Source organism: Myzus persicae, unplaced genomic scaffold (genome assembly GCF_001856785.1).
Source record: "Myzus persicae strain clone G006 unplaced genomic scaffold, MPER_G0061.0, whole genome shotgun sequence".
Taxonomy (NCBI): Eukaryota; Metazoa; Arthropoda; class Insecta; order Hemiptera; family Aphididae; genus Myzus; species Myzus persicae.
The window spans coordinates 1,041,720-1,101,358 of NW_019100469.1; the positions used below are offsets into that span (position 1 = coordinate 1,041,720).

Genomic DNA, 59,639 nt, shown 5'->3' on the forward strand with positions numbered 1-59,639 from the left:
TACTCATTACCGCAGTCATTATACTTGGAACTTTGTTCAGTGGTACTTATTGAAATAATCTTTGAGCTACCGATCCAATTATAATTTCTGGACAGATGTCAAGGACCCATTTTTATTGTCTAGCGTCACTAGAGATATTATATGGGTGAAATAATACTAGTTTTCATTGTCTATTGCATCGTTTAAAATTTTCTCTAGGGTTATATTTAGTATCGACTCACGTAATGTATTATTCTATAAGATGCAATAATTTCGGTATGATAAATTCAAAACAAAAAACAACAAAATGAGAAAAAGACAATTTTCTTTCGATTGGAGTTATTCAACTTTAAAAATTTACTCGCAGACCTAAGTACCAAACATCTTATGGTTAATTTATTATTTTAGAATAAAATATATTATCTTCTTTAGTTTTAAGAGTAATTTTTATTATTAAAAATATGTGTTTGTTTTATGATAATTTTTAATGCGTAACAATTTTTTTTTCTTACCTTGTGGTTGGTTTAGGAGACGTTAAAGATAACCGCACTGGTTTTCTGTTCAAATACCTATTAAGTGGAGTTATATATGTCACAAATGATAGACATACTCCCCAGAAAGCCATCTTGGGAGTCATCTTGATTGATCCAGGCGATGGAACCTTAAAACAGAAACATTGAATTAGATGATTATATTTTTAAAAAATGTCTAATACAATTGCATTTGTGCTTTCGTTTTAGCTAACAATACGATTATATGACTAAATAATATGAAATTTAGTCAATACAAAATTAAAACATAGTTCACATTATTAAGCAGGTGACGATAATTTAATTTTCTATGAGTAGCTGGTTTCCGTACTATGACATTTATCTAGGTGAGTTGATTTATTGTAAAATATGGTCTTAGAAAAAAGTATAAAACATTTACTTACAATTTGAATACAAAATAAGTAAATAATACTTATTACAAGAATATGGTTGATAACTTTGACGATATTTTAAAGCTTCTTAAGTATACACTTTAACTGATCACAATTAATTGAAATTATTAAAGGCACTTAAACCGCATAAATATTGTGTCAAAGACGAAAATATGAATAAACATATAGTATTACGTTTCTTAGATGAACAAAATGTATTATTTTGTGGAACCGACAAAAAACCTTTAAGGCCAGAAAATATTGTTTTGAAACATAACGTAAAAAAAAATAATAAAACATTTTATAGATTTTTTTTTTAAGCGGGAAATTTGATCGGTTGTATAAGTCGGAAACAAATGTATGACAGTCGACATTTAGTCAAAATCAAAATGTGGTTTAAGGAGGACGTTGCGATCGCTGCTGCTGCTTGCGTAATTTTAAGTTTAAAATCAAAAAAACCAAAAAAAATATTTTGGGTTCGTCCAAGTCTTTTAACAAGGAAACAATAAAGTGGTAGTGATTTAATGATTGACCTTCAACGTGATGACATTAATCTATCTGGAGAGTTGAGGTATGCTATAGTACCGTAAGAATGTTTCTTTTATTACCAACCCAATAATCTGTGCATGTCTCCAAAAACCGTTTGAAGTGCTTGTTCCTGTAAACCCACACAAGTAGACAGACCATACACACTACAAAATAAGTTTTAACAGAGATAAATATATTTTGATTTTACAATGATAAATTCCTATGGAGGAAAGAATTTACTGTCCGATTTTGGAAGCAGAAAAAATTCTTCAGCTGAGTACGAATGGGCGCCGTTCTGTAGTAACAAAGATGGATATGGTTTTGAATCTGATGGCGTATGATTGGGCAAGACGTCACCAAATTTTTTAAACAAATTTCAGTTCTTCTAATATTTTCTATATTTAAATAAAAATACAATTAAATCCATTAGGAAAGTATTTAAAAAAAGAAAATGTTATTACACCGCTAATAGTTCATAGATTTACACTCAGTCTACGCCATAAAAGAAAATAATAATTATTATAAAAAAATGTCGTTAAATATACTTACGGAAATAATACAAAATAAAAATTTTAAGTATTCAAAAAGTAGACAAATTACATTTAATATTTTTTAATTTAATTTTAAAGCCCCAGTACCTATTTTCAACTATGATCAAATATCCTTAAGTACGTTTTTTGGCGTTTTACTTTTTACATAGTATTTGAGTTGCTTACAAATAATTCAAATTTGGATAATAAACAACCAGGTTACGTCTCCAAACAATAATCAGAAAATAGTTTATCATCCGTATGGATATTATTACCGTGCACCTATAATACATAATTGGCAACGTAAGCAACGTTAAAGCAAGAAGTAAAAGTAATATAGCGCACACAATTTTTAGCCTAAAAACGTTCTACCGATAGTGACAGTGCGCAATCGTATCGCGCTCAAATTCTTCAATATTTTATATGTATTGAGGGTGGGTTCAAGCAGTAAATTCTTATGTGTAATTTGGATGGTCCAGACTGCCAGATGTCTAGTACTATTCTTAATAAATTACGGAAAAACTAGAATACCTACTGGACACCACCGGTTTTGGACCTAATCGATTTTGTGTTTATTTTGGAAATACAATTTATGCAAGTACATTAATAGAATACAAAGTTCACGTGGCTTTAAGCTTTGATGGTTCAAACTCACAAATAAGTGACAATAAATTGGTGTTAGTTGATTAAGTTTGCCCATGGATTTTAATAAAAAGGTAAATCGTGATTCGTACCAAGCATGCTGAGCTCCTATTTTTCCTTCAATAATGCAGTTACCTACCTTCTCAAAATCTGATTTTTGGAATACCTAAATATACTTTAGGACCATATTTTTAAAATGTTTAGGTTTTTTTGTGCTACTTGAGAAGGTTTAGTAATCATCCTGTATAAATTACAAAACTTGTTTTACATTACTGTTCAAGTATTATCAAAAATATAGTACATCATATTTTTTTAAATTCATAAAACATTAGTAATTGATCCATAAGGAATTTAAAGGCATCCCAACTTTTTGTCACGTGGCCCGGTCAGTTTATTACCATCAATATTCAATAATGATTGATGTTTAAGAGGACTTCGTCCCACATATGTGTGGTCACCGTTATGACATACCCAATTTGCGTTCAGCGGTTCTAATTTATGTTATCTTAAATGCATTTAATTTATTTAATATTTAAAGTGATTTGACCTACTATTAAACATAAGCCGAAGAATATTATTCGAGTTGTCTTCTTAGATTGTACGATGTGTTAGTTTTTGTGCAAGTTATATATGAAACATGAGTACTTATGTAAAATACAAATACAGTGAAACTTCCACATAAGTATAATATACGTTTTATTATAAAGGACTTCTATTTAACGAAATTCCATTTAATGATATGATCTATTTAATTAAATATTTTTAAGAACCAAGTTTATTTAATTGTATTTGACGAATTTCTCTAAAATATGAATATTTTTGTCTATCACGAGACTTCGTAATATGAGAGTTTTAATCTATTTAAAAATATCCATAGTACTTTTCTCAAATTCTCTCTTATATTTTCAAAATTTTCAAAATCACTTATATACAAATTTTTGATTAGAAACAGTTTTAATAATATTTTTGCATTAAGCTCGTTTTAATTGGTATTAAAGATAAAAATAATTAATATACGTTGTATATATTTTAATATGTTGTAAGAGAAGTACAATGTATAGGTACATAAAATATATATGATTGAGTAAAAATAAATATAAGGCAATATAAAATGATTATGTGATTAAAGCCGAACTGAATTTAAATTTTTCAAAATTCCACGACCACCACAATTATTCATACACATTTATATTTTATAGAAAGCGCCGGAAATACGAATCCCACCGTCAAAATCCGGACCAAAGAGGGAAAATAACTGAACAATAAAAATACTTTATTTTAATGTTGTTTTTTTTTTTGCTTTTTTTCGTGGTTCTCAACCTGTTACAACCGGTACAATACGGTGGCGCAAGATCGACTTGATGTGAAGCGAGAAATTTCATACATGTATATGCGCGTGGTGATAATTATTAGATTATTAACTTATACAGTGTATAGACTTAAAATAACTGGTTATCAAAAATAAAGGTTTTCTGGACCCCAAACATTTTTTTCATAACATCCGGATGATCGCCTACTTTGACACTCATTGCTGACCTCTGCTTTATAGGATTTGTTGTCATTCCGTTTTTTGGTTTATTCAGTGAATATAATTGATTAAGTCCTATTCATTTCAGACTCAATTTAAACCACCCCATAACAGTGGAAAAAATAACTTTGATAACTCATATGTATGTTGTTATATGTTCATCACAGCGGGTGTCTGTAGTCCTCAAGTGCACGCAGTGTAATATTACGAAAAACTATAATCATAATTTTTATTTGAAAACCACAGTGGACTCATGTAGGTATCTACCTACGCATAATATAGTATTGATCGGTGTCAGTTATCTCGTGATAAGCGCCTGGCGCCTGGCGAAAAGATAAATTAACTAATGTCGATAGTAGGAGTATTATAGTTGTATTGTTATGTCAATAGAAACATGTAGCCCACATCATAGCTGTCGGCGAATTGGGTTTTTTGGTCGATAAACGTAGTGTCAGCGACCTGGGCATAATCCCCCCTCAATATTATAAAATTTAAAAAACGCCGCTGGTTATTATGAATCATGAATTGAATATGTGGCTTGTGGCTACGTAAGATTTTATAAGTATTAGAGCAGGTCGACTGTCTAATTTTTATCTCTGTGTATTATTCAAAAATCTTATTTATAATTACATATTATCTTATACACACATTATCACATATTATCTTTAAGTGATTAATAAAAATAACAGTTATTTGATGTTAGATTTCATTGTATATTTTGTTTATAACAGCTATAATATGTCTGTCAAATTTAAGACAATTGACCACGATATTTGATATTTGTGTTTATTATTTATATAGTAAAGAATATAGATAATAGATTTTAGATTGTATTATAATATAAAGTGTACATTTATACTTGTAAGTTATTAACCAGGATATCTCTTCCATTAGTCATGCGAAAACAGATTATTAATAGGCATTTATTTTCCAAGATTTTTTCACTTTTTTCCGGTATTCGGTCATACTCATATATAGACCTTTTTTGTTGGAGCAGTGTCATAATTTTGACACAGGCAAATGATTTTTACCAATACAATAAGAACAAGCTATAGTAATACATTACCTATAATATACTAATTATTATGCAATATTTTTCAATGTGCTAATAAAAATTAATTTTTCATTGCTGTAGTCCATTATTATAAAATTGATTCAATTGGCGTAAACATTTTATTTTATATATTTTATAACCTCGTGGTTATAAGTGTAATTTATGAAAAGTTATTAAAATTCAAAATCTACAGCGTAATGGTCAATTAATTGTATAATGTCATCCTAGCAAATGGGTTCTATACATGATTTTTTATTAAACAGCATTTTCAATTGTACACATATACTAGGTAACTTGTATTTTGGTTTCCGTAAAATAATGACACAAAACAAATAACACAATATTATGTTTTAACTCAAAAAAAACATGGAATTCTTATTCACTCATGTACCCTGTCGAAAACAAGCCACTCATGTTAGTATTACAAAATATAATATATAAAATAAAAAGAGAAATTTATTTATTTACACAATATTACATATTTAATATATATTTTATGATGGACCTAATATTATGTCTTCCCTTCCGAGAAACCATGACAATAGGCCAGTAACAATGGGTGGGTTTTGCAGGAATTGTATTGACTATACAGTTGATGGTATAGGTATCTACAGAAACCGATTTTATGTTCAAACATAATCTTATAATAAATAGTATTCGGGTAATGTAAAAGTATCCATTGTAGCATATTGTGCAGTGTGATTATTTAGAATTTAAAAATTACAAAAATGCTGACAGGGTAGTGTATGGTAAATAATAGATATAAATCTTTTAATATTTCCGTTTATTTCAAAAATAGGTCGATTTTCGACCCTACATCTAGAAAAACCACTTGCATGGCTGCACGTTCGGGTACTTGCATGCCACATTTATAAGAAGGTTAAGCCATATATGTCTATACAATACATATACACAATCGTAATGTTTTTAATGACCATGTAGAGTTTCACAATCGTGTATCACCGTCTAGATAATTATACTTCAAATAAATAAAAATATAAAATTATAGAAAGTTTTTAAAAATATTTTGATGTTCTTTGAAGGAGGTAATTCTCATAGTATTATTTTTGCTGTTGACAAAAAATACTGTTTAATTTGAAAAAAAAATTAATAATCAAGCTAAGTGGGATAAATAGGCATAATATGGCTTCTTACTCAACATGACATGTAAAGTCTGTATTATTACTCTTACCGCATAAACTTATTGCGCTAAACCGAATAGATGTTTATTTCTAATAAAAAAAATTAAAATAATATTGTATTCATGTATGAAAAGTATTGTCTGCATATTATATTTTATTTACTTTCATTGACTTTAAAAGTGAACTTTATAAACTATTCATTATTGTTAAATGTTGTAACTTGATACTGATTCCTTCAATTTAAAGCAACTGATCGCAATAAATAATAAATATACATCTAAATACACTTTTGAATAATTAATCGTTCCAGCCCCTATTTATTAAATACAATAACCATGTAAGTTCTGTAGACTATAATATTTATTGATTAAAAAAACGTTGTACGATTTCAATAAGTGTTAGAATGCTTAATTCGGCGTCGAGACAGCCATTAATTTAAATTGATAATCGGTCAATAATCGGCTATATTTATTGTACAGAATTAAGCTAGATGTGTCGTGAGGACAGATTCCTTCAGAATTGCATCCCAGGCCTTAGATTCTGAACGTTATGATCAATGTAATAGTGGTATAACAAGAATTGAGTTTTTTGGTCTGTCCTCATATTTCATAGCATATAAAATGCTACAATTTTTCATATTAATTTTAGTTGGCTGCTTATATGGACAAACGTAAATTGCACCTTCAGGTACAAATTTCAGTGTAGTAAATTGAGCCAAAAAAGCAATGTTTATTTTTTAATTAGGGAGCAATTTACAAGCGGCCACTTATACACTTGCGTCCGGCGACACAAATTTATAACTAATTGAGATATTTTGGGATACCTACATACTGATATTGTGATTCAGGTTTGTATATGAGTGAATACTAATTGAAAATCACATATTATAAAACCATCGGAATCGCGTACACAAATTACTTTTTTCTCGATTTTTTAAAAATATTTGATTCGTTTTGTCTTCTTGCCCATCTGTAGGAACCTATGCGTCGGTTAAATACTGATGATAAGTAGTTTGTACACGAAATTGAGAGGCACACTTCAATAACGCGTTAAGACATAACGCCGAAAACTAGCTAATATAAAATATAATACACACACATCTAATATAATATGTATTTAGTATAATTATATATCATATAAACATAATTGAGTGCAATGTTATATATTTACATATATTGCTTGTTTAGGATAATATTTAATGCATATCCTACGGTTTACTTTAAAAAAATTAATACACTCAATAAAATTTCCGCCCCTACAATTGTTAAAATATTGCCGCTGAGGGCATTCACTCCATTTGACACCCCTAAATGTGACACTGATAAAATTTAAATAATTATTGATAAAAAAAAAACCTATATACACATGCCATTTAATACAAATTATTACATATTTAAGGTCGCATTACACAAGAATATAGGATTCAATTATATCGGTTAAATGTAAAACAGTAAATAATTCAGAATAAAAATGGCTCAATTGCTGGTTGTAGATCCCCATTTAAAAGTTCTCAGGTAAAATCAAGAACGAATCCAGTCCCGGCGAATCTGAAGACCTAAGGTGCAAACTGCGGAGGCCTATATATTATAACTATGGCCGTCCGAAACATAAATTTTTTATTTAGTTAATCAAATTCGTAATTATTTTGTTTTATTATTACAAATATTACTATATAATATATATATATAATAATAATTAATAATAATAATAAAAATAATATTATTAGACAGTAAATGCATTTATATGTATATCTTTAATATAACTATATTAGTTTATATTTTTCTTAAAAGTTGAACTCTATTTGATATTTCTATATACCTAATATATGTATAAATAAATATAAACATCACGGTCGTGGTGGTATGCCCCCCTGACGTGTTGTGAAAATATAAAATTGCCTACCAAGGTTCTACGTTTGCACTTTACTCGATGGCCGATAGCTCTCAATCTGCCGCAAGCGGTTTGCCAGACAGGACGCCAAACGACCCTCCTTCATGCTACGACGGCACGACTCGGAGGTCATCTTTATTATATATATATACCTTTTTATTATTATTAATACAATAACCTCGGCGGCGTGGGCCATTGGGTTTCATATATTCTATAAGTAAAAGAACCCAAATATAACTATTTTTTTCGGACGTTCGATTGTATATTATATTTTAAAAGCAGGTAGGTACGACGAAGACGAAAGCAGATTTACAATCAGCGGGGTGTCGGCATCGGTCGGGTCCTATATATTATACAAATATAATTCTAATATAATAAAATGTATTAAAAATCGGCCATTTATCACCCTATTCCACGCTACAACCAGTGTGTCATCTATATTATATTCCTTGTAACTAAATGGATAATGGATCTTAAAGAAATGAAAGAAAATATTTGTTTGTTCGGTTTTATATTATATTTTAAAAGTAAGAGGGTGCGACGAGGACGAAAGAGGATGTACAATCAGCAGGGAGTTGGCGTCGGTCGGGTACTGCACATTATACAAAATATGGTTCTAATAGAATAAAACGCATTAAAAATTGGCCATTTACCACCCTCCTTCAACCCACGACCCGTGTCATCTATGTTATATTCTGGGTAAATAAACGACCCGAAGATAATATTGTCTGTTCAGTTGTATATTAAATTTTAAAAGTAGATAGGTAAATACGACAAAAAGTTAATATGAAATCGGATCAACGATCTGCAAGGCGTCGGCGGGTATCTACACATAATATTTATTATATGTACAATTTTAACCATATCCAAAGTATGACCAAAGACACCGCAGTCAAAGGTATTATGCGACAGTGATGACAGTGGCGTCGCAGTGACATGTTTATTGCTATGTGAACATTATGATATAACATACGAAATTACAAAACAGAAATATATAATGATGTGTCAATATTCGGGCACACACGTATCACTATACGTGTCAGTTATTCCTCGCCATCATGGGGTCACAAAGATATTTATTTTACGGTATAACATAAGACGCCAGGTATAGGTATAACTATTATTCGATGAGACAGGCAAAATACGTCGTTTACCGAGAATTGTACCTACAATTTTTGTGGTAGTTATAGGGGTTGGTTGCAGTGGGAGTGGTAAACTGAGTCCCAAATAATTGGGTAGATTAAATTTGGGATAGATAAATTGAGTCCGGTAAACATAAACGTGCTAGGTAAATTGAGTCCCAAGTAATAATATTTTTTGAAAAAATAATTTATAAACAACGACGATAACTTAAAAATAAAAAGTCTCTACATTCAGTGAGTACTGTATAGCACTATAGTGACCATAGTCACCAATTAGTAATTATCCATTATACCGATTTGCCGATAGTGTTTGGAAAGACCTTATGAGGACTAAATTATCCGTTTATCGATTATCAAAAAAACGTATCGTCAAATAATACGTCAATTATACAGATGACTATGACAACTAGTCACCGGTTGTAGTTCAAATATTCAACTTCAAAATTACAGTTCTTAAGTTTATTTATTACAAAAAACAGTGTAGTTTAAACAATGGATTTCATGGCAAGTGAACGAAACAAGACAATTTTTATAGTTGACGGACATAAATTTCTCTGTAAAAGTGGGAAGGAAAATGTACTTTTTGGAAACTAATTCGGGACTCAGTTTACCTATACCCTTTTCAGACCCGGGACTCAGTTGACCACAAAAATGGTATTTCGGACTCAATTTACCTAGCCCCAGTTGCAAGGTCGGTTGCCCTTGTTTCAGTTTTAGTACCTTCTACCTGTACATGTATGTATATACGTGCCGAAATTAAGTCTTAAAATATGGTTTATATGTATATAGACATATAGTATATTATGTATAATAGTCTATACATATCATACGTACTATACTCCTGCATCGACCATCATATTATTAAATATTATTATAAGCACTTTATATCTGTACAATATTTTCACCAAAACTTGTTGTTTCTAATTTATTACTGTGGGTGACGTAAAATATAGAAATATAACATATATCCAGGGCCTAAAACCGTTTACCGGGTTTTCACGAAAACCGTTAAAACCCGTACATTTTAAGAACCCTAAACCGTTTACCGGTTTAATTTGCAGTATGGAAAGCGGATATCGACAACCGATTAACAAAAGTTTATAAAGTCATATACCAAAAATCAATTATCAACATTTCTGAAAATCGTTCATTTAGCGATACCCGGTTACCATTATAATGCGGAAAAGATTTTTTTTGTTCCAATTACCAATCATTTATTGTTATTTCAGTTTATATTTTATTTGTAGAAAAATATTTACCTGTTACATTGAACTATAAAGTGTATGATATAATTATATATTATACACAATCACAATGTCAAAATATACGTACACCGGGTACACGCCATCCGCCAATACCTACGCCATACGGGTAATACTAATATGTTTATGAATTTATGATGTATATTAAAAACAATATATTTATAGCTGTGCTAAATAGTGATTATTTCATATTACTGGTATTCCCCTATTTGGCCGTTTCTCGTAATACACTAATTCGTAATTCGTAAATGCATTTTGTCTATGTTGCGCGCGTGGGCCAGGTAGACAAAACAAATGGTGCGCCGATATCCTCTTAAGAGTTTATACAGATATACTATATAAATAATTCGTAATTGATAAGTGATAACAAAAAACATTTTGTGAAAAACGGTATTTAAACCGGTAAAAACTTAAAATCGGTAAGCGGTTATTTACATATTTCATAAACCGTTAAAAATCGGTAACTGGTAGCCACTACATTATTCTGGTGTAAGGTAACCGGTAACTGGTTAACAACACTCCTTAGAACAAGAAAACTGGTAACCGGTTGTTAAAAAATTTTCTGAAACTTGATCCAGCTACTGTGAGTGTGCTTACTCACAAACCGCCCACTGCCGCTGCCGCCGCCGCCGCCTGGTCGCGACATTCGTTCCCCTCCTTATCACACATCATTGTTATAACATGTCATCATATATTATCACGTCATGTTATTAGTCATTTATTTGAATTAAATCTACAAAGCTATGGAGGTCTAACCCACAACTTATTATTAACACGTTATCACTCAAGTTCCTATCAAATTATTGTACACAGCATATTATTGAGTTGTATACGATCGCATACGTCTAGCATATGTTTTACTTATACATTATATTATAATGTTTGAATATTTTTCAATATTCCCACACTACCTTGCAAAAACCATTTATATTGAAAGACAATAAGAGGCATTTCCTGCCATTAGGCGATTTATAAATAAATGCCTGTTAACGATCTGCTTATAAATGCCCATACCATATCATATGAAAGACGCTTTAGCCGTATTGACCATTAAAGACATTTCCTGCCACAAGGAAGTCATGTTATCATTTTGGCGCTGTCTCGGTATTAGGAATACAACAATAAAGCCGGTTAGACATTAAGAGACAATATCAGACATATCCGTACTTAATGAAATGCCCATTGTAAGGATAATAATAAAATTACCATTGTACCTTTAGAATATTTACACTTAAATAGTTAAATATTGATAAAGGGACAATTCACACAGCTATTATACTAATGTCTTGTACGTACGCACACACAAAACTGTGCTGAAACAAATGGCAGTCTCAAACCGTTGTACAAGTATATTTTTTTTTGCTCTCTAAGTCTTTGTAATATTTTTTCCAAGTTTTTACTTCACTGTTGATATTTTTGTTCAAAACTGTGTGTTTTACATAATTTAAAAATGTTTAATTGTGATCAATGTCCATCCACGTTTACGCATAAAAGCAATTTGACTGCTCACCAAAAAAAGCATGATGTAGTTCGTTTTCCGTGTACTGTTTGTGCGTCAACATTCACTTTCAAAACTGGCTTGAACAAACACATGAAAAATACACATGGTATCGTACTAACTCTTCGCCAAGCCTATACGCAACTCGACCAACCGGCTGCACCGATCGATGCTCAACCAGCACGACAGAGTGTTATACAGTTCGCACCTCGTATTACCCAACCTACTCCTCAGGGGCATATTCAGATTGCCCCTCAAATATTTGTTCCTGATGTCCCGGCTGGTGGCTCGAACATGGTATCCGAGGACGAGATTTGCATGGCAGCTATGGACGAATTTGAAAATGAAGAAGTTGAAGACGATAATACAGGTTAGTTTAATTTTTTTTTATTGGGGCCCGAAATAAAAGAATGTTTTTCATAACAAATGTTTAATAGATAGGTCAACAGGTTTTTAAAAAGATTCACCATCACATTTATTTAATTAGGATCATTTATTTTATTTTAAAAACCGATAAGGGGGAAACGTGTCTCCGCTACGAACACCGCATAAGCAGTTAGGTCCAAAAAAGCACGTATGGATTTAGTGCAGTCTCCAGGGTTTGTGAAAATCTCGTCATGTACATTTTATAAAATATTTGCTATAAGAATATGGTTTGTAAATCTTCTTCTATATCTATATATATATGTATATATAAATTAGTGTACATTTTGAATAAATTTTATAACTCAAGATATACCAAACCGATTTCAACAAAAATTTCAGGACATATTAAGATTAGTATGTAGATGGTTTCTGCGAAGTGTGTACGCCGTGCAATAAGTGGTTCTGGAGTTATGGCCTCTTAATGTTTCGCGGTATGCGTTCACTTCGTCCACCGAATACATATAGTAAATTTTAATAGAAAACAATAGGTAATCAATGAACGATGACCAGTTATGCCATAGATGTACTCCAAAATTATAACTATTATATACATCCATGGTATCGTTAATTGGTTTGTTTCCTATTATAAATTTCTCTATGTAATTATTCAAAAATGTGCATGTCAATGCTATCAATTATCTCATCCAAGAAAAATTGCCTGGCGCAGTAATATCATACAAATCTATTGATAGCGCATTGAATGAAGATGATGCAGTCAATTATCCAGTTGAATTTTTGAATTCGTTGGAACCACCCGGTATACCGCCGCATTTCTTGAATTTAAAGGTCGGCTCATCAATTATTTTACTAAGGAATTTGAATGCACCAAAACTGCGCAACGGCACAAGATTAGCTGTAAAAAGATTGATGCCGAATTTAATCGAAGCCACAATATTGACTGGCAAAGCGAAGGGGGAATTTGTACTCATCCCACGTATTCCTCTGATACCAACAGATATGCCATTTGAATTCAAACGATTGCAATTCCCCGTGCGCCTATCATTCGCCATGTCCATCAATAATGCACAAGGACAAACATAAATTAATTTATGTAGCTTGTGATAATCGCTACTGTATTGTAAGTTTCTAACGTCAATCATATTGTACCAAAAAAAATAAATTCCAGTACCCATGAAACTGCAAAAGCCATACAAAAAAGATTTCTCTAATATAATAAAATTACCTAATACACATAATTTTTTGTATTAAAACTGATGTTTAAATAGATTTCCCAATCAAGTTCTTACAATTTTATCTTTTATTACTTAAGATATGTTTGTACAAAGAAAAATTACGTTCTGAGATGAAATATATAGAATGTACATAACTCAGACAGATATACTTTATACAACACAATATTTGATCAGATTTGATTTATTTTGTGTGCAAACAAAGGTGCAATTAAAGGCGGTTTTAAGTTATAAGTATGATAACTTATAATCAGTGCTGGAGACTTGCAGCATTTGCTATATCTAATTATTTTTGGCTCTAGTAGGAAACTCATGACAATATGTTAGAATGATCTCAAATATTAGGTAAATTTGAATTGTTGTTTTTTTATTGAACTTGTATTATTTTAAAAAATAGGGACAAACATCTAGATCTCAGGAAGCTGAGTTGTTATAACTTATAAATAATATTATTATGTAGATTATGTCAAGAAAATTATGTTACCTACTAATCAATAAATATGCATACAATGGTCACAAACTGCAAACTATTGAAAACAGTTTGCAATGTGAATTCGACGGTATTTCATGACCATTTTATGTATAACTTCTATTTTCTTCAAATGTAAAGATCAAAACACTAATGTTTAAATTTTAAATATCACACTTGTAAGTGCAGTGGTGCTTAGTGCTGCGAGTTAACTATGAGAGGGCCATTAATTTTTGAACACATCAAAATCGTTCCCTATGTTAACGAAAATTATATTAACAAATTATGGGCTTTAATTAAGTTACTTATTAATTATTATAATATGTTAATACTTGGAGATATAATATATCATGTTATACACCATTTAAACATCTTTTAATAGCCATTAATGAGCATTTAGAATGAAACAATGTTAATCATTTCGTCGGTAAAAATTAATCATCCAGATAATAGTATGCTACTAAAATACTAACACACGGTAACCGGAACATTAACGCAAAACCTGTTTTCTACAAAAATGATTTGGTTTTTGTATGTTGTAATTCAATAATGAATAATCGTAGATGATAGGAATTTTTACCAAATATATTTTATACCGCTAATTTATAGAAGTTAACAAAATTATATAATTTTTTATTATTCCTTATTACTAATAAATAATTAAATATATCCTGTATCAATCTATACTATTATTATAAAGAGGTAAAGTTTAAGAGGTTGTTGGGGGTAATCTCTGAATTTACAGAACCGATTTTGAAAATGTTTTCCCCAATTGAAAGCCACATTATTTGTGAGTGTCATAGGCTATATATTAACTCGAAAAATGAAATGATTTTTGCGTAGCAGTCGGATTTGCACAGTAAGTTTGAGAAAAAACGGTCGAACCAAAACGTTTCTTACGAACGCTGCCTTAACGTAAGAGATATATTAAATTCTATAAATTAGAGGTATAAAATAAATTTGGTGAAAATTTCAATTATCTACGATTATTCATTATTGAATTACAACATATAAAAACAAAATCGTTTTAGTAAAAAATAGGTTTTGCCTTAATATTCCGGTTTCTGTGTGTTAGTAGCATACTATTGTAGTCAATAACATGGAACTATAGGTATTGAAGTTATTATATTATACTCAATTTACATAATATTATTACCAACCATATTTTAAAACAAATGTCTGTGTTTAAAGTTTTCCACATCGTTTTTGTTAGTAACGGAACAAAAAAAATTCGTATTAGTGTTAATTGTTTTTTAATTACCTATACCATATTATACCATGGTTGACCAAAATTTGAAAAATAATTTATTTTTTATTTTTATATAGCATTTAATATTTTTTACATAAAAACCAGAAACTTATATTTATTTATTATAATTACTATAGTGAATAATAAATATATATTTATATTGACTAAGACTTGTCGCACAAATGAAAAACAAAAAAAAATTTATAGGTAACCATATAAATCGTTTGACAGAGATAAGATTATAAAGTAAATTTACCGGTAAAGCACGATTCCGTACGTTTTTCCATTTTGGGAACACGATTCCTTACGATTTTGCTGAAGCAATGATTTGTCAAAATGACCCCAAAAATAATACGATTACGTACGATGTTCTATGCAATGTTGCCATTTTTATTGTTGTAAATTTGTTTAATTTTCTTAAGTAATAAAGTTATAAAAAAAGTTTAAAAACTAAAAATTTGTCAGTTCAATTGTATAAATTGTATAAAATAATATGTACTTATAAAATTGTTAAAAAATTATTATAATTTGATTCCTTGGTTTTGGTAGTTCTTACAAATACCTGACAAATATTTTATTATATTTTTATAAATCAAATATTCGTTATTTTACTCCTTTGTAAGCGATATTTATTAGAATCTAATAACACTAGGTATTCACTTAGATCCGAAAATATAATTTTAATTTCGTTATTTTCGTTCTTTCGTCGTATTTTACTGTACTATTTGTATCAATAATGCTATAACTGTATAATAAGTAGTTTTAGCATGCAGTAAATAGTGCCAATTGTGATTGATCTTAAAGTAGGTACCTATGAATTAGCTCCCGGATTAATACAAAATATTATAGAAAACCAAATGATAAAAATACACATTAATATTATAATTTAATTGTACAGTTTTTATAGTTTGTAAATTAAATTACAAAAAAAATTTAAATAATTGTATAAACTAATATAATGTATATGATTATTACCTATAACTTATTATTATTAGATGATGTAGGTATTTACAATAATAATATTGTACTTGCTCAGAAATTATAAGTACCATTGAATTTTCGGTCCCAAATCATCCCTATACCTTTTTAACTAAATGTTTTCAATCAAATTAAAAACAATTAATTAATTGCTGTTAAAAACAATTTACCTGGCTGGCTGGCTATGATTGGGATTTGAAATAAATGTGGAGATCGTGAAACTCCTTGTTTAAAATACATATTTGCATACTGTAGCCGATACATTTGAAGCAACGATTTACATATTAATTTTATTCTAGAAAATATTTTTGCACCCTCCCTTTTCTACAGTATTAACTTCCGAGTTACTCGGCGTTCCATTGGCTTCATCATCCCACATATTGTACTTCAGCGTGCTACGAATTACAGCAGTAATCCATACTTATCCACTTGACCCTCTAATGCACCTAGACAATGAATCGTCAAACCAGCTCTCTGCTTATAATTCACGAAAACTGCTACTTAATTAATCTTACTGTGTATCTTCTAATTATATCTATTCTGTAATGTGGGCCTCTGTCTATTATTAATAAATATTTCTTGTGTGCTTGTTGACGTTTTCAGCTTCTTTGTTCTATATGACTCAAAATAATGTCAGTTTTTAAGTGAAGTATGCTTGTATAATAAATGTAAATTAAAAATGCTCATAACTCACTTAAAAACTGAATTATTGTAAAAAAACTCCCATCAAAACACAGATAATGTTTTTTATCATCAAGTTTTATTAGAGGGCGATGCACTCTGATGTTTAAGCTTACAGCATAAAAGGTGAACTGCTGAGCGTAAATTTGGTATGTTACACGTTTGCAAGACGGAGACAACACATGCGGGTGTGGCGTCCTCTTAGTGATTCAAATTCAGAAATAAATATTAAACGTGGGAAAGTCAATAACATTTATTCAAAAACTAAATGATTTATTATATAACAATATATATTATTATTATTATTATTAATAATATTATTATTTAAATATTAATAAGATAAATAATAGCGATGGCAGATAAAATTATAAACACAAGTAATCAACTAAACCAAAACAGCTTAGACCGAAATAGTGATAACAATTGTATATGATAGTATGATACACTAAAGAGTTGAAAAAATAAATCAAAGGTTGCATATATACGGGAATATACGGTACTATCGCACACTCTTAAGAGTTAAAACAGATAATAATTTAAGTTATACTTATCAACTTGACCTGACAACAGTCCGATTTAAAATATATCACATTCTTTGATAACACAAAATCTATAATAATAATCAAAGTCTATCAAAAATAGAAAACTCATCCAAAAAATTATTTAATTCATAAAAATTCAAAGAATAAAAATTCAAAAATGAATCAAAATAAATATGTGACAATAAAACCAGAAATAGTCTTACCAGACAAGGGGACATAAATACATTTAAGCAATGCGAAAAAGCTGTTAGAAGTAAACAATTGAGATAGTCATGAGTCATGACTCATGATAAAATACAATTGTTATCAATATTTTTTAAGATACACAACTGCTGTTAATACGTTTTTGGAAAACAAAGGAGAACAAATTTTGTTTAGGTAAAATTTAAAAAAGAAATTTTTAAATGAATTTCAACCAATTTGATACTTAAAAAAAAAAATAAACTTTAAGCTATAAAGCAGGTAACAAGATGATTTGGAATCAGTCCTACGGAAATCGAAAATTGATGTAGACTATTACCTACAAATGAAAATATAAAAGAAGAGGACAAATTAATCTACAAAAAAAATTTAAGTATACATACTAAAAAGATTAAGTCAACGGACAGATACCATTAAATAAAATAATTAAAAATAAAGTAAACATTGTATATACAGACAACTCGTGAGATAGACACGAAAGAGAATGAAGTGCAAAAAAATATTGATCATTATGATCAAAGACGTTGTTAAAGAAACTATAACCAGGTAGAATATAATATTACGGTAATTAAAATGAACCTAGTAGCGACAGAAATAATAATAAACAAAATTCCAAGGAGACAGAATGTCAAAGTAGAGACGGGTTGTACGAGTAGACACTAGGGTAACATTTATGACAGAAATTAAAATAAGACAAAATTCCAAATATGAGCAAAATATGGAAGCAGAGAGAAGGCCGATACTCAAAACGGCAATATTATAATATAGATTGTGAAAACCATTCTATAAAAACTGGCAGTATAAAAAAGTAATTCAAGATCCAGTACACCCACAAAATACAACGAAAAAGAAAGAGATAGATGTCATTTGTTATAGGTGTAAAGTGGCGTAACTCGAGAGGTTATTAATTATTATTTATCATAATGACGATTGTAAACATTTAAAAAACGAGAAGAGCCTAAGTTGTGTGGAAAATCGAAATATCTAGCTGAGGAATATAACAGTTATAATATAAATAATACTAATATAGATACCTAAACAAAATAATTCAAATTTAATGAACATAATATAATATGGAAATTGAAAACAAGAATTATATAACATTATTTCGTAGATGATTTGTATGGAACGCAACATATTTTAAATACAGAAATCATAAACGACAGTAATAATTATAATAATGAAATGGAAATTTAAAAAATATTTATGGGTAGTAATATTTAAGCCCCTTAAATATTTTTAACAAGTATTACTCAATTACTTAGCAATAATGACCGAACAAACTGAGCATGCGATTACTTGGGACACTCCGAAAATATTTTTTCATTACCTACAATAATAATCGGTCATTATGTCAGGCAATGATGAAGTATCGCATCACAATAAATTTAAAGATAAATTGAATAATGTAATGAAATTATTAATAGACCAGGATATAAATATTACCGAGGTCCGAAGTACTTAAAAAATAACGAACACTGGATTCTATAACTAAAACGAAGTATACGTTTTGCGATAAAGGATAAATCTCATTTTTTAGAACATTATGCAATATACATACTAAACTTAATGTCAAACAATTTTAAACAAATAACAAAATAACAAGATTAACATTACTCGAATTCGCACTGGATTAGATAACAAAAGATGGAATGTTATTAATGTTTACTATATAAATGAGTTAGTTTTTCAAAATTCCACAGCAAAAATTATAATATTACCTGGAAATAAAAACAACTTGTGGTCTTTAAAACAACGATTCGCCGATTGTTCAAATTGCGTTAGACATAATATGTGTATATATAACTTGATAAACGACGAATTAAAAAAATAAATCACGGCGCTTATCGTTGATTTATCATAAAAGTCGAAAACGTACCAATAGTGATAAAAATTGTGGCGCCCGCAATCTTCAAGTGTATGCCTCCAGCACCATGGACCACGGTATAATAATAATAATAATCTTTATTTTCAGAAAGCTTATTTAATACTTGATAATACGGTGAAACGGAATCTAGAACATTTTTCCCGTACCCCCCCCCCCCCCACACAGGGACGAATTTCCTAGGACAAAAAATAAAAATATTAAACGGTAATAATAATATAAAACGTAAATAAATTTACTCAATATATAACTCTATTATATTAATATATAAACATAATTCAATAATACTTTTATTATAATGATTAATGATTATATATAGCACTTTTGCTATTTGTCAAATGCCAATACAAATTCACTTATAAATATTAAAAATATTAGACACTATATAAAAAAAACGTATATTGTTTATTCTCGTATTAAAGCATAACAACACTTGAAAAACTTTCACATAACTTTTTTTACCTGTGGTCTTTACCTAAATTATAACAAAAAGCTCCTACTCTAAAAATTAAAATGTTGATTGATGCACTTGAGTCACTCGTCTGTAGGGCTGCGTACAAGTTGATTCCCGGGTACCTGTTTACCTGCACCGACACCGTTGAGTTGATTCCCGGGTCATTAGAGGGTACGTACGAGTTGATTCCCTATTGTTGTATATATCAATTATCAATAGATTGCAAGAGTAAAGAGTTTACGACAGTATAAAGAGTTTGACCGTCACACACAACTCGCTCTTATATCCACCGAGACCACGCGCGAATTTACAAAAAAAAAAAAATTAAGAGAAGAGATGTCACGGTATACTGGTAATCTCATTACCAGATACCAATTTATAAAAACAATGTGTTACAAATTTTTACCAAATTACTAAATTTTTTTATATTTTTGTACATAGTTACTACTAAATGTTTTTAATAATAAAATAATTCAATAAATAATTAATAAATAAAAATTGAATGATTTTCAAAATATGAAAACACTAAAAAAAACAACCATTACTATTATATCCGAAGAAATCAACTATATGATCTAGTCTATTAGAAACCCAGCAGAGCTAGTATATAGGAATATTTCATAAAAAGTTGTCCCCGGTATTGTTACAAAAACTAATAACCCACATACGTACATTGAACAACACAACTATTCACCCAGTTTTTCCACACTTGTATACTATATAATATATATTATGAAAAACACTTAGACCATTATTTGTATGACCACTTATAACTATACAACAAAATTCTGTCACAAAAATTATCACCAACCGAAAATTAAATAACAAACATACAATCTGGAAATAAAAATTTTGCCACGATTGCGAATATTTAACTAAATCCCAAAACGAATTTAACGGACATGAAAATAATAATATTACAATCAATAGTTTTGGAGTGAAGGTTTTGATTTAATTTTCTGCGAAATTTGAGTTAATTACTCTAGATACATCGCAATTGCATATATAATAGGCAAATTTACCGTTAGCCAAGAATTTACTAGAAATCACTATCTTAGTCAAAAATTAAAGCCCATCATGATAATAAATAATAATAATCAAAATTCAGATTAATAGCAGCAAATATTCCTGTCAATAAAAAGGGGGGAAGTAGGTAACCAGTAACCACACGACTACAAAGTGGGGATGGAGTGTATCTCGAGTACTGTACTACTCTTTAAGTAAGTCACTGTTATGTATGAGTTAAATTTAAATTCTATGATAAATCATTGCATACGAAAAATGATTCAGAGCGTAAACGTCGTCAGCCTATATATTTTATACTAATTTTATATTTTTATGATACATTTATATTGCTATTAAAACAATTTATTTTACACTCGTAAATGTTATTGTGTGTATAAAATGTAATAAATAATTATATACTTTGAAAGTTTCAAGTACCCATGAAAAATATTTTTAAATTACAACAAAATAACTAAAATGATATTCATTGTTTAAGTACCTAATTTTGTTCAAACTTAAAATGTCCATAAAATACCATGTACATAGAAATTTATGTAAAAATATTTTTGTCTATTATATGAATTATTTATGAGAAACCTTGTTTTAAATTTTGAATTCTTACCGATGAAAATGTAATTTTTTATATATTTAAAAAAAAAGTATAGTTGCAATCTATACTTACATTATTGTTGAGTACAGTAGGACATTTTTTTATAAGGTCTAAAAACAAGAAATTACAGGTAGGGGAGGTACTTAGTACTCGGTATTCTGTAGTACTACCCAACAATACTTTTTAACTATACAATTATTTGCAAATTATTATGATTTTGTTAAAAATTAACTTCAAAAGCTTATAAAAAAAAACCATGCCTTTGCATCTCTAATATTTATAAATTATTTACATTAATATAAATGTAAACTTCATATACAAATATTTATGGATTTACGCTCAACTTTTTTTTAAATATCAACAATAACAACTTATAAATAATTTAATACATTACAGTTTTAAACCTTCGGCTTATAAATATTTAAAAAAAAAAATTAGAATTTTTATCTACCTAGGTACAAAATGATTTACAAATTTTCGTGGTTTCGACAATTTTTGTCAAAATTCTAACTATTACCTACCGCTTATAAAATAATATCGAGACTATGTAATTTTAATATTTTTCAATGGTAAATAAACCATACATGATAAACTTTGTACTTAATTGTCATTACTAAAGCTTTTTAATCTAGCGAAAAAACTTTGAATTGGCATTTATGAAAAAGAACTGAGACAAAATATTTAAAAAAATGTAATCATGGATAGAAAATGTTAATATAAATATTTGGTGAATATTAGATTATTCATTTTTGAGTTACACCAAAAACAAAATAAATTTTTCAAACTGGTATTACATAAAAAACCCTGTTTTTCTTAATTTGTTTTATATGTGTCCCGGTTATTTTAAAAAATTATTGGATTAGAAAGCAGAACATGGATAACTAATATAATATATGGATAGAAATCTCTATGAAACGTGTTTATAAAAATTAATTTTGCCATTTGCATTTTAAGGGTTATCTTGCTTTATAGACGTAAGAAATATATTAAATAATACATGATAAATAACACAAACATGTGTTTTACTAGGTATCGGTTTATTAATTGGTCTTATTGCGGCGCAAAATGCGCAATCAGCTGTATTCTATTGCAAATATCTTATGGAATTTTGTCGTATCTCGAATAAGTATTGTTATAGGGTATAGTTTAGTTATGACCGGCCGCGGAGTGAAGGACATATGGTTAGATACTAGATATAGGTAGTAAACAGAGTCGAATTACAATAACACTGATATAATATAATGCGATACTGTTTTGCATATAATATTAATATAATCTACGATATAACTAAGAATACTATAGCATAATTATTCTTATGTTTTAAGGAAACGTGGATCGGGTGGATGAGATAGTTCATAACGTGAGGCCTCCCTGGATGTTTGCAACTAGAGCAGGGGTCGGGAACCTGCGGCTATTTGGAAAATTCCCACTAATATTAAGTAGATACGTTGTTTTGTGTGTTATTGTACTTAGTTAAATAATATTATATTTATGTAAACAATAATAATAATAATAATAATAATAATAATAATAATGAATTAATGAAATAAAGTTTTTCTATATTTTCTAAATTTAAGACGTATCATTATGTTTTTAATGCCTACCAATTTTTCAATGAAATAATAATACTATCTTTATTCTAATATTCTACAATATATTGTCTATACTAACAATTACAACTAAAAAAAAGGTTGTTCAAACCTGTGCGGCTCGGCTCCCTGGACATCATGATTTTGTATAAAAATATAGAATAAATTAAAAATGCCCATAATTCACTTAAAAACTGAACTATCTCTAAAAACCCTACACACAGATAATGTTCTTACCTTCGAGTTTCACAATAGGCGATTCACTCTAATTTTTAACCTAACGAAGCTAAACGTTAAGGTCATTCCGTCAAATATAGAAATGATTCACAGCTCATATTCATATAACACGTTGAGCGCAAACGTGCACAAATTAGATAACCAAATGATTTCCTTAGAAAATAATTAGGTACAGAGAGATTTACCAAGCATGATACTCACCCCCATTTTTTCCTTTAATAATGAATTTATTCAAATTCTGATTTTTGGAATTTTGAAATATACTTAAAGATCGTATTTTCTAATTCTTACATTCTTTTGTACTACTTGAGAAGTGTTCTATGAGTAGTACGAACTTATGTTTTTTCAAATGAGAATCCTCAATCTTTTACTGTAAATTAATAAATGGATAATTTTTTTGAAAATGTTGATGTACCTACCACATTCAAAATTCAAATGAGTAGCTTAAAAAGTAGTTATTAAAGTGTTTGTAATAAGAATAATAGTCCTTAATACTGGTCTTGCACAGGGCCGTATTTACAATTTTTGCGCCCTGGGTCAACCATAATTTTACGCCTCTCCCCACTAAAAAAATAGATCCACTTTTTGATTTTTCTGAACACATTTTCAGTGATAATTCTTTATGGTTAAGTCATGGTTGTCTATCTACAACCATGGTTATGTTAAAATAATAATAATTATTCTCTAGGAGAATCTAAGAATGGATAGGCCATTTGAGCTTATCATACGGGAATGAATAAAAAAATATTTTGAGGTTATAGCGGTCTTAACACAAATAGATAACAGGATTAAGATATAATAATATTATTTATTTCACTTTTTTATTATTTGCCAACGAGCCGTGTCAACATTTGCATTTTATGTAATAAGAAAATATATATTTATTGTATTTATGTTTTTATTATAATTTATAATTTCCAATATCTATTATCTATGCGTCCAGCAATGATAATAATCACAAAATATAATTTATGATAAGACCTCTGCTAGAATAAGAGGCATTGATAAAATGTGTCTTTCTCTCTTCCCCATTCCGGCACACGTCCCTCCATTTGGTTAATATAGCAATGGCCTATCTATGGTTGACGAACTGTCACCAGGCAGTGGAGGGGGGAGCTTGCCGGATACTTTATCTCCACCACACCTGTGTGAATATAGATTGGCGGCCTAAAATATAATTGCAATGCTAAACGCATGCTTGTTGTAGTTGTGAAAAACCCTCATTGTATCATTATTACGTAATTTATTAGAGTCTAGGGTTAATTTTATTGAATACAATATACAGTTAAATCCTATAATGCTAAATTATTTAGCAACACAGATACAGAAATTAATTGGAAGTATATGGGTTGATGAAAAGATTCCTAAAGACTGGAACACAGCAATTATCTGTCCAATCTTTAAAAAGAGAGACCCATCTAAAATTGAAAATTACCGACGTATCTCAGTCTCACTATTAGACTAAAGTCACAAGATGCTATTCCTTGCCGTGCTAAAACGATTAGAAATATACGATAAATATATAATTGGAAAATTCAAAATACCAGTGTGGATTCAAAAGAGCGAAGTCAACAACAGACCAGACTTTCACTATCCACCAAATAATGGAGAAGTACTACGAATAATTTAAAGACCGGTTCATGTTTTTGTAGATTTCAAACGAGCCTACGATAGTATCAATAGAAAACAACTATGGACAGCGCTGAGGAACTTTGAAATCCCAGAAAAGCTAGCCAGGATGATAGAAATATGCAATTCGAACACATACTGTAAAGTAAGAAACCAAGGGGAGTTGTCACTACAATTTGAAGTTTAATCTGGATTAAAGTAGGACTATGTTGTATTGCTTAATCTGGAACTTGTAAAAGTTATTAGAGATACATCAGTATGCCAACAAATGGAGCCTCACGGAAAAAATGTAATGCTAGCGTACGCTGACGATATTGTAATATTATGAGATACAGAACACAGCGCTGTTAAGGCCACAGAGAAATTAATAGAGTCCAGTCACAGAATAAACCTTACTATGAATGAGGAAAAAACCAAGTACCTAATAATGACTTGACATTCAGTCAATAAAACATTACTAAAAGTGGGTCCTTACTCTTTTGAACAAGTGGATGAATTTTAATACTTCGGAGTCGACATAAATCCAAACAATAAAATGCATAATGAGATTTGATTGAGAATAAATAGTGCAAATAAAGCATATTTTACCATGAATAAGATCCTCAGCTCTAGACTACTGTAGAAAGGTACGTAAAGAAACTGTTTACTTTTTTTTTTACGCCCGATAGTAATGTACTTACATGTACGTATGTGAAACATGGTGTACAGCATAAGGAGACGAAGAAAAACTACTCACTTCTGAAAGTAAAATTCTACGGAAAATCCACGGACCTGTTCGACTTAAAAATGGTGAATATGAGAGAAGAAAACATGAAGATTTGGAAATGTTATTTAACAATGCAAAATATATTGGATTATTCCTATAGGTAAAACGCTTTGAGTAGGCTGGTCAAGTTTGGCGAGCTGTCAAGTCTTACAAGAAACATCTTAACCAAAAAGTCCTAAAAAAGTGACCAAGAGGAAGATCTCGCTATAGATTATTAGACAGGGCGAAGAAAGATATTTTAGAAGCCGACAACCCAAAACGATTGGATGAAGCGATGGATCGAAATGGAAGGAGAAACTTGGGGAAGCATGCAAGGGGCCTAAATGGCCTGTATAGCATTACAAAATATATATATATATAAACTTATGGACTATTTTGTGGATACATATTTAAATAATGATGCTTGCATGTTCGACCGGAAAATATGGAATCACTTCAACACTGATAAGACACGGACAACTAACCACTTAGAAGGTTGGCATGCAGCTTTAAACCGATCTATTAGTCGACCAAAGCCAAATATATTTTTGTTGATAAACGAGATAAAAAATCAACTTGAAGAAAGATTAACAAATACAAAGGATAGGTAAATAGGATAGGTAAATATTATAAAATGGTTAATTTTTACACCTAGGATTTTTAATAAGTAAGTTATTTTGTACTTTATTTTAGATTGGAATCAAAAGAAATTTCATTATTGGACTACATAGATATAATAAAATATCATATATACATACAATGATTTTTGTTTATAATTTTTTAATTTATATTGATTTTTTATTTACAAGAACTTTAATTTATATTGACTTTTATTATAATATAAATTTATATAATATTTGTATTCGGCAAATTGGGAACATGTAAAAAATAGTCGGCGAAGTGGGATGACACGATTTTAACACCAACGCTACCACCACCGCTGCAGTGTGTGGGGACCTTAATCCGTGGCTTCATTTACCACTTTTCTGGAATTCGCAAAAAGCAAAATTTTTATTTCTGTACAGCTCTACGCTCTTATGGCGTACCTATTTTAAACATTATCCTGGTAACTTATATACTTCGACTTGATTCTTGTTAACCTTCTTTGAAAAATTAACTACTGTACAGTATCATAAACTGAATTTGGTCTTAAACAACTGTTGCGCATTTGTGATAGGAATTTATGTTTTATTATTAACAAGCCCTCCAAACAAGTAAAGTACCCTATTAAGTAAGTAACCTATAGGTATAGGGCATAAGAGGACGTCATACCAGCATAATATGTTGTATCCGTCTTACAAGTGAGTAACATAACAAATTTTACACTCGGCAGACAACGTTTAGCTCCGTTAGTTTAAAAATTAGAGTGAATTAGAGTGAATCTCTTATAAAATCTAAAGGTAAATTATTAATTAGACAACCTCAAGAGCTTTATATAATATTTTAATTTTGAACTGAGTTATAAGTATTTTAAGATGTACATACAATTTACAATTTTAATCGCTCGGACAATTAATAAATCGAAAACATCTCTAGAATTCTAATGTAAAACTTCCTTGGATAGGTATCAAGATAACAAATACTTTAAATGGCAATAACAATATAACTAGCCACGAATTTCTGGGTCTAGGACATCTCGCCACCAACCGTTCTCGCCGCCACCGATTCGCCGACGGACGTTTTGCCGCCACCGACATTTCTCGAGTTAAATATACCACCACAACTTGTACCAGAATATACCAGAGATCCAGCAGTGACACGACCAATAAGAAATAATTTACAATGATGCCTTGTTAGCGGCAGTCGTCGCTACGCTCCTCGGCGCCGTCGCTCCGCTCCGCAAATCGAAAATATCCCTCGACTTGCTATGCAACACCACCTAAAGTTAGTCACAGTATAACCGCTGTTATACCATAGTACAATAACCACTCTTATCATTCAAAAGCTTATCACTACCAAAACGGTGGCGGCAAGATGTCCGTCGGCGAAACGGTGGCGGCGAGTCGGGTGGCGGCAAGAACGCTTGGCGGCGAGAAGAGTAGGTTCGCAAATTTCTGATTTCACAATCGTTTGTTTAACCAACTATAATAAATAAATACGATGTATAAAGTAATTTTACTGTATCGTTTAATAGTTTATTTGATTCGATTCACATCACCCCGTTTAGTATATACTTACAGGCATATTTTAATTTATAAACCTGCCTGCACTTGGCGTCCCCCAGGGAAGTATTCTAGCACCTACTCTTTACAATATATTTACCTCCGACATTCCTCACTTCGAGAACACCACTCTTGCTACTTTCGCAGATGACACAGGCATAATATCAACTAATGTTGACCTAACCATAGCATCTGATAATCTTCAATCCCATCTCAACGAACTACAAAACTGGTTCAACTTGTGGTGAATCAAAATAAATCCAAATAAATCTACCCACATAACCTTTACTCTACGTCCAAACCATAGCCCCCCCATGACTATCAACAACGACACGATTCCCAAAGCACAAGCCACCCGTTACCTAGGAGTCCACCTCGACGGTAAACTCACTTGGGCAGTTCACATAAAAGAAAAAAGGAAATCACTCAACTTTAAACTCCACAAAATGAAACACCTTCTTAGATCTAATCTCCCACTCAACACAAAACTCCTAATCTATAAACAAATTCTCCGCCCTTCAATGACTTACGGAATACAGCTATGGGGCACCTCCAAAAAATCCAACATTCAAAAATTCCAATCCTTCCAATCAATTTGTCTTCGTCTCCTCACAAACGCACCCTGGTACGTCAGCAACCTATCACTCCACTCTGACCTTAATATCCCATACATAAGCACCCTAGCCTCCCATTACTATAAATTATTTCACAATAACACAGTAAACCACCCTAATCCACTCATTTCCAATCTCTCATCCGTCACTCTCCCAGATAACCCTCCACGTCGCCTAAAGCGAAATTGGCCCAGGGACCTCCTCAACCAATAAAAAAATAAAAATAAAAATAAAAAATAAAAATAAAAATAAAAATAAAAACATAAACAAAAGTCTAGAATTGAAGTAGTGTTGCTTGGACACTCCCTTCCATCAAGCCGTCCAGTTTTGTATATATAATAAATCAACCATATTACTCATTGTATAGTTAATACAGATTGTATATATTCTCTTTTAATAAAAAAAAAAAAAAAAAAAAAAAACCTGCCTGCACTTATATTATGCACTGAATAACATAAAGCTGCACGAAACTTGGCGAAACTTGGGCATCTTTAAATATATTATACTTGTATAAACATGTTAATATTAACTGTAGAATATCTAAAATATAAAAAAAGTTTCAATAATAATAGACAAATTACAGTTAAAATTTTTAAAAATTACGAAGGCAAATCGTAAAATGTATTTACGAAAAACACAAACTATTTATAGGAGAGTGGTGACATTCGTCATTTCTTTGTTTAGAGGTTAGAACAAAAATTACAATAATGACCATAATTTAGATGAAGGTATCTTTTTTATTAATACTGGACAGTGCATGCGCCGAAACTGGATGTACAGCCACAAGCCCACAACTAACTATTGAGTATTTACAAAAAAAAGATATTAATAAATAATAATACATAGGTCTCCGTTATCGCAGCGCGGTCGGCCCGTCGGTCGACACTTGCCGATAACATAAAGATATAATGGTAATAATTAATAATAATCACTATATATAAACATAATATAAATGTATTTATTGTATGATATATAATAATAATTTCAGTAAAAAAACAAAAACATTTGCTTACATTTTTTATTCCGGTATTGATACTTACATAATATAATGTTAATTCATAGGACATTGTGTTTTCTTAATTTTTCATGGGCAGACACAGTGTAATTTACAACTTTAGTGTTGGAAACATCGTCGTTTGAATTATGCGTTGACTTAGCTCGAGTAACCAACTGAGAAAATAAATCATGTAATGTTGAGCACCTTTTTGTTGAAACCAACAATAACTTTTTGTTTTTTTTTCTATTTTTTCATTCATTTTGAAGGTCCCCACACACTGTAGCGGTAGCGTTAAAATGAGTCGGGACACAATTTACCGCCACCGCCAAGACAAAAGAATTTTATCGCCACAGCTGCAGTGTGTGGACTGTGGACCTTTATTTATTGAAGCCAAATTATGATACATTTAATATTTATACATACAACTATAATATAATTTAATATATACATTAAAATAAAAAATTAAAACACGAGACTAATTTATTTGCCAAATGCTAATATTATGATTAATAACAAGAAAGTTATTAAACGTTTCATAATATTGTCTTTTGCTCTTGATCGCTACAAGGTGGATTTCAAATTGCCAAATTACAAGACGCGTTTCTATCACTTGTAACATTATTATGACTTTGTAGAATTGATTAAATATACAATGTATATTTAATCAATGATTGTAATACCTATGTACGCGGAAAAACACGATTATATTATTATCATTACGAGTAGTAATTACTAATTTATTATTAGGACTGATGTCTAGTGTCTACGGCTAACCGCAGACCAGTCGGCCACTCGTCGGTCTCGTCGTTATCTATAAAATCCCAACATTTCCAAACATACGGTCTATTTTTAAACTTTATTATTATAATAATCAAATGCAAACGAATAAACGATACACCATGAGTCTATGATGTCGGTTTGTCGACTGTAGAGTGTATAGATCTTTGAATGTACACATCGCATCGCAGAAACGCAAAACGGAAAACGCTTCGAATGTGACATTACCTAGGCTGGTCGTCGGAGCATTACCCGGCGTTTTCCGCAGCGTTTTGTACGCGTTACGATTAATAATAATTGATAGCCCTCATCACTCGTCAATCTTCATAATATTGTCATTTATTTTAGTTTATAGTTATACATTTTTTTCGTACTTGGCACAATATTATGGTGTATTTGTATATACTTTATTCAAATACGAACAACCAAACAGCTCAATAGTGTCTTACCGGTAATTTTCCGGGCTTTCCGATGGCCCAGTCCGCCACTGAATTATCCGCATTGGTTTTTTACTGCATCAGCTATAGGGGCGTATCCGTTGACTTATTCCACCGCTTAAATTATATACAATAAATTATGGACTACGGTGTTAACGCGGGAGTTTTCCGTCACCGGTATGCCCAGCCCAATTTAAAAAACGTGTTAATTTTAAGTTTTGCTAAATTTCGCTCATCTTTTACATTTTTTTTTTCGGCGTTTTTCGGATATAAACGTGGTGAACTGGCGAATCACCATACATCGTGTATAGCTATTCAAATAATTTAAAAAACAATTAATATTGAATCCAACGAAAATGGTGCGGAATACTCGTGCTTTCCGTACGCATTAGAAAACGCCGTCATCTTGTGTAGCCGGTCGAGTAAGAAATTAACTAATATATTACAAAGATCCACCTTTATTTAGTTTAATTTTTAAATGTATAAGATATGGGGGCTCGGTTTTTTTTCCGTTCGAATATAGCCTATATTTTGTTATTCCATTGGTATGGCGGTATACTCCACTATTCAAATATTAAAAGCAACAATACAAAATTCAAAAGGCGGGCAAGTAGGTAATGCTATAGACTTTAGTTGTCGTCTGTCGAGTGAACCGACGGCATTGAGTATAATAGGTCACTGCAGTAATGGATGTGTTAAATTCGAATTCAATACGATAGGTAAATCAATGAATACGAATAATGAATCTGTTTGGCGACAGACCGTTGGCCTTTATTACTACGGCGCGACAAGGACGGGAGCCGGGAAGTGAGCTATTTCAGTCGCGGGCTACGTTCGCACCAACAACGCTGAAACATTGCTTTCCCAAACGAGCCGCACATAAAGGTACTATTATAATTATTTGTCACGCTTCTGCACCTCAGAAAACGCCTCTATCGGGCTCTATCGACGTTAACTCATTGTCCTACGAGAATCCGACAAATTCGACGAAAAATAAAACAGTTAGTATTTCGTAAAATCGTACAATTCGGATTGACATGGTCGGAATAGAAATCGTCGGACTTAATACCGGATTTACGTAGGGTGTAATGTAAATATTGTTCTTTATTTTCTTAGCATATAGATTCACCAAACTGTTTTGACGTTTTGTACATAACGACTCAAGAGTCAAGAGTATCATCTACTAAGTAGTAATCCACCTACCGACTAGGATATTGATATATTATTATTATTATGGACAAAACTTATCGGATACGCTCGTGTATTGATCGGATTTGAACATTAACTTTACCGACGGCTGCGTAGCGGGAGATTTCCATTTTACCGCCTGTCGAGAAAAAAACACTTAAGTACTGTCCACTAGACGGAAAGCGCTTCAACCGAAAAATTAAGTGTTATGACAAAATGTATATTTTATTATTATATTATAATAATTATGTTTGTTTGCTATTATAGTCATTTATTCTATGCTATTGGTTCTTTACGGTGTGTTGAATTAATTTTTGCCAAAAATATCGCATTTATTGTTATTAATTGTTATGATGGTATATATTTGTTATATAATATTTACATCATATATTATTATTTATTGCTATTAACAATTGAATCAATACCGACTAACCGTAGAACGAAATTAATAGGTTAGTTGATTAAATATAATAGACAATAGCTTAAAATGAAACTATACATTTTAAAAATGTCATTGCGAGTAGTAATTTTAATATTATACGTAAAAGTTTCAAGTACCCACAAACTAAAAACACTATTTTTGAAATATACCAAAATAACTAATAGGTATCGTTATTCTTCTGATAAAATTCGATTTAGTATTTAATTAAAATAGTATCATACATTATTTATATCATAAACATTATTATTGCCTATTCAATGTCGAGTTAAATACCAACTTACCGAAGAAATTAATAACGTTAAGTCCATGGTATAAATTAAAAATAAGCAATAGCTGAAGAAGACGACGGATTTATTATCTCCGTCTAACACCAACACTCTTACTAACGCATAATATTATATCAAAATTACGTCCTACAGTTCCAATTTCGTGTTGTTGGCTTAAATATTGGAGTGACCTATCATTAAACATAAATGTAAGAACATTGAGTGAATTTTAAACATTTTTAAATATTAATATTTCGCATGGAGCTGGACGTACATTTTGGTAATTACATGCGTTGGCAAGACCGAGCAACACATAAATAGGAAATTTCATTGTGTCTGTGGACATAGTAGATGTTTCAAGTCCTCTTGAATATTATTTTCGAATTACTACAAAATAACACATCATTATTCTTCGTTTGAATTTCTATTTCGTGCTAATCTGAATTTCAAACTTCAAAAAAAAAAGTTTACGTATATGTATTTAAAATAATTTTTAAATTGCTAAAACAACTAAAATAATATGTGGGATCTTGTATTAAATTTACATTTTAAAACCAATACATTCGTAATTTAGATGGTTTGTCGTCGATTTCTGTCTAAATTTCTGAACGCATACTCGCGATGCTGTACGTTTGTAAAACGGAGACAAATAACACATGCAGGTGTGCCAGCCTCTTAATTTATTTTGAACCTTGTAAAAACATTTTAGTTAATTAAAATATTTTTTAATTATAAATTTGTATAATTTGTTTATACAATTTGAAAAATTGTCTGTTCAAGTATAAATTAATACATACTAATTAGTAATTAATTTGAAATAAAGCCCTAGAGACTAGAGCATTAGAATAGACGGCCAAGTTAATACTAAAGGTAAGCAGGTACTATATAAGTAGTTGTGCCTTTATTATATAATGCAATTAATATTCACTTCTTTCATTGTTAGGCATAGACATATATGAACATGAATAATTTAAAAACAATTATGATTCTAAAAATACTAACAATTAATACCTAATAAATTATACATTATGTCAGGTTAATACTTGAGCATTTTAAAGGTACAATATTACACTCATTAATCTATATTTATTCGTACCCGAGAGTAGTAAAAATATACAATTAACAATGATTAATTAGTGGATTAATTAAAAATAAAACTATTTATTCATAGAGCTGTAAAGTTTGTCACAAAACCACAATTCCGTCATTAAAATAATTGATTTTTTCTTACATAATATCTCATACTGACATAAAAAAATGTACAATAAACTAAAAAGAAATAATTGTAGTGCAATTTGTACTTGATAAACATAATTTTACATTATATTATATTATCATTGTGAACGACTTAGCGGCGGTTGCCGAGTGCCAAACTTTGATTGATATACATGGTAACGCAGATATCTATATTTATTTATAAATACTAAAATATCAAGATCATTTGCAAAATACTAGAAAGTAATTACTAAAAAGTATTTAGCCATGGCCAAGACTAGATATAGACTAGGTATCTGTCGTTGATTATTCCTAAAACAAATAATAAATATGGTTTATCATTTCAAAATCACTGTCGGAAACTCGGAAAACCGATCTATCATGATATTATTACCATTCGTAGCGAATAGTAACTATTATCACACTGATAATAATAATAGTAATAATAATAATAAGTATTAAGTAACAATACTTCCAAGGACGAAATAAATAAATGAAACTACTACAGCAATAGTTAATCGTTTAATGTTTTGGACGTAAGACGAAAAAAACAGTTCCTAACTTTCCAACGTAACGTATCCACTACAGTACTACACATTGTACGGTGGACCGATGAAAAGGAGCGTTATTTTAATGTTGTACGACGTTATAACGAAACAGCAGGTCACGGGAAAAAAGGATAAAAGGGGAAAAATATAATGACAATATTTCAATGATCAATCCCGGAGCGTTATTTACAATACGTCATGGTGTTTTGCCTTTTGGTGTAATCGACGACGGACGAAATAAATGAAAATTATATAAAAGTAATAATAATAAATGGTCAATTGGGATATTAGCCATCGGAGAAAACAATATTATTTTATTGTCACGAGTCTATTAAAAATAATAATGGCCAATAACGATGTCGCATACGAGTGTACGACCGGTGCGTGCGGTGTGGTGCGATGCGCGACGGTGCGGTACGGTAGCGGGTGTCTGAGGTTATTTGCGTCGACTTTAGTAGTTTAATAAGGCAGAAGCGCGGGGAACGGGCGTCGACTGTCGAGCGGAGCAGGGAATCAGTGGAGTAGTGGACGACGGGTGTTGTTCGTCGCGGTGAGTAGCGTATAGCGCGGGGATTGCGGCGGTGACCGTCGAGCGGTGGCGACGGCGTTCGGAATGTTCGGATCGATAGCAATGGTTGCCACTGCTCCGTTGCTGCGGGCAGCAGAGCGAGTGAGCTAGCGAGGCGCAATAGAGAACCAAAATAATAATATTATAGCGCTCGCCACCCGAATCGACCTCGCACGCGTTCGCAGAACACGAATATCGAACATAGACGAGTCGGAGCTAGCGAACGTTCGCTGTATCCGACTATATAGTCGCTGAGCAATATCCCACACCTGTGATTGGCGCCGTCGCATGCGCTCACGGCGGCCCGGTGCGCGCGCCGCCCGAAAGAGAACACAACACATGATGTAGCGACAAACTCGCGGCGGCGCACGGAACTATGCGTGCTCAAATGCTCAATACTGTTCGGAGGTGTTGGACAGGCGGGTGGACTGCCCAACGGTGGTACACCATACAAACTGTTTTTGGCGGTAGGTGTGGGTGGGCGGGAGGGTCGGCGGCGGACTGTTCGGATGGTCGCGCTATAGGCGGTGGCCGGTAGTTCGAGTGTTCGACACTCGTGACCCGAGCAGTCATGACTCATGAGCACTGAGCAGTGAGCAATGAGCATAGAGCACTCAATATTCGACACGGGCAGCGCTTCATTTCGTCTGTCTGACCGGCACAGCGTTGCTGTTTCACCACCTTCGGTACACTTCGTGCACTGCCGTCGTCTCACGACTCACTCCGTCGATCAGCATTCCGCCAGGCCGCCGCCGTTCTTCTTCGTCCGTTGCTCCGTACACTCGTTCTCGTCGTACCGTGTTCGCTTCGGTGTTTGATCACTTTGATCCATTTCAGTTGACTTCCCGTTTGCGGTTTCATCGTGTTCGGTCTCGCGCCTGCGCGCCGGTCCGCGTGTATCGATTGTCGTTTTTCGGTGTTTTCGGCCAGATATCTTTTCTCGTATCACACGCTCGCCATCGTTAACAATTTATTATTATTTTCATAAACTTTCAAGTGGATTGTTGTTGTTATTATTGTCGTTGATAATAAAATATTATTAATTAAACGGATAACGATAATATAATTTTATGAAATGTTGTATTAATTTATATTGTGAGCTTTGTACTATCCGATCGATTCATCTTTCGTTGTTTGTTAAATAATTGGTCATATCGTCGGCATGTCTTTCGTGTGTGCCTGAACAGCTGCAGCAGCAGCAGCAGCAGCAGCACACGGAACCTGACTTAGTAAATTAAGTAAATATTACGATAAAAGTAAATACCGCCCGAACAGTATCTCTAAGTACGGTGTCCGGACTGGGCAGTGTTGCAACAAGATCGTAAATCGAAACAATAATACTTCATGCGGGTCAGACGTCTCTTATTGCATTAATTTTCGTCTTCTGTTCGACATTTTAAAATCACCAAATTATTGATTTTAGATTTGTATAAGAATCTAGGTGCCATAGAGACACAGAGTAGGTATAGACAGATCTTTTTGATATTTTGACTCATTGATATGATACTGTGGTAAAGAGATAGATATCTATGCAACGGATATCATATCAGATGAGTACCTTCCAAAAATTTTATTTCTTGATTTCTCGTCATTTCTTTTTTTAATATTCCTACTAGGTATAGGTATAAAATGTATTTTTGAATCATATTAATGTTATGCCTGTTGTGTTTCAAAGGTTTGTGTTATCGTGTTTGTTGCTTTACTATTGGTAAAATCATAATGCGTTGATGACACTGCTCTAGAACTGCCCCTGTCAGATGTTTGTAGCATACGCTAAGTAAGCAAAGCAGCCTGCCTATATCCCTAGTGATTCTGGATTGTTGGTCTGTTACCACAGTGGTTTTAACAGTGTGCTTACTGTCTGATTCAGACGGATCTAGATTATATCACGTCTGAGGAGCTTACTGTTATGTGATTTTTGCATTTATTATTTATCCATTCTGAGCACTGGCATTTTCTTCATAATATTGAATTCTACACTAAAATAGAATATCGGAGACCAAAAAGTCTAATCTTTTATAAATCAAATTAATTAATTAATTTTGTTTTTAAAGGAATATTCAATAATAAAACGTAAATGGTCAATACAAGAGCGTGTACCATGGATTCCGATAAAGGGAAGATAAGTCAGAGGAAAAATCCAAATAGAAGTAGAGCAAACAACTCTGGTTAGTGCTGGAATTTAAATTTTGTCATTCATTTATTAAATTTAAGTTTAATATGAAGCTATTAAATACCTACCTAGTTGTAAAACTAAAACTGTAAACACAATATTTTAGTATGGTTTAAAAAAAAATTGCATGCCAAGTCTAAATTATAATGTGGGTAGGTATGGGTAGTTAGGATCAGTTTTTAGTTTGAATAAGGAATGCTTGATATTATAATACTTGTTATAATGTATAATTTCCTATCTACAGGGTTTTGAATTTAAATAATTTTAATCGCTTCATATCAATGTTACACTGATGTCTGATGTAATGTAATACTAAAAACTAGATATACGTATTAAGAGGACATCATAGTTTCTTAAAGATCATATTAACTTATTCAAAAATAATAATTTCAATAAAAGTCTATGTGGGGCCCTAGATAATTATCTTATCTTTAAATGTTATAATGGGTCATTTCACTCATTTCAAAACTAATACTGCTCTATTGAAACTGGTGATCAAAAATTTTCTGTACTTGTAAGATGGAGACAACGCATGTGGGTACGATGTCCTTTTAAGTTGTTTGTCAAACAATGTAGGTAATAGTGTTATACAAGGTGTCTATACATTTATATTTGAAAAGTTAGTTCACTGTCAATTCAAAAAAAGTGTAGCTACCTGTGTAGCCAGGATTATGAAGTAGGGGAGGAGTTTTTGTATATAAATAATAATTTATATAGTTAATACATTAATTAGGGAGGGGGAGGGGGGTTGAAACACCTAAATATCCCGTGGCTATGACACTGACTAATTGTGTTTTTAGTTGAGCTTGTTGTGGTTATTCTTTGCCATGTCTTAACTTGCCCCTAACTTTGGTTGAAAATACCAATTTTTGCAATTTAAAGTGCTATGAAATCCCAACCCTGAATTAATAATATATGATATACCTGTTACCAAATTATATTTACATTAAAAGTTTTTTTATTTATTTGGTTTCTCTTTAGTCTCTGTAGTATTTAAATTTTAATCTATATCATATGGAGGCCACTGCCAAAGGAAAGACATTTGGGTTTCCCTAGTATATTGATTTTGTATGTTTGGTTCCTTAGTATTTTAAATCATTAGTTTTCCTCATAAGAAAGTGATTTAAAGTTTGTAAATCAAATATAAATTCAATGTATTCAAATTATTGCATTATTTCTAGGTCGAGTTAGGTGGTTATTTTTGTAGTTATTTAAGTTATTTTATTCTTAATTAGTTAGTGTACAATAATACAAATAGGTACTCCGAGGTTGGGTAAGTTACCCAATTTATTGTAACTAGTTACAAGATACAAGTTACTCTAAAACTGTGTTACTAGTTACAAGATACTAGGTACCTTGATATTGTGTAACTGGATACAAGTTACAGTTGTTATGTAACTAAGTTACATTTAAAGTTAAAAGTTACATAGATAAATAGAATATGCTTGTATTGATTTATTATAATTAACACATAAGTCAATTGTTTAACATAGTAACAGTCCTAAAATCAGTAGTTAGTATAAAATAGGTGCATGCAACATAGAAAGTAAAACATACAATTAAATAAAAAAAATTGAATATTGTATAATTTATTAATAATGGTTATTGTAATGAATATGATTTATTTCCTTTAAGAAAAACTAATTTTTCAAAATTTTGGTCTGATAAATTTGCTCTAGTAGGACAATGAACGAACCCGGCAAATGAAAATAACCTTTCCACTGGAACAGAAGAACAGAGTTTTGTATTAAATTTTACAAATAGTTTTTTTATTGTGACATAATTATTTAAAACTGATAATGACTTATTTTTATCATTAAAAAAATGTATAACTTCCAAATTTGCCTTTGAATCAGCTTTTGTTTGTTCTTGAGATGAAAATACAAAAAAATCATTTTAGTCACCCTCTAGTTAACAGCAAAATCACAAATGACATGAACTCGCAGTAGCTTTGAAGTAAATCATAAGCAAGTACTGGCCTCGTGGCTCGTAATACTCGTTAGTCGTTTAGTTTAATATATTTTCTTCAGAGAGTCCGTTACTCATGAGGTTTGGCGTTTAAAAAAAAAATAATCTGGGAATCCCAATTCCAAAACCAACTCTAATCGGTAATCAATAATATGTCAACACCAGTACATCACCCAATATTATGTTCCAAAACAGCTGATTACAGGCTTGATAAGGCCTGCCTATATTAAATATAATACTTAATATTTATGTATATTATGTACAATGTAACTTTTATATTAAGTTACAGGAAAATGTGTAACTAGTTACAAGTTAAATTGTAAATGAGTAACTTGTTAGTAGTTACAAAAGTAGCTGAATTACGTAACTTTGGTATGCCCTACCTTTAATAGAAATTGTTAATTTTTGATCTTTTATGTTTATCAATTAATGTATGTTTGGATGAGGATTATAGACTTAGAAACTACTGGACCAATTAATACCAAATCGTCTATAGGTTGCCAGTAGTGGTGCGTAAAAAATGTACTTGGAGATATAGGTTTTGTGTTACTATTGGTTATTTATATGCATTTTAACTTAATAGGTATAAGTATTTATTCAATTTTATATCCCGGTTAACTTATCTAAATAATTAAATAACTTCATTATAAGTTATTAATTTAAACTACTGAAAAAATAGTGATATATTCGAGGATATATATTATCATAATTTCTTAATATGTACAATATTACCTCAAATATTACTCAACGAATATGGAACAATCCGCCAGTGGCAGAGACAACTGAGACTAGTCTCACAGACTCCATACAAAAACCAATAACCATTGTTGTTATGATTCCCCCCTTAAATTTTTTTACCTTTTATATTAGAATACAGTCTATCATTTTGTTTTATGAACTGTGTTGTCTGTCGTCTTCGCTAATCCTGAAAATATTTAAAAAAATTATTTTTGCCATTTTATAATTATTGGGGAGACGCCTTCTCAAAGTATCCCCTAATGTATTGCTCCTGCTATATAGGGTGGCTCACAAATTAATTTAGTGTCACTCAAATCAAATACTACTAAAAAGAGAATTGGTACAGACTAGCCATAGACATTATACTCATAGACTGGCCGTACCTATAACAATCACTTTATTATGCTTTGGGAGCTGTGATAGGGGGTGCAGGTGGCAGGCACGATTAAGCAACTGAGTTACCATTGCACAAACTCAATTATTTTCATAATATGTAGTTATAGTCCATGGATGGTGAATCCATGGCACCCAAATGAAACTAAATTATTTTATCATGCAATTTTAACCAATAATCTAAGGATAAAAACATCTATGGCGATTAATGATGTATTATATTTTGTAGTAAAAATATATTTTGCCAACTTAATAAAGTTTTTTATTATTGAAGTAGATTTTTAAAAGTACCCATCCAACCACACATCATGCTAAGTATATATAAGCTTAATGCAATGTTATAATTTTTTAACAGGAAATGAAAAATCAAAAATGAAATCCGACAGTAAATCGTCTTCTATTTGTTCAAATCCAGAGAGTGAAGGTAATTTGATTCAATTTTTATTAGAAACCAATAAAAGTTCTTTACTTAATATTACTTTATTATAAATTTATTTGTGAAGCTTCATAATTGCAATAATATATAAAAATTGTTATTTCTTTATTATTTATTCTGTTCACTATGAATTATGATGACTATCGTTGTTTTTGTTTTATAAAATCATTTAAAAATTACTGGTTAAAACAATAGTAGCGTATTAAACAACTAATTAAAAATATTATTAAAAAAAAAAAATTTATTTATTTGAAATCAGTAATGTTATTAGATTGTGAACTGATTATCAAAAGTAACAATTTTTATTCAACATTTTAGATACAAGTTTTACTAGTAGCAACAGATTTTTCTTAGTCAAAAAGCTTTAAAATGTATTAGGTACAAGTTTTTTATAGTAATTATATGTATACAATGCAAATTAATAATATTTTCAATTTATTAATCTCTGAGAATGAAAGTGTAATATGAGCTTCTTTTTAGTTGTGCTTATATCAATTTAAAATTATCCCAATAAACTTATTCATATTATATTTTTTAGCATTATAAATTTCAAAAAAGTTGGATTCCTTTCAATATTAATGTATTTTTTTTTAAATTGTATTGTTCAGAAGATGATCAAAATGTACCTACAACAGTATTAAATCCACCAGCTGGGTCATCAATCAAAGTGACTTTAAAAAAGACAAGATCATGTAGCAGTAGTTCTTCTAGGGAATCTGCTCAATCATTTGAAGTAAGAAACGTAATAATACATTTTAGTTTTAAATCTATTCAATTAATATGATGACACTTGAGTAATACCCATAAAAGTTGCCTGATTTTTGCCCATCAGCCTTAGTAAAAGCTTATTATTAAATAATATTGGGTACAGGACAATGTGTATATTATGTTCATTTTACTCTTAATAAATACAAGTGTATAATATATATCTTTTTAACTTTGTTAATATTATGGTGATTGAGTAAAATTATTTTAATATATGGGTATAGTAATACATTCATGATATTAAATTCTGAGCGGAATATACTGGTTTAGAACAGGTGCCACCCCTACCCCAAGAAAAAAAATAGTATTTATTACTAATACATTTATTTAATTATAAACAAAGTAGGTCATTAGTAATTATAAACAAATCAAGTTATTACAAATTCTATTAAACAATAATTCATTTTAATCTTAGATATGACTCCAAATCCTCCTTTATTACTTTTTCACTAAGACCTAGAGACTGCCCTCCAGTTTCATTCAATAATAACTTAATTCTAACAACCCCTGTAGTAAAATACCTGGGCCTAACGTTTGATAAGCGACTCACCTACCTGGGCTCAACACCTCAAAAACAAAAGAAAATCTGTAAACTCTAGACTTCACTTGCTCAGTCCACTTCTCCGCTCTAAACTAAACATCAGCAATAAATTGTTAATCTATAAAGCTATTTTAAGACCTGTATGGGCATATGGCATTCAGATATGGGGCTCCGCGAAACCCTCAAACCTGCGAACTATACAAGCCTTCCAATCAATATGTCTCCGTCAAACCATCTCTGCTTCTTGGTATATAAAAAACGCCAATCTTCACAAAGACTTAAACGTTCCCAAACTTTCTCAGCTAACCAAATCCCACTTCCTCTCATTCCATTCTAAGCTAAATCACCATACTAATCCATTAATCAAACGATTCAAACGTATGTCTTGTACAATACTCGATAATCCTAGAAGAAGATTGAAACGATCTTGGCTACCTTCCCACTCTGTTATATTCACCGCTATTTCACTCAACAAAATTATTTATTGTACAAAATTATGTATAGATTGTAATTATTCTTTTAATAAAAAAAAAAATCTTATATGTTATCTATAACATTTTTCTACAAACTTTTTTTGATGCAAAATTGTAGGCTATTTCATCATAATTTAAACTTTGTTTACATCTATTTAATCATTTGTGTACAACGTCTTAAAAAGTTCTTGAGCATTCCTTTATTGCCAGATTTAAAAAAAAGATGATCACACAAATGCAAACATTCATTTGTAAATGATTCTTCAATATCATTAGGATATTGCTTTATTAGTGCCCTAGTTTTTTCAGAAATAGTTTCCTTGTCAAAACTACAAACATTTGTGGGAAAATCAAACTTGACACATAAATCTTTACATGAACTGCTACATCTTACAAGTTCAGCATTCAGTTTATGCTGTGGATACACAATTTCTATAGTTAATATATTATTATTTTGTTTGATATCTAATATGATCTTAATTAATTTTAGTAACAACTCATATGTACCTTGGTAGGTATCTTATCTTTATAGTTAACATTACTAGAAAATTGATTTTGTATCATTGATATTTTCAGTGTAAGCGACGGTATATTTTAAATTACAATTACAAAAGCTTAACATGGTGCAGACCATGGTCTGGTTAACCAATGTGTACAATTCATGAATTTATTACTTTGTTTTTTAAATATATACATTAAATATTAATATAATTTTAATTTACGCAGTTACATAAATGCATAAAATATTTATATGATTTTTCAATTTCTTACAAAATATGCTGCCATAGGCCTGAACCTCACGGACCTAGGCGTAAATCTGGCCTTGGGAATATTTTACAATTATTTATTTTTCTATGTCATCATATTATGAGGCAGTAAAAATGCTTTGGTTTTTAACTTTAGGGTTGGATTCAAGAAGTAAATGATCTAGTTGGTACTTTGGCAGATCTTCAGTACAAATACCCAGTACTTTTGATAAAATGTTTAAATGGGTAAACAAAAAAAAAATAAGGAAAAACGGGAATTTGTATACAGAACCAGATAAATAGATTTGACAAAATTTTGTTTTGTTTTTTTATTGTAACTTAGAAAAATAATATTAATTACTTTTTACTGATTTCTTAAATTAGAAATTTCTGTGGGCGCCTATGCTGATAGCAGTATAAATATATCATAGGCTGACAGACTGTTTCTGCTCAAAATCATTTTTTTTAAATAATGATTTATTGTTTAATTAAAAATTATATATATGTTAATTAATTTCAGGTTGTGAGAAGACTTACAACTACTGCTGAAAGTGTTTCTGGCGAAGAAGATTGTGAAAATCCAAAGGACTCTGGACCGGAAAACTCTTCCGACAAGTCACCTTCTGTTAATGCAGGTGAAAATGAAAATGAAAATGAAAATGAAAATGAAAATGAAAATGAAAATGAAAATGAAAATGAAAAGGAATCTGAAGAAGAGTCTCAGAACGCTGATAGTTCTGATGACAGTGATGTGGAAATATTGTCAGATGATTCTGACGAATCATTTATCGAAAGACCTAGTCCAGCTGTATCAGTTAAAGCTGAGGAGAAAAATGTATCTATTAATACAGTAGTAGATTTGAAAACTGAAGAGCTTCCTCAGAACTCTATGGTGGTTAATAAAGAAGAATGTAAGGTACGAATTAAATCATTGAAAGAAGAACAGTCAAAAGAACCAGACTTGGAAGGTGATGTAGTTATCATAAAAAATGATAATGAAACTAAAAATACTCAAGTACCTCAACCACAAAACGGCGTTGAAAAAAAAGAAGTTAAAGAGCAAGTCAAAGAACAAAAGTTTAAAGTTAATGTCCGTTCTTTTGATGATTTAGTAGATCCTCGTAATGCAATCCTAATTAATATGCCTCCTCCTGCACAAATAGACAGGGCACCCAATTTTTTAACTCAAAATGGTAGTGGACCTTATCCGCCACCATATTTGTCATGTGAAGTCTGTGGAATACAATATGATTCTCCAGAACTATTGAATGATCATAAAATAACCATGAAACATTTCAAATGTTCTTTCAAGGAATGTGAACATTTAGTTGAATCAAGCCAACAAGAATTCCAAGAGCACCAACGTATGGTTCACAATAGTATGCAATCACCAGTTCAACAATTGGCACACCAAGTAATATTAATATATTATACAATTTTGATAATAGGTTACAAAATATATTTTTAATATTAGTTAGTTTTCTATTTACAAAAAATCATTTAAATTATTCTACAGTATAGTATTTACTAAACAAATACTTCTTATAATAATATTGGTAAAATATATTTCTTTATATCAAAGTTTCAGTATCAAGTTGTATTGATTTGTTATAATTAGGTCCAACGTTTACCAGCAATGGGTTTTGATCAACAATTACAGTCCGGTGTACCACCATTACCTGAGAACCTATCTCCTAGTTTGTATACACAATCATTGCGGATGCCAAATCAGGGAGTTCCTATGCAACGTGGCATGCGTCCAATGATGAGGGCCATGCCACATATGATTTCTTCAAGAGGGCGTAATGTACAAAGAGGATCAACTATGAGTGAGTCTCAAAGTGTTATATTATATTATTAACTAATTATAATTTTGTATTACTCATTATTATTGCTTAGGAGGAAGAGCAACTTCTTTAAATTCTTCTCCTAGAGGCAGTTCTTTAAAAAGACCATTAACCGCGCCTAGGAGGGGAACTCCGCCTATGAAACGTACAAACATAGATAGGTTAGTAATGTGTTGTCTTTAGAATATTCCATATAGTATTATTATATTCAAGGTAGATATGTAAAGGTGTCAACACTTCGCTTATAATTGATTGCAATGCATACACCAGTTGTAAATATCACTAGTACTCTTACTATGAAATACTGATTAAGACATTGATGAATTTTTTTATAATAGTTATATTAATTTAATAACAATTAATTTTGAATTAAAAAATTGTCAAAATTCATATTTTTTTCATGAATAGTATTTTGAGTAGGTGTATAACATGATAAATGCAGAGTTGCATGACTACATGATTAATTTAATAAAATACAATTTAATTGGCTAATAATATTATCATTTTTAAGGGACAATTAGTTCACTATTTATTCATTAAACGTTTAGTAATTATTCATGCAGCCCAGTATAAGATTATAAGACTTAGAAAATGATATTTATGTTTGAAATGGAATACTAATTGGAAATGAAACACTACTTTATAAATCTATTTTTAATTTCTTGGTTTCATTTCTTAACCATGTTTTTAATTAAATACAACTACAAGAATAGGTGTTATATTATAATTTAATATAAAGTTGTAGTCATTGACATTTTAAATTTAAATTATATTAATGGCAAATTTTTCCCTTGATTTTCTGTACTAGGGCTAACAAAAGAGTAGTAAAACTGTCTATTTTTATATGTTAGTATAAAAATTACGTAACAAATTGTCTCACTATAAGCTAGGGTTGCCATTTATACAAAAATACAAGTCGGGACACTATAATACCCCCCCCCCCACANATACCTTTTTTAGTCCAACGTTATTTAATATTTTTATTATATTATAATTTATAATAAATAAGAAAGTCTAAAATTAGAAATAGCACAAAATGTAATAATAGTATTATTATTATCTTATTCATAAATATAATTTTAAATTATCTAAAAAAAGGTACACAATTTTTAATTTAAAACAGAGTGGTCTTACTTATTTACTAATATGTGTATTGTTTAAATCTTATTTTAAGAAACCGGTACTTATCCACGTCCCGGCCGGGAAATGAAAAATATCAGGACTCTGTAGTAAAAACTGGTAGTGTCCCGGCGAAATCGGGACGAATGGCAACCCTACTATAAGCAGACATGGGTGACATGATTGTTCTCGCCATAACATGTTATCTAACTATTTGATTTTTACATTAAGAATATCAAAATATATAATAGCAGTATCAAATTTCACTTGATTTTATTGTTCTCTCTTGCAGTCTTATCATTATTTCTAAACTTTTGAAATTAGAAACAATAAAATATCTATTTGTTATAACTCACATATTGATCATGTTGACAACTAAAATGCTAACAACTTTATACTCCATAAACATAATTTTTTAGAAGAACCAAAAACAAATTTTTCCTTCTAAAAATAATTTATGCTGATTAAATAATAGTCATAGCAGTGTAATACGCAAATTTAGCTCTATAGCTTTTAACCTTAATACTTATAATTTCTATTATTACATTTTTTTCTTTTATATTATGGTTGTTTCTTAAAAATATTTTACATTTAATAACTTCAGATATTAAAAATAAACAAATTAATGTAAATAACAACTTATACACTTAACTAACCTAAAATAAGTGTGTGTTTTAAAAAGATTCAATAGTTAACACCTATTTATAAAAAAATTTAAAATTTAAAGTTTAATGTTAAGTATCAATTGATAACAATTATTATCGTATTGAATAGAAAGTTAATGCAATTGTATAATCTAAAATGTAATATAACTAGTAAGTTCAAGCAATTAATAGCAAAGTACTTGCTGTATATTATGATTTCATGGCAAAAATGAAATTTTGGTCGATAATCATTTTTTGATGTATAGAATGATCTGTTATCATTTAACAATGTGACAATAGTAGACCCACTTAAATGCACAATCTTTAATTTTTTTAATCCCGATTGTTTGTGTTTATCGTTAATTAAAATTGAAGTTCAAATAGAAGTATCCACTAATTTAGCTTGTATATCCATTGGTATTATTTAGAAATGGCTGATATGTTCCTATAATGATGCATATGAATAGCTTATTTTAAACCTGTTAACTTAATTGTCGAAAAGCAAATATGGTGTCCAAAAAAAGTGGATACAGCTAAAAGAAACATTTAAATTACATAGCAATGGTTGTAGCTATACTCTGTTCAGTGAAAAAAAGCATGGTGGCCTTACCTAAATCAGTTCTTCAGCACATTTCTATCCGACACCCTGCTATACGGGAACCGATTTCTCTAGCAGGACGTAGGGGATGCACAGAATACAGATTGATGCGTTCTCTAGCTGAACAGAGCATAGAACCACTAGATTGGGCTTATTCAATGTATTTCATTTGCTATGGCGGGTACGGTTGTTTGTATGCAAGGTGTCTATGTATTCATGATGTAATTTTATTTGAAAATAAAATAAATTTTGATTGGTACCTATATATATGAATTATAATTAACACTGTTAATATCTTTACTATTGCAAAGTCAAATTTAAAACATTATCAATTATTCATACATAAATATAATAATATGCTATACAAATCAAAGTCACCTAAGCAGCGCTGCCGGTGGAAGTTGTACAAAAACAGTGGTCTTTTAATTACATTATGGGTATTGAACAAAATATTGTTTTTGGAACACTAGTTTTTTTTTAAATGTTTGCTGAGTACCAAGATAAGATGAACTGGATGGATTGTACAACTGGTATAATTTTTTCTTCCTACTATCAATGATATAAGATTGGGGAAGTGTTGACACATCTATGTTACTACATTGATTATACTTAAAGATTTAAATATAATTTTGATTTAGAAATTCCTATACAACTAACTTGAACAAGACTCCTCAGATTGCTAAATCCATAGCTGAATCTCTAACCAAATCTGTAACCAAAAATGCAGCTGTTCCAGCTTCACAGCAAGATGTTGTTAATTTATTTTCCAAACGAGGACTCACTATTAGCACGGTAACTTAAAAATTATTATTTTTTAATTAAAAAAAAGTAGTGAATTTAAAGGAAAAATTGATTGGTGCATAGCTTTAATTTTTAATAAGAGTCCCCTTGTATTTATTATTGGTGTACCAGTGCCCTGGTTATTTCTATGCATATAATATCTATAATGGTCTCAAATACTCATATTATTTGGGAATGTTGATAAAGATAAATTGTCTGTCTTTATTTTTAGTGTAATATGTATTAGTTGTATTAAAATTAAATATTGTGAGTAATACGTATTTTATATATTTATTTAAGTATACAGTATTATTAATTGATTAGATTGTATTATGGGTAAAAATCCTTCTTTTTATGGGAGCTCGTATAAACCTGACAAGTAAAAATTTGGACAGTACAATGCAGGACTGTTTAAATCTGGAATTTAATAATTAAAAATCCATTAAATTCTAGACAGTGCAAATCTGGAAATCATAAAATCCATACAAATCTGGACAATGGGTAGTGATGCATAACAAGTCGAGAGATATTATATTAGAGATTGGACCTGTTTTTATATTAATAGTAGTAAAATTCATACATAGTAAATTAATGTTAAGATTAAAAAAAAAAAAATAGCAAGTATGTTGAATAAATGGAGTCAAAATCTTTGTATTTCTAACCTAAAAATTATGATGATTTATTTATTGGTTTTTCAAAAGTTAGATTTTTTCTATGATAGGGTTTTAAAAAAACAGTTTTTACTCATTTCTTTTGTTTTAATCATATTTTCAATTAATAGGTACTAAAATGTCAATAAAAAAACTAGATAGTATGATTTACTTAATAATATATATCCTATATAATCTAATACAATTCATTTTAATTTATTTATTAAGGGTTATGTTGTAAAATGTATTAAACTGAAATATTTTATGTAGCAAGTCTAATTGGGTATGTAATTAATATTTCTATTATTTATTGGTATAGCGTGCGTTTTCAACATTTTAATTTTTTTTCTAATATACATATAGGTAATTACTACTTGGTTAATTTTCATTAACCGTTTAAATTATTAGTAGAATAAAAATAAATCTGAGCTATCATTTAGGTGCTATTAACTTCAAAAATTAATATAATTAGTTGTTATTACTGTAAAAAAAATAGAAGTGAAATAATAGGTATGTTATTTTTTCTATATTTTAATAGTTTAAACATAATGTAATAGAACATGTTTTAGACATTCAATGTTTAATTTTAAATATTCTTAATTCAACTAAGTAAAATAATATTTCTTTGTATTTTGGTTTAAAAAAAATTCCATTTTACATAGTACAAACATTCTCTGACCTATATGTATTACATTTATTATACACTAAGTATAGGAAAAATTAGACATTTTCACTTGGCCATACCCAGTGTTCGTAATTTTGTTCAATGATATACTCTCAGCACATGCTCATAGAAGGGGAGGGGTCGTTGGAGTTTAGCCTAGAGTGACCATTTTTATAAAAAGAAAATAATTGGACTAACAGTTTTGTAGATAGGCTCCTAAAAAGAAACCTCAAATAATTTTTCAATACTTTTTATATTTTATATTAACAATTTAAATAGTTTTGAATTAGTTTAATATCTTAATAAAACACATCTTGTTTGCATTCTTTTTTTTTGTGAGTTAGAAAAATTGGTTAAAGTATTTTTACTTTTTTTGAGTTGATATTGATTACTCAGGTGTTTTAGACTCCTTAGACTCTTACCAAGTTTTTTCAACTTCATAAGTGCTCATTGGTTTATAGTCAAACCTTTCAAAAGTTCCTCAACCATATTCAGGCTATAACATTGATAGTATTCATAACCATAATTAAAATTGTAAAATTATTGATAATATTGATATAATGTTTGATTATCATTAAACAAATAGTAATTTTTCAAGAAACAAGATAAAGATAAAAATGTTATTTTTGAAAGTAATTAATATTTTATTTTACTTTTATCTTTGATTAATTTTAGAGGGTATACGTTATATCAGTAAATTGGTGCTAGGGTAGTATAGGCTGTATACTAGTGTATAGCCTGCAATATACCATTGGTCAGATCAAAATATAATATCAAAATTGTCCTTTACCCCCCAAAAAATGTCTAATTTGATTCCAAGAGTAATTTTAAGCCCATATAAATTACTCCATCAATATAAATTTGCACCAATTTACTATGCAGACATTTTTTTTTTTTTAAATTAACATCTATTTTACTTTATTTTTTGTTTCTCATCCGTATTTAATCTAAGGCCAACTATAGATCAGTCTGGCCTAACTTGCCTGACCTATAGTTTTGCTTTAATATGCTATTGAATAATGAATTTACTTATTTATATTAAATTGTACTTGATATTTGTTTTTATTTAATTTAATTCAGAGGTTAAACAATAATTCTTGTATGAGGACATTGGCACATTGCTTAACTTATGGAAGTTATGCCATAATTATAGTTCAATTATTTACTGTTATAATGGTTATCTATTGTATCTATACTAGGAGAATCATTGTAATTTAAGTGAATTTTGTGCTTGTCTCCTCGTTGATAATGATTGTTGTACAGTTAGTTGTCGCTAAAAATAGTTGGGCTTATGTAGTTTTAAATCTATTTTGCATTGTCGGAGTAAAACCAAGCATACCATTTATTTATAGTATTTTTATTTTATATGATAGATATAGTGTACTTGTTTCTATGAATTTTTATAAGATACAATTATTGAGTTCTAATAGAATTTCAGCAGGTCAAAGAATTTTTCTCCTAACTCAGTACTACTGACTTAGGTTTTAACTTTATACAAATTGGTCTTCAATGTAATTATACTAATATACTTTTTTAAATGTTTAGGTGGATAATGGACACAACTCAATTCTTCCCGCTGGACTTAGCTTAAACTCGGCTGTTTCTATTATACCTACATCACCTCTCAAGGTACCTAGTAATGTACCTAATAAGGTATCTAGTAGTGTATCTAATATGGCATCTAAATATGTACCACCTAGGGTACCAATTCAGGTAATTTATACAGTTCTTAATAATATATTCCAAATATTATTTAAAAATAAATTTTCATTCGTAAAAATCGGAATCAGTGTAAACAAGCAGACAAGGTAATTTTTTCAAGTGTTTTGTCATTATAATACAATTCATTTTGATTAAAATATTTATTAAATTACATTGAGTATTTAAAAAAAGACCAATGTCATACATAAATATAATACCTAACACTTGCACTTATGTTATGTAATGTTGTACATACTCAATACATTTTTTTTGTAATTTATAATGAGTAAGTTGGATAACATGGACTTATGTCATCGTAGATATATTATATTCATATTAAATGTTTAAAGTTTAATATTTTAGATAGTTAAAATTGTTCTTAGACCGAATTAATCTTTGAATGTAAATTATCTATTACATTAATATATGACTGATAAAAATCTAATAATTTAGAGTTTTATTAACAGCAGTACAAATAAAGTGTGTTCAGCAAATATTTTATGATTTTCTTGAATTAATTTTCTTGCATGAAAAAACTGCCATAAAATAATATAAATTTGTATTTACATACAATTATTCTATTTTAGAGTATGGACACTGTTGATTTAACTGGTCCTGATAAACCGAAAAAGTATTATCCTTGTGAAATATGTTCAAAAACATATACGAGTTCTGAAAAAATGTATGAACATTTATCTATTGCACATAAGTCAGTTTCAATTCCGTTTAGGTAAGTTATTGTTCTACCCTCATATGTGCTTATACTATGGTTTTGAGTGGAAACAATTTTTTAAAAATAAAGATTAATTTTTCTTTTTTCAAAGACATAATGTTTTGATTTCTGAACAGGTGTAACTTGTGTAAATTTATTGGTCAAAATCCTGAGGCGTTGTATCGGCATAAATCAACAGTTCACAGATCAGAAATCAATAACTCATCATTAGTGATCCCTATTGTAGACTTGAGTAGACCCGCTACTGCTACCAAGTTAAGGAATTTGGGTATCACCCAGTACATACCAGTTTCTCAACTGGATAATCAAGGTGGTCAATTTGGTGTGCCAATCGCGAGTTTTGGAAAGAAGGGCAATTTACTAGAGGGAATGAATGCTAACCACTTTTTCACTATGGGGCCAATACGTAACATACAATGAATATCAGACAAAGACTGTTTTGAAATATCATCCATTTTGGTTGTAACTTTTGCATTTTACTCAATAATTTCAGTTTTATGCATTTTATTACAAATTTATTATGTATCAACATATTCTACTTTCATTTGATACAGTTTAAACATTCATTTTGATTATGTTTTTATTTTTAGACAAAATAGTTCTCAATTTCACAAGTAGTGGTTTTTTTTTATAATTAAATTTGTTACTCATTTTAATATGTTCTCGTTTATTATTACTATTATTATTATTTTTTATGTTTTAATAAACTAAACCAAATTACAAAATCTGGTTTTGGCAAACTATATTGTATAGATTAAAGGACTACTTCTATATTATAACTATGAACAATATTTGTATATTTTTATTATTTAAGTGAGAAATTGATTTTTAAAGGTCAAAACTCCAATGTTTATTTTTCATTATAACTATTTTTAATAAAATGTTAACTATTGGCATTTTTTATTTCCTGTAAACAAAATTATAATTTTAAATTAATATATGATATATGACATATTCTTATTTTATGTCCCAGTGTCACTTTTATTATTCTATTTTTATTACATGTAGTCATGTCAGTAAGAGAAGGTAGATAGCAATAATTAATGATGTTCATTATAACCTATGACATTTACCAATATGTATTTACTTCATCTTTAACTTTATTTTTCAGTTAAACAAAATATATATTCATTGCTAATGGTTATACTATCAGACATCAGTGCAATTTAAGCATTATGTGTAAATATTTTTACTGACATGATAAATAATAGAAAAAAATGCTTTGGTTTTAAACTTTGGGGGATGGGGGAGGTTTGTAGTCGAAAATTAAATCAAGTTGATACTTTTGAGAGGTAGAGATTAAAAATGTCTAACACTTTCCTCAAAATTTGGGAAAAACCATGAAACAATTGTAATGGTGTGGAACACCATTACAGTTTTACAATGCAATTAAAATTTGAATATAACAGTACAATCGTTTATTATTATATATTTTGTAGAAAGTATAAATGAATCTAGATCAGCCATAGCGGCGCCCGCAGAGAGGGGCCAGTGGGTGCTAATGCACCCACTGGATTTTGTTATAAACCAAAAAATCAGTGTATAATAATGTAAACATGTGACTTCCTATGTATGTGTCACATAAATTTAATTTTGCCCCCACTGAGCTGATTTTCTAAGGGCGCCCCTGAATTCAGCCAGACTAATCAGAGTAAAAGTTGTGTTGCATTTACTGAACACACACGACACACTAACTACAAATTGTAGTAAATAGTAATAAGTAATAACTAATAGTAGGTACTAACTACTATGTAGTATACCTAATGTAAGGGTGAATATTTATAATAAATTGTCATTGTCCATTATATGGCTATATCATAGGCGGTGATCGGGGGGGGGGGGCTTACAGTGGCTTAGCCCCCCAAAATAAATAATTTGAAGTTAAAGCCCCCCTAAAATTATTAAGCAAACAATACCGTAATTTTGAACAGTTTGTAGAATTTTTTTCATTATTTTATATTCTTATATCCATAATTATATAAGTGTACCTAGTACATTACATACATATTACATACTATTTACCAATTTATTATTTACGGTAACATACCGAACAATTAAGACACAATTCACAATAATATTATATTGTGTTTATATACCTAATATTGTACATATTTTGTACCAATTGGCCATCGATATTTAATAACATAGTATACCGTTCTATTTATAGATGGGAAAAATATTATTTCTTTTCTAATTTTTGTTAATTCTCGAGAAGCGATAATTATTATAGGACTATCGCTATAGCTGTATTAAACCTATCGTAAAGTTTATCGTGATTGAATAATTACTTTTATATTTTGTGTTAAGGTACGGTTTCCCTGCAACGTCAGACGCGAGAACAGCATGGCTGCGTCGGACGCGGCGTCTAGACGCGACCTACGTCCAGACCGGTAGTGACGCTTGACGCCGCGTCCAGACGCTGGAGGGAAAACGTACCTTTACAGTATTAGTGGCTAATGAATAATGATTAGCCATTAGAGATAGGTATGGCAGAAACAATCTGGTGAAGCAGGTACTCAATTAAAGATAAATAAAAAAAAAGAAAGATAAATGGTTTCTAATAGCTCAATATCAAAAATAGAAGTAACAAGTATAGTTTTAGTTACTTTTTTTTATGACACCGGCAATTGATGTATGCTTTAAAATGTTTGATGTTTTCAATTTGAAATATCCACTACAATCATCGATTGAGTATGAATTGTGCGTACATAGTTCTACATTAAATAATATTTGCAAGTAATCTAATAAAGCCATAATATTTATTATATTTGGCCAGATTTTATCTAATTTGAACAACGACACTATGTCTTAATAACATAACATAATAATTTATTTAAGAAAATAATAAATACAATAATACAAAATAGTATAAATACACAAATAACATAAATTTACTTAAATTAAATGTTTGCATAATAAATAATAAATATTTCCAATGTTTAACATTGATCATATAAAAAGTAATTAGAATAAGATTTAATAAACATCCAAAGCATTTTTACAATATATTCTCATTTCTTTATGAATTAATAACATTAAAATGAAATATTTTTTTTTCATATGATTTAAATATGTTAATAAACAAAAGGAGTAATTATTTTAAACATTGTACAATATAGTTTTCATAGTTTTTTAAAAATATTATATAGATAATTATGAAAAGGTTAGATCAAATGAAATATTTTTTTTTCATATAGTATAATATGTTAATAAACAAAAAAAGTAATTATTTTAAACATTGTGCAATATAGTTTTTATAGTTTTTTAAAAATATTATATAGATAATCATGGAAAGGTTAGATCAAATGTTGAAAAAAATGTAGTAATTAACAAATTATAAAAAATTAACAGTAGGTATTATGAACAATAAAATACTAATCTAGCAGTAATGATTATGCTTATTATATTTTTCACAACAAGGTTGTGTAAATTCAATGCTAAGGTGATCTTGTCATTTCTATATCAACAAGAATTTCGTCAATATAATATGGAATTTTATCCAACTGAATTTTTCAGGTGCCAGTTACACTGCTGCATAACAGGTATTTAGATAGCCACCATGGAGTGCTGGCGGAAAACATGTAGTCGCGTATGACTTACTCACTCACGGACTCGCGACGCACGGGGAACATATTTCCATTTAGTCGGTACTTGTAATTGTTTACGGTTACGGCCACAGCCAGCGCAGCAAAATAGTATCCTTCCGACACTCAGGACTCGCCTACCTAGTGCGGACAGGAATGACCTACGTATAGGTGCAGGCTGTTTTTCCGTTGCTTCTATCTCATCCTCATCGATACTTATCACGTTTATCTCCTCCTCTTCCTCCAATGACACAATATTTTCCTCATCATCAAATGGCAAGATTTCCTCTTCAGCAATTGAAAAGATTTTATCATCTTCCACATCGGACATAATTGGCTCCGAGAGCGATGTACCTGACGGCCACTTTTGCTTTAACTCTGAAGGGCACAATTTATCTTCATTCACTGACCCCGCTAAATCCGAGTACGAGGCCGACCTTAGGTCCGAGTCTGACAGCCACATCTGGCTTAAATCTGATGGGCCTAATTGCCTTTTGCTGCTTTTTGCTGACATCAGCTCCGAGTGCAATTCCGTCTTTGGCGCCGATTCTGTTGGCAATGTGTGCTCTACAGTTAGGGGCTGCAGTTGTTTATCGTCCGATTCGCACTTAAGCTCCGAATGCGAGGTTGAAGAAAGTTCTGACATCGATGGCATTGTCTGATTTTCTATGTTTGGCGGCACCAATTTTTCATCGATCGTGGCACACTTAAGCTCCGAATGCGATGCTGACCAACGTCCCAAATTCGAAGTCTGCTCTAAGTTAGATGGCAGAGATTGTTCATCGTCGGTTGGCCACTTTACCCCCGAGTTCAATGATGAGTCCGATGGCCACACTTTCTCAACGTGTATTGATGATAAGTCCGAAGGGGGTGTTTCAGGTCTCAGACTCTGGTCCGATTCTGTATTAGCTCCCCAGTCCGAAGGGAGTATTTCAGGTCTCAGACTTTGGTCCGATTCTGAAATAGATTCCCAGTCCCGTGGCACCTCCCTGTCCGATGGCCACTGCTCCTCCAAATCCAATGACCACAGAAACTCAGACTGCGTTTCCGAACTAAATGGCGCGTTCATTCGCTCATCGAACTCTGACCAGAGGCGCGATGTTAAATTTGGATCAGTATTCTCGTCAGTTTTCCGTTTGTCTAGGCAATCTTTTTTCACGTTGAAATAATTGAGCGTGCTTACTGCAACTATTTCTGCAGTTGTCTTTTCTGGTAAACGCACATCCGAAGATCTGTGCCGACATTCGTCTTCGTCCGAAGAATCGTCGTCGTCCGAGTCACATGACGCAGATGAGCTGTTGCGAATCGGCACCAACTGCCACCAAGTACTTGCTCCGTATCAAGGCCAAGCGTATATCTTCGAACAGCTCGTCCAGCGTCCCTGTAATTTCAGCTACCAATGGTCCATTCTTTGTAAAATCCGTTATCGTTGTATCTCCTTCATTCAATCCAGTTTCCGTATTCATTTGCGCATTAACCGAGGTGGTGCTACAGTTTGATATAATCGACCTTTGGGACGCGCACCACATGCTCCCAACTGCCGTGTCTAGGTCATCCGAATACCCAGAACTTGTTATGTTTGTTTTGTGTTTTGTGTTCATTTTTTTTGGAATGCGTTTATACCTACCGCGAGGTTTTAAGAGATTTACTAATGGCTGGAAGGCTCTCTCCGACCTTACCAGCCCCAACTAGTAAAAGTAAGAGCTGGCTCAGGACCTCTTAGTGAGACTCAGATATCGAATATCTGAGTCCGCAAGCTCCCCCACCACGACAAGGTGGGTCCCATAGGGGGAGATACCAATAGGTAGGTAGAAACGGGCGATACCCGTTTGCGTACATTTAACCTTTTTTGCGACTCGTTTGCGTACAAATGTACAACTCGATTGCGCACACGAATTTTTAATACCTGTGATAAATGACCCAAAACGTAGGACTCGTTTGCGTACATAAACTATAGCAAAACAGGCGTGATTAAAAATGTTTTATTTTTTTTATTCAATTTAATTTAAATTAAATTTGTCATTTTTATTTGTTGTATTTGTATTTTATTAATCTTAATGTAATTGCATGCTATAATATTTGGAACCGACTTGTTTTAAATATTCCAATCGATTTATGGATTTGTTACATAATTGTCTAAAACATTTATCTAAACAATTTATTTTTTCTATGGTGTCTTTTCGTTGAACATTAATAATGTTTTTCTTTATTGAATTTAATTTTAATTCTGATTCTGTTTGAATTTGTAATATTGCGTCGATAACTAGGTACATGTTTGGATGTGGCGAGTAAAATTGGCTATTGTAATGACGATGAAAACTTTCTACACCGTTTGTTGTCTTTGGATTATTACTTGGTGCACTTGCCCACATAACTGGAGGAAAATCAGAGTCAGGCAAAATATAATTTTCCAGAATATAATCTGTGAACTCGGTAAACATATTCGTAGGTGCAATTGATAGTAAATCGGTAAAGCCGTCAGAGATTTCATTAGGTGGTAAATAACTTAAACCGAAAAAACATTTTAACCATGTGCCAATTTCTGATGATTTGTTTAAATATTCTTTTAAAAGTAGTTTATTTTGTTGTATACGTCGATACCAACTTTGACCAAGATGGAAATTACAACAAACTATTACACAATTCGGAAACTTTTCTAATACAGCATTATGAGCGGCTTTTTCAAAATCAACATGAAAAACATTTATTTGAAGTGGTTTGTTGGTCAGTTGTATACACAATTTTTCTAACATATCCCATAACATCAAATAACTTGAAGTTTGTTTGTTACGTAAAAAACAATACACAAGAGGAATATAAAAGTTATTTTTGTAAATATGTAACGTATATAATTGCATAAAAAATTTTGGAGCATAAGTAAATGTCCCATCTCCAAAAACATGTTCCGCGTTTGAAATTGCCTCTAAATTTATTTTACATGTAAATACAATTATATTTTTATCATCACTCATAAAACAAAATTGTTCACCCTTGTATTGAATTTTATTTTGCATTTCATTTAACTGTTCAATAGCAATTTCGATCGATGTCGGTAAATTCGGAAAATGCTTTCTTCTTATATCATATATAGAACGCCTAAATAATTTCATATCTGTATGAGATAAATTTATCGAAATATCTTCCATACTTTGTAAATTGCGACGTATTAATTTACTTGGAAGTATATGTAAGTCATCGTTTGCTTTTCGTTTTAAAGAACTTCTAATAATTTCTCTAGAAATTACCTGGTCAGTGTGTGCCTCGTGGTTGTGCGTGTTTGATGTATTCATTACCTTGTATTCTTTATTCACTGTAATTCTTGATGCACATTTTTTATTGGTACATCTAAACAATAGATCACCTGATTTTAAAACACGAAACTCACTAAACTTGTAATTTTCTACATTAAAACAACGTTTTCCGCGGCGCGTTTCAAAAATATTTGATATTTGGATATCCATGATGCTACGTTAAATGAAATGACTAAAGGACTGACAACTCGTTAACATTACACGTTCAACTAATATACTAATACTATAGTAATAGGAATAATGGTATAAAATAACTCAAAAAGTCAAAACGTAGCCGAATTATCACGGGCTAAAATTATAACTTATACTCAATTCAATTATTAGTACGTGTATCTTATCGATAGGTTATCGATAATTGATAAATGGTATCTATATTAAATTGCATTAAGTACCATGGCTAAGTTACAATATAAGTCTAAATTGAGTACGCAAACGAGTCGTCATTTTACAGGTCGAAATGTGTATTAGTGGGTTTTCACATTTTTCGTTGTACGCAAACGAGTTGTCGGTTTACAGGTAAAAAATTGTGTACTGTGCGCAAACGAGTATCACCG

The 59,639-nt window shown here is 30.5% G+C and overlaps 3 protein-coding genes across 6 annotated transcripts in view; 2 read left to right on the forward strand and 1 right to left on the reverse strand.

Moving 5' to 3' along the window:
* The window catches only part of LOC111035472 (facilitated trehalose transporter Tret1-like), a 6,623-nt gene extending 6,007 nt beyond the window's left edge, over window positions 1–616 (reverse strand). Inside the window, exon 1 of the mRNA XM_022317146.1 lies at window positions 492–616. Within this exon, the coding sequence (XP_022172838.1) occupies window positions 492–616 (125 nt within the window). The remainder of the gene's footprint in view (window positions 1–491) is intronic.
* A 25,777-nt stretch (window positions 617–26,393) lies between these two features.
* LOC111036089 lies at window positions 26,394–26,758 on the forward strand (the record flags this gene model as incomplete). The annotated part of the gene is made up of 2 exons (XM_022318021.1): window positions 26,394–26,614; window positions 26,701–26,758. Coding segments are annotated over exons 1-2 (279 nt in total), but the record flags the coding sequence as incomplete, so codon positions are not given.
* Window positions 26,759–35,889: 9,131 nt separating this feature from the next.
* On the forward strand, window positions 35,890–53,004 carry LOC111036171 (dual specificity protein kinase splA-like). 4 transcript variants are annotated; one of them, XM_022318291.1, is made up of 11 exons: window positions 35,890–36,477; window positions 37,276–37,389; window positions 40,849–40,917; window positions 41,538–41,662; window positions 43,975–44,868; window positions 45,073–45,283; window positions 45,354–45,462; window positions 48,301–48,454; window positions 51,302–51,469; window positions 52,045–52,187; window positions 52,307–52,843. In XM_022318291.1, exons 2-11 carry the CDS (start codon window positions 37,299–37,301, stop codon window positions 52,608–52,610), a joined length of 2,268 nt encoding a protein of 755 aa, XP_022173983.1. In that variant the 5' UTR covers window positions 35,890–36,477; window positions 37,276–37,298; the 3' UTR covers window positions 52,611–52,843. The 4 variants fall into 4 exon arrangements, with proteins under 4 accessions (XP_022173983.1, XP_022173828.1, XP_022174047.1 ...); XM_022318136.1 differs by having other exon boundaries at window positions 35,891–36,459; XM_022318355.1 differs by having other exon boundaries at window positions 35,895–36,459; window positions 51,302–51,385; window positions 52,307–53,004.
* The last annotated feature ends 6,635 nt before the right edge of the window (window positions 53,005–59,639 follow it).

Coding starts and splice junctions, on each gene's coding strand:
- LOC111036171 (XM_022318291.1), top strand. CDS start 37,299: ATGGTCAATACAAGAGCGTGTACCATGGATTCCGATAAAGGGAAGATA. Junction 44,869..45,072: donor TTCAACAATTGGCACACCAA/GTAATATTAATA, acceptor TGTTATAATTAG/GTCCAACGTTTACCAGCAAT. Junction 45,463..48,300: donor AAACGTACAAACATAGATAG/GTTAGTAATGTG, acceptor ATTTTGATTTAG/AAATTCCTATACAACTAACT.